We start from the raw sequence: 60719 nt of genomic DNA, 5'->3' as shown, positions 1-60719 counted from the left end.
GCTGTGGGGAGCAAGAGGACTTCCCAGGAGGGTGAATAACCAGGCAGGGTGCTCTGGGCAGAGGATGACATAAGGGCCAGACAGCTTGATGGGAGAGCAAGGTGCTGGGAAGAGCACAGTCTGCAATGGCAGCCCTGCCACTTAGCTGGCTGTGTGACTCTATGCCAGTTACCTAAACTCTCTGAGCCTCTGTTCGGAAGAGGTAAAATGCAGGAGAGGAAACATAGTTCCTTGGGTTGTGAACTCAGTGCATTAATGCACCCAGTGTGTACCTGTTTGGCCCCTCATAGACACTCAAGAAATAGTACGTTTCTTCCAGTCCAGGATTGTTATGTCAACTGTTTGATTTTCATATTTGCTGGGGGGGAGGGGGGCTTGGGAGGTGAGGAATGGCTGTAACTTGCTGCCTTCTTGTTTTAACCAGTCTACACATCCTTGTGTCAGCCTCAAATTATCTCAACTAAACAAATACACACATAACAAAATGTCACCCTTTTAAAAAATGATACTAAAATAAAATAAAACATACCTCAGAACATTGAAATAGCCTGAAACAAAATGCTGTACGAGTGGAATTCCTCCTGGAACCCTCACCAGTCAACTGTTACATCTCTTACAGTTTAATGTACTCAAAAGTGTTAGAATTTTTACTTGGAACTGAATAATTTGTGCTGCCTTTCTATCTGCCCCTCCCCACCACCAACTTTCCTTATTTACATACTTATTTTCAGAGAATTGTGGAGATTCTATGTATGGAAAAATGCATATTTGACTATTTGTGTTTTGGTTTTTAATCCCCCAAGTTAAATCTATAAATCTGATACAATTCCAAGCAGATGTCTGTTCAAGACTGATTGTAACAATAAAGTTTTGGAAATTACTTCAATACTGAAATAAATCAATAAAATATTGTGCAGTAGTTAAAATAAAAATTTAGACCTCTATATCAACACGAGTAGATCTCACAATATAATGAAAGCAAGTTTCAGTTCTAGTTCTGTCACTTACTGAAGTGGGTGACCTTAGGCTTTCCAGTGTTTCGATTTCAATTTTCCTCACTTAGTTGTGAGGAACTACAAATAACTTACACACTACACACTACAAATAACTTATATGACCCTACCTACTGCACCACACCTCACACTGAATGCGTCTCCCATACGCCTCCAGCTCAGAGGCCCAGAGTCTCCAGATGGAGGGGATCCTAAGTCTGGAGGCACTTGGGCTCTGGGGGGATTGAGGTGAGTTAAAAGGATGAAGGGTTGGGCAGAGTGGCTCATTATCACCTTACCTCCCCTTTCACATTTCTCCCCCCTCCCCAATCCCTGCCCTTTCCCCCTGTCCTGGCTCTTTCTCTGCCTGGCTTTCAAGTCTGTGGAGAGTGGAGGGAGTCCCAGTGGAGGGAGTGGGAAATGGACTGAGATTCCACTGGGAGGGTTATCGTTTGGATTCTAAGAAGAATTTTCTGACCTCCCAAGGCAGGCGACCCAATATCTTTCCCCAAAGAAGAGTTCCTGGGAATGGAAAGTGTTGGAGGCAGAGGACGTTAGTGAAGATACCCCAGCACACCCAGGAGAGGGAGGAGGGAAAGGAAGAAAAAGGAGGCTCTGAGAGGGCACTGGGAGAATTCTTATTTCTGTGCTCTCTCAAGTGGAGAGGGGCTTCCATCGCCCAGCTAACGAACTTCTTCCCAAATTCTCTGTGCAAGATTCGGCTGCTCCCGGAGGGGGGTCCTTTCTAACAAGGTGCCCCCGGGCTCTGCCCCTCCCTCCCCAGGAGCTGAAGCCGCCAAAGGTTCCTGGAATATAATGGATCATTTTCCAATTTACCAGGGTCTTAGAGATTACGCCGCTAATCCCATCAAAGACCATCTGCTTACATTGTCCCTCCTGAGCCAAAATAAATAGATCCTTTACTCTCTCCACTTCAGCTCCTCTGGGGTATTGTAGCGGGAGAAAGTTCGACAAGGCCCATCCCATTTCCCCCTCCCTCCTGCTGCGGGCTGGACAGAAAAGGAGAAAACAAACTTAGCTTGTCTGAGGTGTGAAAGGTCACTTATGCTCCTGACCTGCATTCTTCTCGGGAGCCTGCGACGATGGGAATCGGGGAGAGGGGCGGGCCCGGGGCTCTGGGGGTCTCTGAGGATCAGCCCCCTGTGGAGGTGTGGGACAGCCTGTTCTGTGCCCCACTGGCCTGCTGTCTCAGCTCTGAGGCCACCTTGCCCCAGCCCACTTTTGGTCTCTCTTTCTCTCTAGTCTCTTCAAGTTTCTCCCACCTGTGACTGTTGGGAAATAATTATTGAAATCTAACTTTCATCCCTCCCTTGGCAGAACTGTGGGGAAGAGGACACGGAAATCCGCAGAAGCACTAATTTAATTCCATCTGAAAGTCATTTCTTCTATAGGCTTTTCACATTTATTCTCTTCTTTGTTATTACTCTGTTGTCAAAAGGGGCTTCATAAATGGTGGAGGGAGAGGCTTAGAGGAGCCTCACGGGAAGTTTATTTATGGCTGAACCAGGAGGACTATGTATGTGCAAATCGGTTCCAGGATTTAGATCATGCAAGTTATTTATTAAAAGGTGATAAGTGCCATAGAAAATAAATGAAATATAAAACAGGGTAAGGGAGTGAGGGATGGGGCCTCACTGAGAAGGTGGCATTTGAACAAAGACTTGCAGAAGATGAGAGAATTATTCAAGAGGAAATCAGGAGAGAGTTCCACACACAAAGAATAGCCGGTCTCTTCCCATCGTTTCCTGTGTCTTGGCCACATCTAACCCATTCTGTCTCTCAACTATTATTTTTAGCTGTTTTCTGACCTGCTCAAGAACCTAAAGGGGCTCCCAGCAGCCTGCTTTATCATCTCCAGGACAATCTGCAGAGGCAGGTCTCCCCAGCTCGGCCAACAACCAACTGCCTGTTTGGAGCGACTGCCCCAAACACACTTGGTCTCCAGAAGGGGCACATGTTTTATTTTAGAAAAGCAGCATAGTGACAGAAATAACACAGACATTGGAGTCAGGACGATCTCAGCTTGAATCATTCCAGCTCTGCTGCTTACTAGCTAGGTGATCTTGGGTCTGGATCCTCAACTCTCTGACTCTCCATTTTCCTCATTTGTAAAACAGAGATAATGCCAACCTCACAGGACTGCTGTGAAAAATCAATGAGGTAATACACAGTTCCTGGCGGGTGTTCTATACAAAACACTGTGCAAGACAGAGCAGGGACTGTGCCCCAACACCACAGAGAAGTTTGAAAGCCTTTGCTCAAGAAATTTAACAGCAGTGTGTAAAGCATTTGCACATTTAGGGACACAATGCTAATTTCCCAGTTATAAGATTTGTTCATTTGGCAAACGTGGCTGGATACTCCTATCTAAGAGACACAAAAGGGAATGAGGCGTATGCCCTGGTTAAAGAGTGAAGACAAGGACACAGACTACTGATGTACATAGCAGGACATGATATGTGCTCAGAAAAGGAGATAGAAATTCTAAGGGGAGAGCAAGAGGTCCTTTTTAAAAATTTATTTTATTTATTTATTTTTGGCTGTGTTGGGTCTACGTTGTTGCATGCGGGCTTTCTCTAGTTGCAGCGAGCGGGGGCTACTCTTCCTTGCAGTGCGTGCGCGGGGTTCCCATTGCAGTGGCTTCTCTTGTTGCGGAGCACGGGCTTTAGGCATGCGGGCTTCAGTAGTTGTGGCGCATGGGCTCAGTAGTTGTGCTCGTGGGCTCTAGAGTGCAGGCTCAGTAGCTGTGGTGCATGGGCTTAGTTGCTCCGTGGCATGTGGGATCTTCCCAGACCAGGGCTCAAACCCGTGGCCCCTGCACTGGCAGGCGGATTCTTAACCACTGTGCCACAAGTGAAGCCCAAGAGATAATATTCAGTTGGCATAATGTGGAATCAGGAAGATTTCGTTAAGGGGGTGGCATGAGCTGGGTGGGCCTTGAAGGATGAATAGGACCTGAACATGCAGAATGTAGGGAAAGGAGAGAATGGGAGAGACCATGCTTCACGATGATGCCTATCAATAAGACTTGAACATTTAGGTAATCGTAAGCTCATTATGAACCGATACCATCATGTAACTGGTAAAGGCTAACGTGGTCTTTGGCTTTATGAGGGGAAGAATCACATCCAGATCAAGAAAGATGAAGAATGTTACTGCTCTTTGAACTGGCTTCATCTGAAGTGAGATACTAACATACAAGATAGCACTGAGAAGAGGATTAGCTAAAAACAGGGGGCTCTGTGATATATAAGAGGTATGACCGTGGGCGGGTTACTTCACCTGTCTTGTCTTCAGTTTCCTTATTAGTAAGTAAGGTGAGAATGACATTGGCTGCACAGTAAGTGAGGATTAAATGAGATCATATGAAAACACCCACTAAAGTGACTGGCACATGGAAAACACAAGACATGATATCTGTTTTTAACTTTTAACTTTCAATGGGCCATCATGTAGAAGAGGGGCAGACTAGGGATTGACATATATACACTAATATGTATAACTAATAAGAACCCGCTGTATAGCACAGGGAACTCCACTTCGCTATACAGTAGAAACTAACAAAACATTGTAAAACAACTGTACCCCAATAAAAAAAAAAAGAAAAGAAAGAAAAGGGACAGACTAATAGTGCAGGAGAAAAACAAATACCACATGCTAACGCACATATATGGAATCTAAAAAAATGGTACTGATGAACCTAGTGGCAGGGCAGGAATAAAGACGCAGACGTGTGCAATGTACTTGAGGACACGATGTGTGTGGGGGGAGAAGGGGAAGCTGGGGCGAAGTGAGAGAGTAGCGCTGACATATATACACTACCAAATGTAAAATGGATGGCTAATGGGAAGCTGCTGCATAGCACAGGGAGCAGCTGGGTGCTTTGTGATGAGCTAGAGGGTGGGATAGGGAGGGTGGGAGGGAGGCTCAAGAGGGAGGGGATATGGGGATATATGTATACGTATAGCTGATTCACTTTGTTGTACAGCAGAAACTAAACAACATTGTAAAGCAATTATACTCCAATAAAGATATTTAAAAAAATAGTGTAGGAGAAGAATCGGTGAATGGGAATAAGGAAGCAGATTAGGGTTGGCATGAAGAAGGATGTATAAATGGCCAGAAAAGACCAAATATAGAGAATGTTTTGTTAATAATGGCCACCCTTCAAAGACATAGAGGAAGGAATTTCTGATTTGGGTAAGGGATAGAACTAGTTGTTTCAAACATTCCTTCCAATGCCAAGATTCTGACACAAAGCAGTGGATGTGTCAGCTTAAATTGAAAACTATAAGCTTCCTTGAAAGTTCCATGAAGGCAGGAATCATGCCCGTTTGGTTCATTTCTCTATCAAGTGCCCAGAAGAGTATAACAGGCATTTGATAAATAATTTGTTGAATGAATGAATAACTGAGTGTTCTGTTTCAAGTGCTTTATATGCATTATTACAAAGACAGTAAATGTTACAGTTCAAAGGAAAAGCATGGGAAGAAGTGAGGTCTGGAAGAAACAGGGAGAATCAAGGAGTCATAGCCCAGAGACAGAGAAAACAGGATAAGATGGTGGTATTTGTTGTACTGTGCTAAAGGAAATTTGGTGCGTCACCGGGCTGCACATCCACAGATGGCTGCTAAGATAGGATGTTGGACAGAGCAACAGGAGAAATGGAAATAATATAGAAAGTGGAATTTTGTCTTAGAGTTACAAAACCAAGCAGAGTGAAACTAAGGAGAAGGCAACGTATTTCCACTGGGGTGATGTTCACGACACAGAAGACTTGCGTTATGGTGGCAAAGATGGCATGATCAACTCCCTGCTTTGTACCACAGTAGCTTTTCAGGATTTCATGGCTGAGATGGGGGTTTACTCGATGGCCCCTGGCTTTGGGCAGAGCCTTCTTTCCTGTAGCAAAGAACCAATACTTGATGGGAGGATAAAATGAAGAGTCTCCGTTAACTACACTCCTGATCTCTGCTTTGCTTTTGCTTTGCTGAGAAATGCTATGGGCTTTCTATCTATGGAGAAATTGGAGGAGACATGTCCTTGGTGTCCTGAGGCAGGAATGGGTGAGGCACTCACTTCCTCAGAGTACCATTATTTGATTTTAAAAAAAGAAAAAAAAAGATTCCTGCCACAGTTCTTTTCCCAATCAGTCTAGATTGGGAGTCCTATCTGAATGCCTCCTTACCCTGATCCAGATTTCTCATGCAGTGTTCTGAATTTTCCTTTTTCTTTTTATGCCCTTTTGAAAGCTGGAACACTCTAACCCCAGGGGCTATTTGAAAACGACCCTAGGAAACATGCATTTGGTTCCCCTCAAATTTTCTCTTCCCTGTCTGCATCTTTACCATTAGAGAGTGTCATCCTTTGAAAGAATGTAGGTAGAGAAAGGGAAAAGGTGCTTAAAGTCAGAGGAATACAGATGAGGTGCTCCGTCTCATCTCTTGGTTTCTTGCCTTGTGCTGCCACCTAGTGTCCCAAAACCTTAAATACCTTACCGTAGGGAGGGACCACAGTTCATTCATTCGTGCAGATTCATTTATACATTCATTCTCTCTTTGTTTGTTTTCGGGTTTTTGTTGTTGTTGTTTGTTTTTGTTTTTGGCTGCACCGCGCGTCTTGCGGGATCCTAATTCCCCAACCAGGGATAGAACCTGGGACCCCAGCAGCTGGAAGCACAGAGTCCTAACCTCTGGACCGCCAGGGAAGTCCCAATACATTCATTCTTTTTTTTTTTTTTAACTTTAAAATTTTATTTATTTATGTTTGGCTGCATTGGGTCTTCGTTGCTGCGTGCGGGCTTTCTCTAGTTGCGGAGATCTGGGGCTACTCTTTGTTGCGGTGCGCGGGCTTCTCATTGTGGTGGCTTCTCTTGTTGCGGAGCACGGGCTCTAGGCACGCGGGCTTCAGTAGTTGTGGCACGTGGGCTCAGTAGCTGTGGCTCACGGGCTCTAGATCACAGGCTCAGTAGTTGTGCACGGGCTTAGTTGCTCCGCAGCACGTGGGATCTTCCCGGACCAGGGCTTGAACCCGTGTCCCCTGCATTGGCAGATGGATTCTTAACCACTGCGCCACCAGGGAAGTCCTACATTCATTCTTTTATTCACTGATGCCCTTAACCTTTTAGCAAAAATACGCTAAGCCTTCCCTCTGGCCAATTATGGAGCAAGTCACCCCATCCCTCTGTTTGTTTCTAGGTATCCCTGCTTTCATGCTGCTCTAGACAGTTCCCTCTCTGCCCTTTTCTCCCTGTTAAAAAAAGAGGCTCCAGCCTTTCAACCTCTTGCTATGGTTGAAACTCATTCCTTTTTGTTAGCAGAGGTAGAGAAGCTGTGCTCTGTATTCCCTTCCTGACCATGAGTTTCCAACTTGAGGCACAGGGTTGATGGGAATGAAGAGCATAGACTGCAAAGACAGTGGAAGGGAGCAATGACACTGTATGAGATTAGACAAAGGTATAACCTTTGTGGCATGTTATAGTTAATAAATAGTGTCAACATATGTCAGGATATTTAAGATTTATAGCAACCTAGTGAGGCTCACAGGGCAGGTATTAGTATCATTAGTTCACAGGTGAGGAAACGGATGCTAAAGAAAGTCAAGCAGTTAGCTAATCAGTGGCAAAGCTGGGTAAGTCACAGGTCTCCTGGCTCTCATCCAGGGTTCATTCCTTTAGAACAGGCTGTCTGAAAGAAGAGAATGGAAATGTAGAACTAGAGAGCCCCATGTATGCCTGGAGGAGGAGGGGACAGGGAGATGGAAGTGGTGGCATCGCAAAATAGCACACTACCGAGCAACATGCCCTAGAGGGGAGCGTGTGAGGCCAGGAGACTCAAGCTGACTTTTTCCTACGGGAGAGTTGGAACTCCTCCTTTGGCACAAATGCTCCTCCTGGTGGCCATGCAAGGCTATGGCAATATCCTCCTCCACACAGGAGGAGAGTGAGGAGAGAGGAAGGAGAGGGGCTGGAAGGGCTGACCTGGGAAGAGAAGCTGGGAAGTAGAGTCATTTAATCTACACTGATGTGGATTTCCAGAAAGGCAGGCACATTCATACTAAAGTATAAATAGATAAAACCCATTTTGGGGCTTCCCTGGTGGCGCAGTGGCTGAGAGTCTGCCTGCCGATGCAGGGGACACGGGTTCGTGCCCCGGTCCAGGAGGATCCCGCGTGCCGCCGAGCGGCTGGGCCCGTCAGCCATGGCCGCGGAGCCTGCGCGCCCGGAGCCTGTGCTCCGCAACGGGAGAGGCCACAACAGTGAGAGGCCCGCATACCAAAAAAAAAAAAAACAACAAAAAACCCCCAACCCATTTTGAATGTATTTTATAATTTCTACTGTTACTATAACATCTAAAATTTATTAAACACTTAATCTTTGCTAGGCACTATTCTAAGTGCTTTACTTGCATTATATTGACTCCTCACAACTCTACGAGGTAAGTACTCACAGAGAGTCCAAGAGGTTAAGCAATATGTTCTGAGTCATACTAGTAAGTGGTGGGACCTGGGCTGACTCCAAAGCCTGGAACACTGCTTCCCTCTACCTAACACTTGGAATAGAACTGACTGTGTAAAAGTAGGTAAAATTTATTTATGTAGGAATCCAATGGGAGAAAATAATCTCTCTTCCTAGGGGTATCTCTGATCTATTCCAGTTTCCAGGAATGACTCCCTCCTACAAGGCCACTCAGTCTAGAAACACAGCACAACAGCTCACCTGACAGAGCCTGAAATGTGGAAGTTGAAGGATTAACAAGAATGGACCAAATGTTTATTTGATTGGTTCAAATCAGCCAAACTAAGATTTAACACACAGCACATGACTGCTTTGAACACTGCCTAGTGGGGGGCGGGGGGAGGGATGCGCGGGGGCGGGGTTAAGGTGAGAGGAGCAAAGATAGCTAAGAAACAGTCCATATCCTTTGAGAATATAAGAGACTAGTTGGGAAGACATACATTTACAAAAATCTGAGACAAGGAAAAATATGACAAAGAAAAGCAAAAAATACTAAGAGTGGGGGTTGGAAGAGGTAGAACTGAAATGTCCCTTAGAGGATTTGAAGGGGTTTTAGGTAGGAGGTGGCATCTGAATTGGGCTTTAAGTGTGGGTAGGATTTCAACAGACACATATTGGTGGGGGGGAGGGTTAGATAAGGAAGAAAAGGAATTAAAGAGGGAAGCAATAGCAAGAACAAACACTGGGTTAGGAGTGCGGGGCATGTTGAAGGCTCATGTTTTGGCTAGGTGGAATATAAGTCCACAAAGGGCACTTGCAGGATGAAGGGCTGGCATTAGAGGGTGGAGAGCCTTGGAGGCCAAGCTAAAGGGTTAGAACTTCATTCAGCACCAAGAGCAATTTCGGATTTTTAACCTACAAGGAGTGATATGTTTAAAACTATGCTTTAGAATGAAATCTGTCAGTGATCGTTGAAGAGGGTTTGCTAATTTCTAGGCAAAAAGAACAAAGGCTGACTGAAGGAGGTGGTGGGCAGATAAAGAAGGGGCAGATGTACAGTGAACATGCAGAGATTCAGGGGACCTGGAAACTGGCTGGATATGGTAGAGGAGCAGGAAGAAATTATGTGGTGAAATACCACACAGAGGCTTTACCACTAACTAGACTTGTCAATACCACCGCTTTCTAGTAGTTTCCTCATCTATAACAATGGGAATAGTAAATCAACTTTACACAATTATTGTAAGAGGATTGGATTTGACAGTGTATGGAAAGAACCTGGCATATAGCAGGTACTCAATACCTGGTAACTATTAGATTATGGTTGTTTTTTTTTTTTTTTTTTTTTTTTGCAGTAAGCGGGCCTCTCACTGTTGTGGCCTCTCCCATTGCGGAGCACAGGCTCCGAACGCGCAGGCTCAGCGGCCATGGCTCACGGGCCCAGCCGCTCCGCGGCATGTGGGATCTTCCCGGACCGGGGCACGAACCCGTGTCCCCTGCATCAGCAGGCGGACTCTCAACCACTGCACCACCAGGGAAGCCCTAGATTATGATTTTGAACGTGACCATTAAAAGTATGGTGACAGCATTAACTGAAATGGGAAACATGGTGGGAGAGCAGATTTTTCTGTGTGGGGAGGGGAAGGGGTTGTTGGCTCAGGAATTCAATACGGGACTTGTGGAATCTGAGGAGTTACATCCAGGTAGAGCTGTCTAACAGGTAACTATCTCATTTGGGTCTGGAATTCAAGAGAGAGGCTGTGAGTCATCAACGTAAAGAAGATCACTGAAGCCACGGAAGTAGGTGAGAAAACCCAAAGAGAGAGGGGAGAGAGAGAAGAGATGAGGGTGGAGGCACACAAACACTTAGAGGGCATGAAGAATTACAGACGTTCTCTTGAGAGGAGAACCGGGAGAAGGCAGAGCCACACAGCCAGAAGAAGATGGCCTCAGGATGGAGGTCATGGTTCTGCGTCACAAGCTACTAAGACGTGAAGGAGGACAACAGAGACCAAGATTTTCAGTATGGCTTTGAGACTGTTTGGGACCTTGAAGACTACAATTTCAGGAGAGAAAAGGGGCTGGAACACATAATTCAAGGGGTGAGAGGTAAATGAGAGTCAATAGACACTTCTTGATCACTGTTTAGAAAAGTTTGATGATGAAAAATAGGAGAGTTTGAGAAGGTACAAGTTTGAGAAGGTAAAAAAGGTGATGGAACTCTTTTCTTGTATAGGAGAGATTTAACTATATTTGCTGCAAGAGGAAGGACATTAATACTCTATTAATGGAAGATACTGCTCAAATAAGGCAAAGGTTCTAGGGGAGGAGGGAAGGGCAGGAGTGCTTCGGAAGGGTCAACCTTCAAGGAGGGAGAAGAAACGACTTTTCAGAGACAGGAATTTAGGAAAAGAGGGAGATAAGAGAAAATACTAAAGAGTCACCAAAAACATATTTTGGAAGCTCATATAGAATAGTCTAGAAACCACTGCGCAGGAAAGCAGCAAAAATCGGGCCAGAGGCTTAAAGAAAGGGCAGAAGATTGAGAATTATCTCTATGGGAAATTTGGTGTAACTTTCCCCTCGGCCTTTCAAGTGAGTTGTGTATCCCGGGGGAGTTGTGAGAAACAAAGGATAAAGGATTTTGGGGAAAGGCAGGGGCTGAGAGTTGGAGGGCCAAATATAATCTATCATATCAGCAAAAATTAAAGGTGTTAACATCCAATGTTGGCAGAAGTACAGGCAAATGAATGCTACCCATATACTTCTAGTACAATTTTTCTGGAAGGCCAACTTGGCAATATGTGTTAAAAGCTTTTCAAATGTGCATACCCTTTGGCCTTCCACTTTCAGTTCTAAGTATTCAGTCTAAGGAAATAAAATACGTACATGCATGTTCAGTGCTATTTATAATAGAAAAAAAGGAAACAAACAGAATTTTCATCGGGGCAGTAGAATATAGTACATGTGTAGGAGATAATACTATGCAGACACTAAAAATATAGAAAATCATTTACTGACATGATAAAATGATTATGACATTAGTAAGTGAAAAAGAAAACATAATACACAAAATATAAGTGTGTTCCCAGTCTTTTAAATGCCTATCTACCTACGCACACATTTGGAGAAAGAGAGAGGAGAAGGAGAGAGAAAAAGAGAGAGAGAGATGAAGACATGTATCTGGCTTGGGCAACAGAGAAAGTATTGTGACCATTAGCTGTGATAAACAATTTAGGAGAAATTAACAGTTTCAGTCCTGGAGATACTGAGTTTTTGTTCAGTTTAATCCGTAAAATACCCTGGGGATATGTTATATAGGTAGCTGGATACATAGATCTGAAGCTCAAGAGAGAGATTTAAGCTACTGACATAGATTGGGAGTCATCAGCATTTACGTGCTTGCTTAAACCTCAGGACTAGATGACACTTCCCTGAAAAGGAGTAAAGAAGAAAAGGCAGCAAATACAGAACCCCCGGGAAACAATACACAGTAAGCAAAAGGAGTATAGCCAGTAAAGAATAATGTCTCTTAGATCACCAGCAATCTGTAGTTCTTGTACACCACCCCATTACTGGAGACATGTAACCTTGCTTCCATCTGACTGAAAAAATCCACAGGAGCTCTCCTACACCACCTTTCCTACCTCAAGGGTCTGTATATAATTATGACTTGTGCCTTTAACCCTGCTGCCTACTTCAGAGGAGGAGACTTCTCACTTCCTTGCAAAAGCCAACCAGTCTCTTCAACTGGCTGATTTCTCAACTCCCTCCCATCCCCTCTGATGATGCATGTTCCCTTTCTCGAGCATCTTCAGTATCTCCTATGCTGCTGGTTTTGTCCCCTTTACCTACAAACATGCCATGATTTTCTCAATCTTAGGAACTCCAACTGGCATTATTTCTCCAGTATTTCCTGCTTGATTTTTCTTCCCTGTAGTGCCAAACTTCTCTGCATGATTTATATCCTCTGTCATGACTTCACAACTGCTTTCTTTATAAACCACAGCAATATGTTTACCAACTCCCTCTGTTGAAACTACCCTCTCAAAAGTTACCAACAATCTCCTTATCTTAAAATCTAATGGGTTTTATTTGGCCAACACAGTCTTTGATCTTTTCGGAAGTTTGATGATGCTGACCATCCTTCTTTCTTGAAAACATTTTCCAGTTTGGTTTAATAAACTTTGATGGAACACCTCTTACTTAGGTGCAAAGGATAATACTTGATCTCTGAGGAGTTTAGCCCAGTTGGAGCAGTTCAGTGAATTTAGCAACAGAGACCTTTGCCCCGGTCAGAAAGGCTTCAGTGGAATGGTGAAGGCTGACCTTAGACTACAGTGAGTTGAAGAGTAAAGCCAACTTATAATGGGAAAAGATAGAGTAGAAATAGCAAATGCAATTTATTCTGTTATGAAATTTGTTGGAGAAGGGAAAAAGAGATAAAACTTTCTAGAAAGTACCTAGAAGGGATTATAGGACAGTGGAGCAGTGGAGAGACTTAAACATGTTCTTACACTGAAGGAAAGATGCAAGTAGAAAGGGAAAAGTTGAAAACAGAGGAGGGGGACTTCCCCGGTGGCACAGTGGTTAAGAATCTGCCTGCCAATGCAGTGGATACAGGTTCGATCCCTGGTCCGGGAAGATCCCACATGCTGCGGAGCAACTAAGCTTGTGCGCCACAACTACTGAGCCTGCGCTCTAGAGCCCGCGAGCCACAACTACTGAAGCCCGTGTGACTAGAGCGCATGCTCTGTAACAAGAGAAGCCACCGCAATGAGAAGCCCACACACCGCAAGGAAGAGTAGCCCCTGCTCACCACAACTAGAAAAAGCCCGTGCGCAGCATAAATAAATAAGAAAAGAAAAAGAGGAAGAGAAGGGTATAACTGATGGGGCAAAGCCCTGGAAGTACCAAGAGGGTTGCGATTGATATTATAGAACTGCTATGAACAGAAACAGGAACCTCTTCCACTAAAATTATACTTAAGCATGTATGATTTGAGGGTGGGAAAAGAGTTCCTCTTTGCTACTGTACTAGAGAGGCTAAAGACTGTGGCCCAACAAATCTGGCCTATAGATTGTGTGTGTGTGTGTGTGTGTGTGTGTGTGTGTGTGTGTGTTTACCTGCATAGAGCATCAAAAGAATCTTAATTGGTTGCCCACATTTAAAAATCATGAGATTTCAAACAAAAATCTGGATTTCCATCTTCATCTTAAAAACTAGAAGATGTGGCAACACAAGCTTTGGTAATCAGAGACTGCTGACTTCTTCGGATGGGCTGTGGCCTCTCCAGTCTCCACTGCTCCCTCATACTTACCACATGACCACTTCATTTATTTATGTTATCTGCCTGGCTCCTCTAGGCATCTGAATTTGTCACCCCTCCTATTATTATCTTTCCTACTTTTTTTTTTTTTTTGGCCGTGCTGTGCAGCATGCTGGGATCTTAGTTCCCCAACCAGGGATTGAACCCATGCCCCCTGCATTGGGAATGCAGAGTCTTAACCACTGGACCGACAGGGAAGTCTCTCTTACTTCTGAGACTGATTTTTATGTCACTTTCAATGGCTTCTCTTTCTTGTATCGGATAACTGGATGTTGCTTCTGTTCTCAATCTTCTTCTTCTACACGTTTTCCCTTCAAGAACTTGTTCAAGTTCAATCTATCACTTCTGTGCAGATTACTTGTAACTCAATATTATAAAATCTTTGAATATTGGAGTTGGAAAAGGAATTTAGAGATGGGATAGTTCAATCTTCCCAATCCATAGAACATAGTTGGATAAAAGACTTCTATAACTCAAAAGAACTTTAAAGATGAACTAGCTTAATCTACAAATAAGGACATTTAGGTCTCACAGAGATTAAACATTGCTCTCTACTTAACCACACAATTCTGTGCAATTCAAGACACATCTACTACTTTGTGCAAGACACCTTGGGGGAATATAAACTTGAATTAGATAGGGTTCCTTCTCTCAAGGAACTCACTTCTAGCACAAGCACACGAAATAAAATGTGGTTAAGTCCTATAATGGAGAAAGAACATGACATTAATGGACAACCAAGGACAGCAAAGTTCCAATGATGGATATCTGCATATGTAACTATATGAGTAGATTTAACTAGATCTTGAGAAGGGGGTAGGGCACATTCTTCTTTTCATAGTTCTTGCTGTGTGTGTATGTTCCTTAATATCTGAGAATATAAACTCAGATGGATTAAGTAATTTCTCCAAGGCGACTCTGTCAATTACAGGCAAGGCCAGGTCTAGAAATCAGGTCTCCTAACTCAAACTCCAGTGTTCTTTCTCTTATATCTCAGTGTGTCTTCAGCCCTTATTTCTCCTGAGCACTATCCTGTATTATCAACTGTCTGCTAGGCATTTCTAAAAGAAGGCCTACTTCCTTGTTTTACTTGGTAGCACAACCATTCATCCAGTTGGGATGTGTCAACATCCTGTAGCTACCTACAACAATACACATAACAACAACTACAACACACCTCACACTTGTTCTGGCAAAAGGTCCTATTAATTTGTCCTTCAAAATGTCTCCTTTGTCCAGGCATTTCTTTGGTGACCACTTCCACTTCCCCAGTGGAAAGCCTTATTATCTTCATATGGTTTTGCCTTCAGCCCCTGATAAACTCATAGAGCCTTAGAGTTGAGAAGAATCTTAGAGGTTATCTACATCCAACCTTCACCCAGAGAGAGAATCACTTCTGTAGTACTCCTGATCCTGACAATGGTCAGCCAGCTGTTGTGCAGGGTATTCAACTGCTTCTAGGGCAGCTCATTTCACCACTAGACACCCAAGTAATTAGAAAATTCAGCCACTCGCTCACTCAACAGATGTTTACTGATCACGTTCTCTGTTCAGGCATCGTGCTTGGCTTGGCGCACTGGAGGTTTAGCTGTACGGGGCTCCCCACAGGCCTTCTGCATTTCCGCCTTTCCTGTCTTTGTTCACTGGCCTCAAGTAACTTTCAGTTGAGTTTCTTCTTCTCTAACATGGAGATAATAAAACCTACCTCGAAGGGTTTTTGTGAGGATCAACTGATATAACGTGTGTAGAAATGCTCTGGAAACCAAGTGTAATATAGCTAAGGCTTTCCCCTCATCTCTCCAACTGTGTATTATATTTGGGGGTGGTGGTGGTGGAGATGATTCCACTATCATCTTTTAGATATTTTATACATACAAAAGAATAGTTGTTATATGTGTGTTATAAGATATAATGGATACCCACAAATCTACCGTTTAACCCAATAACTAGAACATTACCAAGAGCATCCACTTTTCTTCCCCATCCCATCCCCAAACTCTCTCCAAAGTAACTACTAATAAATTTTGTGTTTATCATTCCTCTGCTTTTCAAAACATTTTATCATATATACCCAAACAATATATTGTTTAATTTTGCTTGTTTCTGAGATTTATGAAAATGGTCTCAAATACCTGCAGTGTTCTGGGATTTCTTTTATCATTCAATAGTATGTTCCTAAGACTTAGTCAATCCAATTATACATACTTTGAAGCTTCATCTCCTTGACGTAGCCTCTTCAGATCACAAGAGCACAAAGCGATCCTTCCCACTATGAACGCCTCTAGCAGTCACTGTCTATTTTTAAAATGAGCTGAAATTGTAGCTTCACTTTTCCTATATCTTAAGTGACATCACCCTAACTAGACGTAAACTCCTTGGAAGGCAGGGAGGTGGCTTATCGTGGTAGGAGAGCACTGAATGGGTGGCCTGGGTTCCAATTCCGGTGTCACCCTCACAGGCAGTGTGTCCTCGGCCTGGCTCCTTCCCCTTTCTGAGCCTCCCACTTCTTTCTTTACTTTAACAGGAGGGTTTTTGCGAGGAACTCCTGAAACAGCGGATACAACGCGCTTCGTAAACTGCGAATTAATATTCACGTCACCGTTGGGCCCCCAGTTTCCAGAGGGGCCTCTGCAAACAGGGCCAGGCCAGTGGCGCTCTGGCTGTGTTTGGGGACGGCCGTGTCACCCGCGAGGGCAGGGACCTGGATTCTTCCTTTCTTCGGGATACTCCAGGCAGCTCCACGGCGGGCCATACTCTTAACGGAGGATAAACTTCTGTGAAAACGCCAGCAGGCGGGAGGGCGTTCCCTCCCCCTCGAATTGGGCAGGGCGCGAGGCAGTTGTATTCACGCATGCGCATCTCCTCCTCGAGGCCCTGGTGAGACCCAGCCAAAATTGGTTCGCTCCGCTCGTGTTTTTTCCATACAGGGGCTAAAATCTTTTCTGTACGCACGCGTCTTGTGTAGGCTGCGGTTGGCTGATGGTCCCATCCGTCATCAGATGAGCCAATGAAATGAGCCTCAAGATCCACTTCCCGCCCTTCGGTGGGGAGCCCTAGGAGTGGATTTGGGTCTTTGTCCGCACTCATGCCCGTGCGGACCAAGCGGTTGGGAAGTTAGCCTGGGAGCGTGCAGGAGGCTTGGCTCACCCGCTGGCGACCGACTGCCTTATTTGCTGTCATAGCGGGGAGGGTGAATGAGAGAGTGAAGGGGTCGGTGTAAAGGGTGACGGGGTCCCCAGGGGTCGTTGCTAGTCAATCATTTGTTGAGCACCCACTGTATGCCAGACGCTGCCCTAGGCAGGCGCTTTGGAACGGTGATGTCTGCTTCCATGGGGGCTTACAGCCTAGTGGGACAGGTTAAACAAGTGCTTTTATTGCCTTACACCTCCCTTCTTCCCCTTCGCTTTAGATGGAGATTCTCCTCTTCGCGAATACTAAACCAAGGTCCCCACCCGGCACTGGGTGGCAGCGCTGGGATTGGACACCAAGGCGCCGAGGCCAGCCTCCGCTCCCAGCCGAGGGCGGTGTCTGGGGGTGAGGACTGGCGCTGCGGTCACGTAAGGGCGGGGTTTGGCGGGCGCGTGACCTCCGTGTAGGCGGGGCCCTTCCCCTTCCTCTTCCCTTTCCCCTTCGCTCTTGGGCCCTCGGCGTCGTCGCCAGCTTTTATTGGACATATGGCGGCTGATGCGCAGTAAATGGGAGTGACTCTGGGCGGCCACACTGCGAAGGCGGGGATCTCAAGCCAAACGAAGTGCCCAAATGAGGCCTAAGAGCTGTAAACAGGTGGAAACGGGGGCAAAGCAAAGGGGGGTGGGGTGGGTAAATGCAAGTCAATCCAACTGGAAGCAATAAAGCCTAGGCTCAAATGAACTATACCTATTTGGGAACTGCGCTGTGGAAAGAACCTGAGAGCCACCTTTTCTTTTTGGGCCTAGCGTTTACCAACTGAAATAGAGCAGGGCACTGGACGTGCCCCTTAGCCGGGCAATGACACTGAATGATTTAAGTTTGCAATCAGAAACAAGCAGTCTGTACTGGCTCAGTAGGAGCCACTTTGGAGCCTGGGGTGGGGTCGCCTTATGTCCCTTTCACATCCGCTTGCTGTTCCTGAAACAAGTTTCCACAATCACAAGGCTGGAAAAGTTAGCCCATGGGACTGAGGGGTGAGTCACAAGAACATGAGCTACAGGGAACTGCTTGGCCTCCTTGGCTGGAACAATCAGATACCACCCTTTGTTTCCCACCTCCCAAGAGTCACCTCTTTGGGGATAGGCGCCCACTGGGTGCTAATTCTTCAGTGGAGGGATAACTAGAAGAAACTGGAATCCACGCTTCTCAGCCCCATTGGATCTGGTGCTGGAAAGTAGAGAAGCTGCAGAACGTTACCACGCCCATGAGGGGAAAAAAAACCCTTTGTAGATTGTAGCGCTCAGTTTATGAACTGCACTTTGACATGCATTATCTCATTTTAGTCTGACTGAACACGTACTGTGTGCCAGGCACTGAGCCAGACACAAAAATGGGTGAGGCAGTGAATTTTTAAGAAGAGCTTTCAGTCCAGTTGTACAGAATAAATAGAAACTAGTACCTACAGTTTCAGGTAGAATGAGGTAGGAGCTATAAAAAGGGCAGATTCCTAAGACACTTCATAAGAGAAGAATATCATATCCAGCTGGGTAGGATGGGGGAAATCAGGAAAAGTTTAATGGAGGTAAAGTTGTAGGAGTAAAAGCTTGAATGATAGGAAAGTTTTCAAAGAAACAGGCATGTAGAGCCCTATTTTTTGCCCATAGAACCTCTTCTTACCCACGTAAGTTAATCTATTTTCATGTCTTTGACAAGTAGCAGTAATAAAAATAATAACACTGATTGAGCACTTATGGATCAGGAATGGTTTCAAGTGATTAATATGTAACGTTTATTTAAATCTCACAGCAACCCATTTTACACATGAAGTGACTGAGTCATGAAGAAGTTAAGGTTCTCTCTAGGCTGATGTCTCACAAGCCTTCTCTTGCCTCTGGCCAACGCATTGTCCTGAGCCCCAGCTTCATTCATCCAGCTGCCTACCAGGTAGCTCCTCCGGAATATCCTCCAGGTATCTAGTAAAGAAGTGTTCTCTCTCCTTATCGAAAGAAAACCAGTGACCTCTAGGGTTGCACCAGGTCCACCACACCTGACCCTGCAGTTACCCCTGGGGAGCAAAACACTCCTCCCTACCTTCGATGCCCCAAAGAATGCATCAGTGAATTTTCCCTTTTTCAAGGTTAGCACAAGCGTAATGAGTCAAGGGACTTCCCTGGTGGTCCAGTGATTAAGACTCCGCACTTGCACTGTAGGGGGCATGAGTTCGATCCCTAGTCGTGGAACTAAGATCCCGGATGCGGTGCGGCCAAAAAAAAGACTAATGAGTCAAGCAGGCCTTTAGTGAAGTTAGGAGATCACAGATAAGAAATACACTTCTGGTTCTTCTGATCTCTACAACTCAAACTCTTATGCAGCTTGGGGCCCTCCATGAGTCTCTCCTTGCCCCGCCCTCCAGCCTTTTTCCTTGGTCCTTGGAGTTCCCATGTCCCAAGGACAACGACTTCACAGGTGACCAACACTATGAATGGCTTCCCTCTTCATAAAAACCTCTCTACCCATGGGGTGACCTCACCCTGCCGGCCTTCCACGTACACCTCCAACTCAGTTCATCTGAAACGAAACTCATCTCCTTCGGACGTACCTGGTGGCCTTGTCTGGCGCCACAGCACCACCATCCAGTGAGTCCAAGCACGAGTTTGAGAGTCGTTGACTCGCCTCCCTTTCCTTCGTCCTCTACCCTCACCAGGCAGTTTCTGAGTCCTGTTAATTCTACCTCTTAAGTATTTACTAAATTCATCCTCTCAGTTGCAAAGGACCCTGACTGGACCTCAATTCTGCCTGCCTTCCAACTGGTTCTCAGCATTACTGTCTGAGGGAGCTTATACTGGCAGGAAGCTTTCTGAAGTGCAAATCTGATCAAGTCCCTCCTCTATTTAAAATCCTTTGATGACCAAATATCTCCTGCAGAATAAAATCCAAATTACGGCAATCAAGGCCCTTCACAGTGAGGTTTCCGCCTGCCTCTTCAGCTTTCTCTGCTATACCTTTGACCCATGCCACAGTATTAGATTTCCTGAATGCACCATTTTCTCTCCATACTTTACACGCTATTCCGGCTACCAGGAATGACTTCCCTGCCCTCATTTGTACATGTCTTCCAAATCCAGCTCAAATACCTCCCCTAAGTAGCCTCCCGTGATCTGTACTGGCTCGGATTTCGGTGTGCCTCCTCCTCTGATCCCACAGCCCACTTACAGCCTTCCTACCTGGCATTTAATGCAGCCTGCTGACTCAAGTGTTAACTGTTGGTTCACCTGTCTTTTGTCCCCGCTTAACTGTGAGTTGAGAGGCAGGAGCTGTCTTGTTCCTCTCTGTATCTCCAATGCCTAACAAAGAGTTTCACACACAGCAGGTGCTTAATAAATGTTTGTTGCATTTAAGACAGGAGGATGGCATGACTGAAGACTCCAAGGGTCTGTCAAGGAATGGACTGTACTGCCTGGTTGCCCTAGTGGCCAAGGGATGTGCAGTGGAGTTGCATGGACTACGCCTGGAAAAGAGGTTGTGTCCGTTCTTTGAAGGCCCTGGGAACCCTGCCCAGGAGTTTGGGCTTATGTGGTGGGCAGTAGAGAACGATGAGGTGCTGGATGATCAGTGCTGTGCCAAAGATGGGAGGATGGATTAGAGAAGGCGAAGGCTTGGGTTAGAGAAAACGGGTAGCTATTAGTTCTGTCTTCCAGTTGATGAAACAGTGGCTTGGGCAAATGGTGACTACCCGAGGCCACACAGCTGGTAAGCAACAGAACTAGGAGTTGAACAAGTTCTGGACTATGCCAAGTCCAGAGATCTTTGTACCACACCACAGCGGGTATGCAGTAGAGGGGGCTTCAAGGTTGTCCCAGTGTGAATGGATACTCCATTAATCAGGATAGGGTAGGTTATGTTGCAGACACAATTCTGAAATCTCCGTGGCCTAACATAACACACTTATTTTCCATTCACACAAAGTCCACTGTGGTGCTGGACATCACCTTAAGGCAGCTTAGCCATCCAGGCTGCTTTGACATGCTTCCACAGTTGCCACGATAGGGAAAGAGCACTTGGAGAATCACATACCAGCTTGATTTTGGAAGTGACACACATTACTTCCAGTACGGTCCACTGGCCAGAACTAGTCTGATGACCTCACTTGACTACACAGGGACTGGGAAATACAGTCTTCTATGTGTCCAGGAAGCAGAAGAGGGCAGGAAATATTTGTGGGCAATAGTAATGCCTACCCAGGACATCAGGGGCTGATGTCTATAGAGAAGGAGGGGTGAGGCCAAACAGTCTGAGTGTATGAGATGTGCAAAGGAGAGAGGTTTTGCTCGGGATTTGTGTTAGGTCAAGGCTGTTCTAGTCACAGGCAGCCAGCAGGGGAACCTCATCCGGTCGAGAGTACCTTCTTAACCCTTTCCTGCTCAGCATCTTTCACCTCTGCTCCAGCTAAGGGAGAAGTGAAGCAAAATCTGTAATGACCCTGAGAGGGAGGCAGGACTGGTACAGACGACCGCAGTTTTCAGATGAGGAATCCAAGGAATGAAGACATTCTGTGATGTGCCTGCATATGCAGCAACCAAAGCATTAAAACCACGGTTTGTAGATTTTAGGCATTTGCAGGCCTGTCGCCACCATCGTATGTGGGCCCTTCATACTCCATCTTTGCCTCTGCAGCACCTAGCATGGGCCTAGTACAGAAGAGTGGCCAAACCCTGTTAGTAGTGAGCCAGGCCCTCCCTGTGCACTTCCCTCCAGAGCCCCTGCATCTGCCCTACAGCACAGCTGTGCAGGGCACACGGCTTCGGGCGCAAGAGCCACCAGCCCCTGCCAGCCTCTGCAGAAAGGCACCAGGTGGGGAAGCCCTTTGGGGTATGTGAGGAGGGCAGGGAGAGGCTCCTGGCACTGTTAAAGGGCGCTTCAAAAGGGAGGGGTAGGGCAGCTGCCCCTTCGGGAGGGAACTCTGGGGGGGCCGTGAAGGTGGAATCCATCTGTGCCTAACAGAGTGCCTGGGCAACTTTCTGCCGTGGAAGAGTTTTCCGTAGCTGAAGGTCCTCTATCACACTCCTCCTCCACGCACATTCCATCTGTTCCTGACCTGGCCTTGAGTGTCTTGTGTCCCAGGATCCCTCCTCTGGCTTCTAACCAGACAACCCTCCTGAGTCCTGGGGCTGCTTCTGCTTCTGACCAGAGCACCTGGAAGAAATTCTCACCTGAAAACCCCACCTCAGACGTCGTGAGTGTCCGCCCGGCAGGCTAACCGCCCTTCTTTCCTGCTGAGGTGGAGCTCTGGACTCCCACCCTGGCAGGGCCACACGATCCTTCCTTCCCCTACTCAGCCGACCGCACCAAAGAAATCAGAACCCAGGCCGAAGTATCAGAAACGTGTATTCTTTTTCTTTTAATAGTAAACCTCTTTACAACAAATATAGTGAAAGAGTTTTCAAACAAAACTCATAAGAATCTCGAGGACTTTGTCTTTTCTTATTGTGTAGAATACTAAGAAAGCATCACCATACAGCACAAAAAGAAATATTGAAAACAAATCAACAGTCACACACTTGGACTCGCCCTCCCCAGGACCCGGGATGAGCCCTAGGAGTGTGGGTGATTGTCGGGTTTGAGGGTGGGGCACCTCGGGGCCTGTCTCCCCTCCCTCTCCCTCCCCCCTTCCCTCTGGGACTTGAATGGGGAAGACAGAGAATCCAGATTCTCCGTATGACACTCCAGCCCCCCTCCCCCGCTACAAATCCCATTCCTTCTACCAACTGCTTAGGGGATGGAGAGGTGGCAAGAGGGGAGATGAAGCGTTCCCAGGCTCCATGTCTCCTCCCCTCCGTGAAAGCCTAATTTCATCCCCCCATCCCACCCCAGGGGATTCCAAAGAGTCAGTTAAAAATATATAGATATAGATATTTCTAGATACACTTTTACATCATTTGTCTCTCCAAACAAATAAATAATCAGCAAGAGAAGGTGCATTACTTCCTTCCTGTCCAAGGTGGGAAGGGCTGGATAAGGGTCAGGGGTCAGTCTCGCTGCATTGAGTGCACTGCTGGGGGGAGGGGAAATGGTGTGTTCCACTGGGGGAGGGGTGTATGTGTGGGAGGTCCTCTTGCCCACTATCCCTGAAAGCTGTGGGAAACCTGGGGAGGGGAGGGGCATTGGATGACTCCAGTGATTACTTTGGCAAATGCCCAGTTCTTCGGAGGAAGGAGTGGGTGGAGGCAAATTTGGCTTGTGAGAGGAAGAAGAAATGAAGTCCCCACTTGAGGTCTGGGTTCCCAGAGACCCATTCATCAGGCCGGCCAGGGGCCCCTAACCCCAAGAGAAACCTTGGGATACTGAATTGCAGAAATGTCACATATTCATTCACAGATCACCCCCTGCCCCCAGGGATAGAGAGAAAAGGACACGCACACATCCACACATGGTAATCAAAAGCCAGGTTTGCCATTACAAGGCAGAGGGCAAAACTGGTGAATATTGCACCGTGAACTGCAGGGGCCCTCACCCCGACCCCATGTTTAATGGTGGCCAAGCCCAGCCTAGAAAGGTGGGCAGACTGATGGCGGGAATAGCCTGAGAAGGGAAGGCCAGTCATTCAACGTTTATTGAGCACCTATCATTCACCTTTCACCCAATCAGCATTTGTTGAGCGCTGGCTATGTGCCAGGCACTGGGCAAGGCTCTGGGAATGCATGCACGCATGCACAAGACTACACCCTGGCTTCTTTCAAGGTCCTGATCAAGTCTCATCTGACACTCCCTCTAGGAACATGCAGGAAGACTGGGCATGCTGTGTGCCCAATCAGCAGTTGGGGGGGTAAGCTGTAAGGAAGGACCACAGCACAGGTGAGCAAAAAGCTGCAGAGAGGAAGAGGAACTTGAGTATCATCCTGAAAGCAGGAGGGGGTGTGGGGGGAAGAGGGTACTCCAAGAAAGGGAGCTGGGTATAAAGGCCTGGGGACTGGGTGAACAATTGTGCGTGGAGCTGCAGGAGAGGTAGGGCTACAGGGAGAAGCAAAGAGGGCCAAGTGCCAGATCCCCAAGTGAAGTATAAACATATCAGAGCTGAGGGTGAGAACAGGGGCTGCAGCAGGGAAGAGAGTGGGGCTCAGGAAGGAGGGTCACAGAGCTGGAAGCCAGGGCTGTGTGGCTGCAAGAAGAGCCATCTGTCCCTCTGTAAACACACACTCAGGCACGCACGCACACACACACACACCCTCAGAGCTCAGTTCACACAGATTCACACACACATGCCCAGACGGGCTCAGAGCCACATAAAGGTACACCATGCAGCCACACACACACACACACACACACACACACACATAAATACAAAGGTACACTCAGACACATAAATACCAGATGCCCTCATCAACACACTCGGGTACCTGTGTGGTCACACGCACCCCTCTGCTCTGGGTTCCTTCCCTGCATCAAGTATCGGAATACTGCAAGCGGCTGGATCGTAGAGGCAGGCAGTGTCGCCTACCACAAAACCGGGCCTTGTCTAACTCTACTTTCCCACCAGGATGAAACCCCAAGGGAGCACTGCACCCCTTGGGCAGAGGGGCTGGGCTTCTTATGTGAAGGAGTGGGGCAGGCCCCAGTCTGCCTGCCCACGTCACCCCAGGACAGGCCCCTTAGGGCAGGGAGTAGTGGTGGACTGCGGGCCGGGGGCCTGCCCCCTCCAGTTTGATCTGTGATCCAGCCTGGGGTCTCAGGACCCCACGCTTTGGCTGCCCCCACTGGGGAGGCAGTAGAGAGGGCGGACTTGGGGGGGGAGGGGAGGGGAGCAAGAACAACAGCAGAAGAATCTCGTCTGTACAGTACAGGCCGTTTGAGTCATTATTATTACAATATACTTTGACAAAAATAGAATCTCATTTCATATCAATACAACAACAACAAAAAAAAACAGTTTCCTGGACTGTTACACTGCTAACGTTTTCCAAAGGTTGCTATTTACAATTACAGTAGCCAAGACAGAAGGTGGGATGCGGCCTGGGGGTGGTGGGACAGGAGGTAGCGAGACAATGAGGGCGCCAAGAGCAGGGAGGTGGGGTCAGGAGCGGAAGGAGCTGGGAGGAGGGCTGGGGAGAGGGGCCGAGGAGGAAAGAAGGGAGGCAGGCCTTTTGCGGACCTCCTCCATCCCCTCTCCCACCCTCACACACCACCCCAATGTCCACTCCTCTGGGGATGTGTACGTGCAAGGAAGAGCAAGTCCCCTCACTCACGCTAGTCCCTGGATGCAAGGGTTTCCAGTCCTCAGGCACCCCGGGGTGCCTGAGGCCACCTCCTGCTGAGCCACTTCACTCTCCCCAGTTCTCCCTGCGCTTCGTGGCCGGCTTTACAGGGCTGGTGTCAACTGAGGGACGGGGAGCTATTGCACTGTGTATCTTAGAGAAAGTGCTGGGGAAGGGAGGGGGCCCCCAATTCACCCCCTGCCCCAGCCCTTCTGCCCCTCCTCAGCCCTCTCCTCATGGCTCTTTCTCTCCAACTGTGCTTCATAGGGGCCCCACCTCAAGCCCCTTCCCTCCAGCCTCGATTCCCAGGCAGCCTTCCCAGCCCCAAACCTCGGCCAGCACCCGCACACCTTGGAGGTGCAGATCACATGAGAATCAGTTGAGAGTGTGTGGTGTGTGTGCAGGGGCCTCTGGGGCCCAGGCTTGGGTATTCTGCCCCATGTGCCTGTGGCCATAGGAACAGCCGAGAAGCAGAGACCTTCTTCAGAACCTCTGCCTCACTTTCCCCCTGAAACACAAAACCACCCATGAGGCCGACTTTGGGGTTTCAGTCTATTGTAAGGGGTTTTTGTTGTTTGGTAGTTTTTGGTTATTTCCCTCTGTCTGGGGGATGGGGTGGGAGGGCCCCGCATGCAGGGCTCGGCACCTGTCCTTCCCCAAGGCCTATCGGGCCCCCCACCCCCTCCTGCAGCATATGTGTACAACGTGCAAAGTGTCCCCCCCTTCCCACAAAAAAGAGCCCCCCAGCCAGTGAAACTGGTGGGGGGTGCAGAAAGAGGGGATGGGAGCATCCCCCTCTCCAAAGCGAGAATCCAAATTAAAAAAAATATAATAATAATAATAATAATATAATAATTATACACAAATGTAACCGTCAACAGGACACGGAGCACAAGAAAGGAAGTGGGGGTCGAGCGGGAGGAGCCCAGGACAGGGAGGGGTGGGCGGTGAGATTGTCAACTCTTCATCAGGGAGGCTGAGAGGAGGGGAGTGGGAACCGTCACTTTAATGTCTGTGAAAAGAGGAGATGGAGAAGGGGGTGTGAGGGCGTGGCCCAGGCTACGGGGTATGTGCCCCCCACGTCCCTCTCCCAGTAGGGCCAGGATTCTAGTGGCAGGGCCAGCTCTGAGGGGAGGAAGTCATCGAGCAGAAGGACTGATACTGGAGGGAGGGGAGATGGGCCTTTGGCGGGGGTGAAAGGGTGTCCGTGCTGCCCCATAAGGGCTGATGGAAGGGCTAGCTGGCCACCTCTTAGGTGGGAGATGAGACAGGCTGGGGGCATATGGGCCAGTCCCTGGGTGCAGCAGACAATGGCAGACCGGAGGGGCGATGCTACAGTACCCAAGTATCGAGCCGCATCCTCTTCACAGCTGAGCCCTCAGCCTCAGGCTCTGGGGCTGGGCGCAGCAGGCCCAGTGTGGGCCCGAAGTCTCCCCGTCCATCATCCCGGTCCCCCGTCTCATAGGAGGCCCCAGCCGGGCTGCTGAGACTGTCGCCAGGCTCAGGGCGGGTAGCCGGAAACACAGCTGGAGGGGGAGGCGCAGGGCTGCGCTCACGGCTTGGGGACACTGGTTCCGACTTGATGCTGATGTGGGGGTGGGTGGTGACCGTGAGGGCAGCACCCACGTGGGGCAAGGGGCTGCCGGGGCTGGAGACAGGCAGTGGGCATGGAGTACAGTGGACAGAAATAGAGGAGGTGAGGGACAGAAAAAGTGATGGGAGGTCACACGACGGAGTGAGAGAGGACAGAAAGTGAGAGGATGGGGGTTGGGGGTGGGGTGAGGCAAGTGGATGGAGACAGAGGCAGCAGGAGAGAGAGGGCCAAGTGAAGGGAAAAGAAGGAAAAGAAGTCACGTGAGTTGTCTTTCCATCCCATGTCATCTTCTGCAGAGCCAGGAGGGCCCCGCACCCCACCCCAAGCCCGGGCTGGCTGGGGGAAAGGCTCAGGATGGCTCTCCCAGGCCTTGGCAGGGGACTCCAGGGCTGCCACTTAGTGGCTTACGTGCTGTCCACTGATGACAGACAACCTCAAAGGGATCTCAGCTCTCATGAGGCCCCTCCTCTTCCCACCCCTCAGCTCCCCCTTCCCCAACACTGGTGGGCATCCCCTGGGACTCACATTAGGTTGCTGAGGGACACGGGGACCAGGTGGGGCTGCTGCTGAGGTGGCGGCTGGGGCTGCTGGGGAGGCTGGGGCTGCGGCTGCGGCTGGGGCTGCGGCGGCTGCTGCGGCTGCGGCGGCTGCTGCCAGGCGGTGACACTGCCTAGCGACAGCCCCCCAGGCGAACTGAAGGCCGGTAAGGAGGAGAGCTCTGCACTGGTCAACTGGTAATCTGCATGGGGTGGGGAAGAAAGTGCGGGTGAGCTTCTTGCAGTGGGAGAGAGGACCGAGGCTCCCGTGGGGGAGCCGCCTCCAGGACTATCAGGGTGGGGGGAGTTGTTAAGGACAGATGTGAATAATCAACTAAGCCCGTACAAATTCAGTGAAGATGGTACTCAAAGAAACGCAAATCTTGATAACCACGAGGTGCTGTTTTTTAACAGGATGCAAAGAGAGGTGGTTTTTTAAAATAGTGTTTAACTTTTTTTTTTTTTTTAACCGTGTGTAGGTATCACTTTTAGAATGTCAATTTTAAAAAAGAAGGCGAGGGACTTCCCTGGTGGCGCAATGGTTAAGAATCCGCCTGCCAAGGCAGGGGACACAGGTTCCAGCCCTAGTCCGGGAAGATCCCACATGCCGCGGAGCAGCTAAGCCCGTGCGCCACAACTACTGAGCCCACGCGCCACAACTACTGAAGCCCGCGCGCCTAGAGCCCGTGCTCCACAACAAGAGAAGCCACCGCAATGAGAAGCCCGTGCACCGCAACGAAGAGTAGCCCCTGTTCACCACAACTAGAGAAAGCCCGCTCGCGGCAGCGAAGACCCAAAGCAGGCAAAATTAAAAATATAAATAAATAAATTTTAAAAAAATAAAAAAGAAGGGGAAAAAAGGTAGGTAAGAAAGGTCTAATATATGTCTAATTGTCATCTCTTCAAATGCCAAGTCTTCAAGAGCCTTTCTGAGATTAGAGGGGAATGGTGGGAAATGCTAGGTGAATGGCGCATCTGAAGCAAATGACTGTAACTACCATTCCACCTTCCTCAAAGTCCCTTAGTCTCCTGAAGACTGTCAACACATAAAACAGGTAGGAATAGGTGGCAGCAAGCGTTCGGGCTGCTGTGCCCACAAACACAGAGGACGCACATCTGCCGCCCAGAAGGGCCTACAAGAGCAGAGGGGCTGTGAGCGAAACTGGCCTGCGGTGCAACTGGCCAAGGTTCTGGCGGATTTCCCCATGAGGTGGCACTCGTTGTTTTCAAAATTTCTGTCTTAATGAAGAAACTGTGATGTTTGCACTGAACAAACAGAACCATGAAATGTTTCACAATTTACACAGCTCTGTTATGTTTCATGCCGCAGCCTGTTTGGGACACTTTAGAAAATGCCTTCCCTGAGGAACACAGGCTGACTGCACCATAGCGTGATGAGGAGGGCACACCCGCCAGTCCTCCCAATGCTACACCACGTGCTCCTACTTGAGGGGCCATCTGCTCCAGCCCTCTGTCTTTACGCAGGGAAGACAGGATTATCTGTGCAGCAGAACGGTAAGGTGAAGGGCATGAGCGATGGGGTCAAACTTCCTAGCCACCTCCACTTACAGTCCATGCGACCTTCGGCGAGTTACTTAGTCTGCCCATAAACTGGAGGCAATAATCCTGCCTGCATCACTCAGCTGCTATGAGGACTGAGCGCATTAATACACACGAAGTATGTAGAACAGTGTCTGGCACATGATAAATAATCAAAAGATTTACCTGCTGTTATTATTAATTTACAAAGGAGGTGACTGCAGCCTCAAGTTTGAGGAACTCTCCCCAGGTCACAGAGAAAGCCAATGGCAGAGCTAAGACACGACCCCAGGCTTCTTTTATTACCTTTAAATCTCACTCTACAGATGGTCCACGCTTGCCTCTGGTCTCATAACAATGTTAATTAGCCAGGAGTTTTGAGATGCTTACATTTAAAAAGCAGACCAAGGGCAGACAGGGGCCCCTAGGACCAACTATTTACAACATTCATTTTACAAACAAGGAAACCAACCCTGAACAGTGCAGTGTTGCCCAATGTCCCCCAGCCAGTGAATGGTAGGGACTCAAACCCCAGTCTTGCACTTTCCCACCACACTCCAGCCCTGTCTACCTGGAGATCTGGCTCCCCAGCAGGCCTCTTGGTCTCTTCCTAGAGCGACCAAGCCAGACCTCTGCAGCCAGTGTCAACAAGGGGCCAGGTGCGTCCCTTATCCATGATATTACCACAGGCAGATCACCCCCAGCCGGAACTTGGACTGGGGCCAGGCACTGTAAATAGTGAACAACTAAACAGCAATGTGTTCATTGGGGATTTGTTTATATACGTAGGGTCACCTGAAAACACCTGCTGTTTAAACCGAGGTCTGCTTAACTACTCCTGCAGCAAGAGGAACTGGAGCCCTTGGTTTCTGAGAGGATGTGAGAAAGCCCAAACACTTCCCAGCAGGGCTCCAACGGCAGGCCCAGGGTCAGAATCTGCTTTCACACCAGACTGACAAATAGAGTCTAAAGTCTGGCCTTGCTGAGCGCCTGTCGCAGGTTCACTGACACCCACTAACCTGCCTCCTGCTTCACAGAGACTGGTGGAGGACCTGAGAAGATGGCAGGAAACCACCACCATGGGATGCCCAAATAAACAGCAGCTCCTGAAAAGTGGCCTGTACTGCCCTCTACCAACCGCCCCCGCTGGTAGGGCTAGAAGGGCCTCAGAGACCTCCTGTACACCCACAACTCACAGATGAGAACTCCTACTGGCCCCCGAAGGTGCGGCCATCTGAAGCAGTCCTCTCTGAAGCTGCCCAAGGACATGATAACTTGGGAGTGAGTACACACATGGGAGCACACACAAGGGACGAGGGACTTCACAAGACACCCAGGTGATAAAATCTGGACACAGACCCACATGCCAGGGTCTGGCCTCTCAACACGAGGCAGTCCCTCCAGCTCTCTTACCTGCCCCGAAGGGCTTTCCCACACACAGGGTTGGGTTCTGGATTTTTACACACAGGGAAGAGGTGGGATTTTGTGGGTATTTGTACTGGTGTCTGGGACCCTACCTAGCATGGTTCAACTCTGGAATGTAGGCTTGGGGAGTGGCTAGAAGTTTAGGGGTCTTTTGGTCTAGTCTGATCTCACCACAGAACAGCCCTGATGCAAGCCATTCACAGGTGAGAAAAGCTGGGGAACATCAGAAGCCTCTTCAGTGGGAGAAACAGACCAGGTTCCCAGCCACACTGATACTTTGAAACAAGGTGACAAGGCATTTGCGCACTGGGAAGTCCTTCCTGACACAGCAGCTTGGAATGCAGGCAAGGATGGCTGAAAATGTCACAGACTGTTCCTGGGAGGGTGTGAGTGGGTGACAGAGGCCAGGACAGCCCTGGGGACCCAGGACGGCCCAAGCACTGGGTGTCCTTTCTGAATTTTTCTACGCAGAGGTCTCTCCCATGTCTCCAAGTGACTCTTCAACCTTCAGATCCCCTCCCCCACTTTCATCAGACCTCCTCCTCCCTTTCCCCCTCATCATTCCACCAAGCCGACATCAGGGTGAGAGACCCCCTTCTTCCTCCTCCGCCCTGCCCTGGAGTCCCTACTTGGCTTTCCCAGGAAGCTGGATAAATCTTCCTGACCATGCTTCCTCTCGGGTCTCCTCAGCCTCCCTGTCTCTCTCATTCCTTCATTCTTCTCCTCCAGGAAGCCTTGCTGAACTCGGCATGCTCCCCTCCCCACTCCCCGACCCTGGTCAGCCCGAGTCACCCAGCTGCTCAACCCACCTCAGATGAGAGCTCCCCAAGGACAGGGCTTTCCCTCTCCATTAGGTCCTATTTAAAAATAAGGGATACTCATACCCACTTAAATTTGATTTGCAGACAAAACAATGAATAATTTTTGCACAAGTATGTCTTTGAGACAGTTCCAATAACACCATCACCATGTGAATGGCATCCGATGTTACTATTTGCTAAATCTGGCAACCTTAATTAGGTAGGGGCTACCCCAAATCAATGGCCCTCCTCAGATGGGGGCATCCCCCAGAGAATACCTCGTGTTCCTTCTCTGGTCCCTCCTGTGCCCCAAGGCCAAGTGCACACAGCTACATGTCACATGAACACTCACCTGTGTTGTAGGCGGTGGGCATGGAAGAGAAGGGGAGGCCCTGGCTGAGTAAACTCGGTGTTGCCACGGAAACCACTGGGGTGGTGAGCGAGTGGGTAGACTGGGAGACCCCAAGGCGCTGGGCATTGTTCTGCAGGAGAAAAGAGTCTGTCAAGAGGTGGCAAATGGGAGGGCTGCTTTATCCAGGCCCCCCATTCCAAGGACAAGCTGGGGTCCCTGAATCTCAAGGCCCAGGAGGAATGCCTCAGCATGAAGACACCGCAGACACACAAACACTAGTGCATTCACAGAGACACTGAGATCCATGGAGAGAGACATGCACACACAGATTCACTGACGCCTACACACATGTGAAAAGGAAAGTACATATGCTGGCCCTGGGGCCCCAACACCAGCCATGGGCCCTGTCTCCATTCTTCTCCTGGTTAGTCCCCCTAGAGTCTACCCTCCATCTGTCACACTGCAGCACACGCCCTGCTAGAAGTGTGCTGGCATCTGTGAGAGGAATGCAGGGCCTGGCGTGGCGTGTGCCTGCGTGTACGCACACACGTGTGTGGGGCTGTCAGCTCCATCTGCCGCTGAGTCACTTGTTTATTCCAACTCCACGCTGGGGCCGTAACTGCCGCCGTGTTGGCCGCCAAAGCCTGCCTGCCTTTTCCAGCCTCTCTGGCCTCCCGTCAGGGAGTTCGGGAGGGAGGAGCCCCCGCCCCACTCCTGGCTGAGGGTGAGGATGTAAGCGTGTATATGTGTGACAGAGGAAGAGTGCTGCGTATGCCTCTGAGTGTCTGTAAGACAGGCTGCGTGCAGGAGGGAGCACCAGGAGAGAGGGAAGCAGGGAAGCCCCTGACCAAGGACAACTCTGGCCTTGCCTTGGGCCTCAGCTTTCCCTAGAAAACCGATTTTCCTGTCCAGCTGGCATCTCTCCTAAGGAGGTCCCTGTCCTGGGTGGGCATGAATAGAGTCAGAGGGCAAGCGCAAGGGCCTAATCCAGGCACCCAGGGATACACTGAGATGGGACCTCTGAGGTCTGAGGCAGGCCCACTCCACTGGTGCACGTGCATGCGTGCACACACACACACACACACACACACACACACACAGGTGTGTCTGCATGAATGCAACATCCCATGAAAACATCCACGGACACTCAGGTACACACACATGCATTGAACTCCTCGCCCCCACCCCGTTCATCTCTGCATCCCACTTGGCACTAAGCATAGCTCTTGGCAAATAACCAGATAAACAAACACCACACACTACACACACAGGCGAAAGGACAAAGGCACACACATACTCCATGCTGGGGGACCGCAGAGCAATGGGCTAACCCAGAATTTAAAGCCACAGCAAACATCTCATAGCCTCACTTACCAGATCTAAATGGTCCTCAGTCTGGGAGCAGAAATAAAACCAAGGGGATGGTTCAGTCTCTGACCCCTGCCCCCCCCCTCACGCCCCTGCCCCCACAGCCATGCCGTCTACCTCTTTGCATCGGAGCAGGATGGCTCTCCAGCCTAGGAGGGCAGAGCTCGTCACTGTCCTGATTTCCAGAAGATGCTATATCCCAATGCCCACCAGTTAGGAACCCCTCACAGCCTAATCCTCATCCCTCTGAGCACCCTCCTATTATCATCAGGGAACCTTCTCTCCCACCTCCTGTCCCTTTTTACTGCCCTTGAGACTGGTACTTCTGTGCTCCAACCTCTTGGAAGGCCCTTCGGGAAGGAAGAGCTCATAAAAAGCCACGATTCCACGATCTCTCTAGGGAAGTCCTAACTGCTGGTTCTCTCTCCTGCTAGAGGTCGGCTCTGTCCTCCCACCCTACTGCTCCCCACTCTCCCATTCCCCAGCCCCTGGCCCTCGGTCCAGACACCCCACTCACCAAATGATGCATTAACCCCTTTCCTCCCTGGGAAGTGATGACCCTCAGGTCAGGCTTGCGGCTGGGGGCTCCAAGCTGGGCGCTGTGGGTGGGTGGGGGCGGAGACTTGGCAGGGATGACCTTGTTTAGGCTGTTGCCGTTGGCCATGGGGAGGAGGCCAGGGGAAGCCCGGGCACTGACGTAGCCATTCCCTGGAAAGGTGAAGAGATGAGGGTAAAAGGAAAAATGTGGACCCACCACTTAGCCCTGTTAACTGCTCCCAAACCAATACTCCTGTCACCCAGAACTTCTCAAAGCCATGTTCAAACTTTGAGTGGCTACTAAGTTCTCTTATTTTCCCCTAAAACCACCCTGGTCTTGGGAGTAAGGGGAGAACACTCCTTACTCCTCAATCGTCGGGTTCATCCCCCTGCCTCTAAGCTACATGTGATGGGACTGGGTAGTAGGAGCTGGTCTTCAACGACAGGACGTCCAGTACCTGCCCCCAACTGGGCCCATAATGACGCAGGTTGGAGAAGGGGGGCAGCCTGGAAGTTGAGACTCAGTGTGGATCCCGGTCACAAGGGCAAGTCAACCACTCAGACTGCTCCCCTTGCCTTGAGCTCGGGATGCTGTGATGTGGATAAGCACGTGACAAAATGCCTGTAGCTCTGGGAAGAAGACGAGCCATTCACTTGCAGTGCTGGTGTTACTGGAACTGGGGGACTGATGACATAGCTGCCACCAAAATTAGACTGGTAACAACAAGCAGAATAACCATCTTTTACATTTGTTCCACACTCCATAACCAACACAGGGCCTTCACACACGTATCAGCGTATTTAATCCTCACACTAACCCTGCAAGATGGACAGGACATGTATCGTTAGCCCTATTTACAGACGAGGAAACACCTGCCAACCGCTGGTTGGGAGAGGTGCGATGACTTCTCCAGGGCCACACAACCACTTTGTACGTGTTGCGCTCGAGGGCCTAGAAGTATCACCGTTCCCTTAAGGTCTGCAGGCACCTCACGGGACATTTCCTTGGAGAGGGAGGGGTATTCAGCCATTCCCCCCATTTCCTGCCCCCGTACACAACTGCTGCTAAGGAGGTAGTACGTGGTTCCTGGGGCCAAGCTGGGGAACTCTAAAACCCAGAGATGTGGGGGTGACCAACGCCAGAAGTATCACCTTGCCCTCTGCTCTGAGAGCACACTGCTTCCCTGGAAGTGTGTGGCTGCCTCCATCCCAATTCCCGGATCACTCCGGGAATGGCAGGAATGTTGGGGTGACGTCAATGGTGACATTCGAAGTCACAGTCACCAGCCGGACAACGGCACAGGGCAGGAGGGGCTGTCAGCTGCCGGGGGGGCGGGGTGGCATGGGGCGAGCAGCCTTTCTTCTGTGGTTCATAGACGTGTGCTTACAAGTGCACATCTAATGTCTGGATATTTCCATAAGGGTGAGAAAGTGTCCGTACGTGTGTAAGTGCGTGTGAGTCTGTGCCTCTTTATCTGTTGCCAATGTCAGATATTCGTATCTTCCAGATCCCAACCAGACGCACCCCCCTACTGAACTGGAAAAATCTGGAATCTCTCTTCCAACTAGAAATGTTGGTCAGTTCTCAGAGTTTTCCCAGAATTCCGAGCCTACATCTCTGCCAATCATCCACACCAATCACTGCTACAGACAAAAAAATCCAGGGGCTTAGAAATCCTCAGATACTACAACCAGCTCAGGCCCTGGGATCTTCCTCTCCCCTAATCTAGGCCACTCTCGGTCCCTGGAACACCTGAGGCCACCGAGCAGGCAGACCCTGGCCCTCCCCCAGGCAGAAGGGCAGCGTTACTCACCGACAGGGCTGGGGCAGGCTCCGTTAGCACTGTTGAGGTCTCCCCCCAGCATGGCCCCTGGAGGAAAAAGAGAACCATAAGCCGACAGGACAGCCTCTTCCAGAGTGAGTCCTGGGAGAGTGCTGTGGTGGGTGAAGGGAAATAGTCACCGTGGAAAATGGAATCCCGAAGTCTCACCACACCTCACTGCCACGTCACCTACCCACCTGTCAGATCACTTACCTGCGCTGGCTGGCCGCTGGGGCAGGCCGGGAGACACACTGTTCCTCTGTAGTGCTGGCTGCTGGGGGGACAGGAGCCGTGGGTCCGTGAGGGATGACGTCACCAGGGAAGGGGTGACCAGGGAGCCGCTGGGATTGCTGAACTGCAGTGAGCTCTGATTGGACACGGGCACCGTGACGGGCATGGCAAAGTTGGGGGCCGGGACAGCTGACTAGACAGAAGATGGAGAGGCAGGGTCAGGCCGGGGTGATCCCTTACCCTGGACTCACTTTGCCTGGGAGGGCAGGCCAGGGTTCCTCTAGCCTCTGGGCTGTGGGTCCTTGGGCCAGTAGCTCCAGCTCTCTGCTCTGGAACCCCCTGGAGTCATGCCTGCCACTCCCACCAAGGAAGTATGCTGGTTGGAGTGCTTTGGGATCCAGCTCTGGCCCAGAGAATGAGAAGAAGGCTCTGCGCACTGCAGAGAGACCCGGGGACACCTGGAACCCCCCTAGCGGAGGTGGGTTAGTCCTCAGCCAGGCAGGACACACAGAGAGCAGGTTAGAGGCCCTGAGTACAGACCCAAACTCACACACACAGCTGTTAAGGATGAGCGCGTGGGTCGGGGCGTCACCTCACTTTGTCGCCTCTCATCCGTCTGCCTGCTGCAGAGGGCGTTCACCCACCTCACTGCCTTCCCCTTCAGCAGGAGTCTCTGCCTCCCCTTGACGTTGCTATTGAGTATCTTGGGCTGGGGGTGTCAGAGCAGGCCCAAAGGGGCCTCTCCCCAGAACAAATCTGGGCAAAGAGCACATTCTCTACTTTCCTGTCATCTAAGGATCTCAGGTCATCTACACACTTCTTGCTGGTGAGGGGGACACTCCAGGCCTCTCCCGGCTTATGCTCCAAGATGAGTCTCAGCAAGGGTCACGGGTTTATCACGACCAACGTCAGAGGTTCCTCAGTGGTCACCAATAGCCCCAGCATGGCTCAGAGCAGAACATCCATCAGAGGCAGCCGAGGGCCGGGGCGGGGCGCGAAGCCACACCATGCACCACAGGGAGGCTCTCCTCCATGCGACTACTCACGGCCAGTCTATAACTCTGCATCATTTTATCAAACTCCTCGTCTATCTTTTTATATTTCTCCTCCGTCTGGGGGGTCAGGGCAAACACCTCGTCCACCTCAGGGCTCTCACATTCCCTGTGCTTCTTGTGCAGCGCCTGGGGGGGAAGGGGCCGGAAGGGGGGCCAACAGAGAGAGAGTGAGTGGGGCTCACCCCATAGCGCCGGAAGAGCCCGTCGAGCTCCTCGCTGGCGCGCCGGTACTTGTCCTCCAGCAGGGGGCTCTGTTCCAGCGAGTCCTCCCCGTCGGGCTCTGGGCTGTCGCAGCCGTTGAAGCCCTTCTTCCTCAGGGTCTGTAACCGCACCACTACCGTCAGCAGGGGTGAGGGTCCTCCCAGCTCCGACCACCCCCCGCCTCCCTGGCGTTCCTTCCAGCCCTTCCCTAAGACTCTCCTACTAGGGCACTGTGTGACTGTGTGGTTGGTGGGGGAGGCGTCAGAATACAGGGTCACGTGGAAGGTGGGCCTAACCCAGGGACTGCAGCCGGCACAGGGACATGTGCTTCCAAGGTGACAGGTCGGGTGGGGGGTTTCTGGGGGATGAGCTGAGGGGCTGGTACCCTGTCTACCCTTAGGTGAGCCCCAGCCAGAAGGCACAGAGCGCTCTCCAGAGCAAGGCAGTCGGGGCTGTCTTTGCCCGGCTCAATTCCTGGGCTCTGCTTAAAAGAAGAAGGGGAAAGAGAAATCGAAATGGAGACAGAGAGGTAGAAGAATAAGAGAGAGAAAGACAAAACATTTCTTTGCATTTACTGAGTTCCTACCATGTACCACCTTGTACGCTGTCCTCGAGCAAAGGCCACAGCTTCTCCCATGCACCCACACAAAGTAGGGGATGCACACCTGGTGGTGTGGAGGAGACCCCAAAGCTGACCTCTCCATGCTCAAAACATCTTCACAGATGCTTGTTTTGTCTTGAAAATGAATGTGAATTTCACATTCTAGTCTAGAGTAAATCTGTTTTCTCTAATATAAAAATAAAAGAATTTCTTCCACATCTGTGGAGTGGAAGTCTCGCTCCAGGAAGGCAGGCCTGTGGCTTCCCAGGCACCCTTCTTCATCGGCACAGGTCCCGTACCCCCAGTGTGAGAAGCAGGAACTGGGCTGTCTCATTCAATTCACACAACACCCTTCAAAGCAGGCACTGGCCCCATTTCGTGGAGGTGGGCACCAAGGCTCTGGGAAGCGAAACCACCTGCCCAAGGCCACACAGCCAGTAAAGGCCAGAGCTGGATTCCAAAGCCCACGTCCTTTAATGGTTTACAATGTCAGCTCTCTTTGAAACAGAAAATAGAGCCACAGGGACCCACAAAGGGACAGAGACAGAGTATCAGAGATGGAAACAAAGAGGGAGACAGAGAAAGGAAGAGTCAGATGCAGGAGCATATCAAAAGATGGAGAAGGAAGGAGAGAGAGAGAGAGAGAGAGAGAATTTGAGAGCAGACAGAGCAGAGATGTCATGTTGTGCCTGACAGACATGAAGAAAGCGGCTCAGAGAGGGCTGGGGTGGGACTGGGCTGGGTGGGCAGCCCCATCTGACATCTACCTCACTGCCCTCCCTCCTTCTCGGGCCCGGGGTTTGTAGAAGAGGATGTGGGTTTGTATGTGTGTGCGCACAGGTGAGGGGGCTTCAAGGGGCAGGTGTGCATGTGTGCGTGCATGGGGAGGTCCAAGTGTGCATGCTGCATGGGCACGTGGTGTGCAGTTGCAGGGGGGGGTGGGGTCCGCGTGCGTGGGCCCACCTCGATGATGTCGGCGTTGGTGCGGCTCTCGTGCGGCTCGTTGTACTCCGTGTACTTGAGCAGCACCTTGTCCATGTCCGTGCTGGCGTACTGGAACAGCTTGTTGGAGTGGTTGAAGATGATGAGAGCGATCTCGCAGTCACAGAGCACGCTCAGCTCGTACGCCTTCTTCATCAGCCCGAACTTCCTCTTGGTGAATGTCACCTGTAGGTGGGCGTGTGGGCGGCCAGGCCTGGCTCAGTCAAGGTCTGCCCAGGAGTCCCACCTACAGGAAGCTGGACATAGCCAGCCCCTGCCTCAGGGTAACCCTGTTCTCAGGAGCCCCTGGTCTGGGCAAGGAACAGGCCAGCACCCCTCTGCCAACACATGGCCAAGGCACAGCCCAAGGCCAATTCACTGAAGGCAGACATTCAGATGGACAGAAATACACACCTCTGTGCTGGGGGCTATAAAGAGGTTAGGGAGGGAGAACAGAAGAGCTTCCAGGCTCTTCCCTTGGGGTAGGAGGAGGGGAAGGATTCATCTCGGGAAAGGGGAAGTGCCTGGGTGCGGCCTGAGGTTTGCATATTGCATATTGTAGGGGCTCAGGTCTGCCTGGTTGCAGCAGCAGATAAGTCTTGGGGTTCTAGGACACAGGGTCCTAAGAGCTTCAGGGAGGTGGGGATTCCTCTTCTCCCAACTCAGCCCTTGCCCTTCCACAACAGACTCCAGAGCCCCCTTCTTCCAGGAAGCCTTCTTGGAGTGGCTGGAAGTGGAGTGGAGGCAGAGGCCAGCTCCCTGCCCTCATCCACTCCGTGAAGCTCCCGGATCCCCTCACCTGTCGGTTCCGCTCATCGGTGATTCGCTGGATCTGAATCTTTTTCCTCCCCATCTTTTCCGGGGATCTTCACTGCCGGGGAGGGGAGGGGATAGCTGGGTGGCGGGTCTCGGCACACCTTACACTGTGCTCATGAACAGTCTCGGACCAGCACTCAGTTCATGGTCTGCGGGACACCTTCTGCACAGCCTCCTGGGTGGGGAGGGTCACAAGAGGACTGTCAGCCCTGGCAACCCTCAGGCCTGCTCCTTTGGCACACGGGCCAGCCTCACAGCACCCCTGTGAGAGGCTGGCAGCATCTGAGCCCCATCCACAAACTAAGGAAATGTTGGTGACCTGAGGTGATGGCATGCCACAGCCAGGCACAAGCCGGTTCACTCAGGGCCCAGGACTCTGCTCCAGGCTCCTTCCACACCATCACTGCTGCCCTCAGGTTCTAGGTCAGACAGCACACAATCAGGGAGCTCCCTGGCTCCTAAGGGTCTGAGTCTTAGAGAATGTCCGACCCCCTCACTTCTCCCCAGAGCCCACCAGGAGCAGAGACACCTGGGCTTGCCAGCTGCCCCACTGGCCTAGGATGGTGGTTCCCATACGGAGCCCGGTGCAGAGAACATGCCGAGTGAACACCCGCCGAGGCTGTGAACAGCTAGCCCGGTGTACCTGCTGCCAGAATGGGAGTGTGTCTGCACCCCTGGCTCAAGAATATACCAGAGCAGGTCTAGAGCAGTGGTCCTCATACCAGACTCATGGAACCCTGGAGCCTGGAGTCCCAAAGTAGGGCTTGGGCTGCAGAACCCCTATCTCCCTTTAACCAGGGCTCCTCTACACCAATCTGTTTTACTCAGTGGGCCTTGGCCTAAATTTCTGCTTTGAAGAATGGATTCTGCTGCTTTAAATAAACAAACAAACAAACCAACCACCCCTCTACACCAGAGGTCAGTAAATTTTTTCTTTAAAAAGCCAAATAGGGGGCTTCCCTGGTGGCGCAGTGGTTGGGAGTCCGCCTGCCGATGCAGGGGACACGGGTTTGTGCCCCGGTCCGGGAAGATCCCACATGCCGCGGAGCGGCTGGGCCCCATGAGCCATGGCCGCTGAGCCTGCACGTCCGGAGCCTGTGCTCCGCAACGGGAGAGGCCACAACAGTGAGAGAACCGTGTACCACAAAAAAAAAAAAGAAAAAGAAAAGCCAAATAGGGACCTCCCTGGCGGTCCAGTGGTAAAGAATCTGCCTTCCAATTCAGGGGACGTGGGTTTGATCCCTGGTTGGGGAACTAAGATCCCACATGCCGCAGGGCAACTAAGCCCTCGCGCCACAACTACTGAGCTCGCGCACCTCAACTAGAGAGCCCGTGTGCCGCAACGAAGAGCCCACGTGCTCTGGAGCCCACGCGCCACAACGAAAGATCCCATGTGCCGCAACTAAGACCCACTGCAGCAAAAAAAAAAAAAAAATAGGTAAATAAATATTTTTAAAAAAAGAAGCCAAATAGTAAGTAGTTGAGGTTTTGCAGGCCATACCGTCTCTGTTGTAACTACTCAACTCTGCCATTGCAGCATGAAAGCAGCTGTAGACAACACATTTAAAAGAACGAGTGTGGCTGTGCTCCCAATAACACTAGATTTATAAGGACAGGCATGGCCAGATTTGGCCCATGGGTCACAGTTTGCCAACTCCTGCTCTAGAGGAGTGGGGCATGCCTAGAACCCAAGCTCAGTCTAAGAGCACTGCCTCCCAACCTTGCTCAACTCAAAGCATGTAGAGAAAATATAGAACCAGTGCCAGACAGGAAAGAGGCTGCTGGCAGCCAGGGGGACACAGGCACCAGGTGGAAGGATCCTTGTTTCAGTACACCTATAAACCCATCATGACCCACTGGTCGAAGAGCTCCAATTAAAGGGCCAGGAGGGAAAACGGAGGCCCTGCACTGTACAGCGTGAGGTACCACAGGATGGAAGGAGGCACAGGGATGGCAGCCCAGCCTGAGCCAGACAAGGTGCATGCTCTCAGGTGTGGGTAGCACCTAAACAGGCTGGGTGAGCCCCCGGGGACTGGAAGGGCCCAGGATGGAGGCACAAGATGACCCCAGGGCCCTTCTGGCTCTGTGATTCCAGAGATGGAATAGTGGGAGATGGTGGAAAGGGGCAGTAGGCATGGGACCCATGCTTTCTAAAGCCACTCTGATAGGGTCCTGGAAGGAGCCCAGACCACAGAAGCCCAGTCCTCCTTTCCAGAGTTCCCCTTCCACAGAGTCCCTGCCAGAGGGCCCACTACAGAGTCCAGGAAGGTGGGCTCTCACCTCCCCACAACCAACCTGGGCAGAGGGTGGGTGTTTGACGACAGAGACACCTGTAATTAGGAACCCTCTCCCCAGCCCCCATTTCCAGTGGCTGCTGAGGTCCTCTAGCCTTTACGTATCCACTCAACCGTGGGTCCCAAGGTTCCACAGTAGATGCCAAAGTTCAGCCTTGGCATCTTGGCCACAGAGGGAAGGAGAGAGGGAAGGCAGGGAATCTATGGCCTTGGGAGGAGCCAGGAATATCCCTCCCCACCCTTTCCCGTGACCAGGACTTTCCCTCAGGCGTTCCCTAGCCCAGCTGGAAAGAGAGCTTCTGCTCTGTCCAGGTAGCTTCAGAAAACAATGCAGTCCCCTCCCCACTCCTAGAAGGCCCCTCCACACCTCCCTCTCTCTCCCCAGGGAGAAATCTTCAAACCCTCTTCCCTTTTTCCTTATCCTCAAGGTGCTCCATGGGCCTTGGGCCTCCTACTGTCCACCCTCACACATGCCCTAGGACATCACCATCACCAGCCCAGCCAACCCTGAGTCGGCTGAACAGATATCTGGACCCAGAACTAGCTCCAGCCACCCCATCCCTCGCCTGTGACCCCGATCTCTGCCAAACACGCCACTGCAAAGGCTCCAGCCCGAGGAGTTCGGCTGCCCCGCCTCCCAGTGCAATCCAAAGGCTGTATTTTCCAGAGTTGCAGTGGTACGGGTTTGGCAGAGAACGGGGCAGGGAGGGCACACTGAGGGCAAGGGAGGGCTAAGAAGAGGGCTTTTTAAAATTTTTCAAGAAGGCGGCTTTTTAAAGGGGATTCTCTGGCCTGGCCTTGAAAACCCCAATCTAGACTGGTAAATGCAGTCACCATCACCCTCCTCTGGCTCACAGTATCCACCTTTCATCCCTCTCCCATTTTACTATCTCCTTCTCGCCACCTTTTGCTCATCAGCAAATTTTTGCTGAGAGGTAACCTCTACCAGTTTCTGGCCAATGCTGTCTCTTCCCTGAAGTTGGGAGAGATCCCTCTCTTTGCTCTCACGATCCTCAGAAAAGTCATTTCTACAATCTAACTTCATTCCTTTGGTTCTCCCCAAGATTATTGACTCTCAGGGTATTTTGTTCTTTTCTTTCTAGAACTTATCATGATTGTAAATAATTACAATTCTGTGCTTCTATTTAATGCCTGGCTCCCCTATGAGACTGAAGCTTCATGAGGGCAGGAACCACATCTGTATCCTTCACACTCTATCCCGTGTGAGGAGGAGTTTGGGAAATGTCTGTTGAAAGGAAGAAAGGATTGTTTCATCGCTGTGACCCTGTGAGAAGTCCTTCTTCTGGTCTAACTTCTGTTGCAGGACCAGCTCCTCCCACTCTATCCTCTGAGGAGACAGAACTCTTCCTCTCCCAGCTGCGCCGGCAGCTTGTCTGTTTGGACGCCCCCTACCCTCCAACTACCCCTGCTACTCCAGTCCTCAACCCTCCCTACCCTCAGGTTGGTTGGTACAGAGGGTGAGACTCTAGTCTTCTAAGGAGCAGCCCTGAGTACATGGAGATGGAGAGGACTGGGTTGCTTAGGCAACTGTCACCTGGCAACCAGCTCCCTGGCTGATCTCCTACACCACCACCCCCACCCCCGCCTCATGCTGGGGGAGCTGGGATGCTAGAGGGATCAGGGCTGAGAAGACAGGGAAGCCACAGAGACCCACTGAGCATCCTCTGATAGAGCAAAGTCAGGGTTAAAAAGACCAGGCCTCATCTATACCCAGTAGCCCAAAGCACTTTTTATGATTCCATGTTCCCATGGCGCCCTCCCCATTGCCACTCCTACCTCTGTGCCAACACTGCCAGAGGAGGAGATGCCCCTACCTTGGGCAGTCCTTCCTCCTATCTAACCAGGAACCTTCCTACAAAGCAGGGTCAGTCTGTACTCATCTCTTTCCCCTTCTGCTATCCATTCTACACTGTTGCAGTCTTGGAAAGCTTGGGGGCAAGAACAGTAAGGGCAAGAACTCAGCCCTTACTTTGGAAAAAGGGGTGGCTGGGGCCTGGGTGGGCACAATGAACCCTAAACTGACCCTATCCAAGGTATGGAGGCCTATCTTGACCAAGCTTCCCTCCTATCCAATTAGGGAGATTTTAATGAACACCTGGACCTCCTTAATTAGCTCTCTTCCTAATTACCTAACCAACTGCCAGGGCCTGGGCATGTTATCCAGATGTGAGCCTTTTCTTCTTCGCCTGGGCCGGCCCCATTCCTCTTCCCCTTTCCAGCCCGCTCCTCCTCTAGGAGGCCCTCCCAGATGACCTGGCTTTTGGCTGCTTCTCCTGGAGGCCAAAGGCTTGGGAGGGCTTAGGGCTGCCACAGAGACGGGGTTATCCAGGATGGCCTTCCCGCTCTGATGGCCCCAGGGCCCACCCAATCCTGACCTCAGGCCACAGCTGTGACTCCTTGGGCTGGCAGCATCTCTGTCACCAAAGTACCCCCTCGAAGACTCCAGCTGCTTCTGATTCTGATTCACCTACTCGGAGTAGTGCTGGCAGGACAGGATTGGGCAGGGTGGACCTCCTGGGGAGTAAGTGGGAGCAGACAGAGATAGGGCCTCCCCCAACAGAGACAGAAGGAGCAAAGAGGGAGGAGGATGGCAGCTGGGCTGAGTCCCAGGGAGGCAGGCGCAGACCCACCGTCTGTGGAGAAGGGTGGCTGCAGAGAAGCCTTTTGCAAATGAGACAGGACACAGGGCAGGCAGGCTCATCTGACAACACGCTTGACAAGGAGTAGAGGCTGAGCGAGGGGACCAGAAACGGTGGGGGTCCCAGAAGGACCCCATGGACAAACGGTTTCCTCAGCTGGGCTACAGACCCAATAGGAACATGTGGGTTGTACTGACATGCAAATAAGATGCAAATAACATATAAAATGTACCCTAAAGGGGATCTTGGTTTGGAGGGGGCATGGGAGAAGTAACAGGCTCCTGCCTCCCCCAATGTAACACCACTTGGTACCTGAGCAATATTCAAACCATTCTCGGGTTTCAGAATGATGCTATCTCAGTTCCTGTGTGAGGGTGGCCTGGGGCCAGCAGGAGGAGTTGGGGCAAGCGGTCAGGGCAGCCTCCTGAAGCTGCAGTTGCAGCAGGGCTGCCCTTCCTGGGGGAGCTGCAGAAGTGCCTTCCAGGGGCTAGCCTCCACCTCCCCTCTCCTGCTGTCGTCAGGGGACTACCTAGCTCCCCTTCTCCCCTGCACCCTTCCACCCATATCCACCCTCTGTCCCAGCGGCCCAGAGGTTCAGAGGAACTGCAGAGCATCTGCTTTCAGCGCTGCCATACCAGCGCAAGTCAAAATGGAGCAGCTGCCCAGAGAGGCTGAGTGAGCAGCCCCCGTCACAGAGCATCGGGCTTCAAACCCTGCTCTTCCACATAGTGAGAAACTCTCATTAAGCAGGCCCTTCATCCCTTCCTCCCAGGCTGCTCAGGGCTGTGGACTGGAGGGGAAGGCAGGAGGTGCTGGAGACAGCTGTCATCCCTCCTCCCGCCCCTTCCCTGTAGCTGGGCTGCAGGGCATGAAATAAGCAGCAGGCGCTGGGGGAGGGGGTGACAATCCAATCCACCTGTCACCCCCACAGTCAGGCGGCCTCAAACAGCCTGCTCACTAACGAGGGAGGAGACGTGGGTGAGGCAGACACAGAGGGGGGTGGCAGAGGGGGACAGACACACAGACAGGAAAAGAGACAGAGAAAAAGTGGCAGAGAGTCCAAGAGGAAGGCAGAGTGAGGGGCAGAGGCAGACAAGGAGAGGGCCAGAGGACAGAGGGAGAGGCAGTAGACTAGACAGAGACAGAGGTTGAGAGAGAAGCAGGTAGAGAACAAGAAACTGCTTGCACGACGCTGATGCTAGGCCGAGCACGTGGGCGAAACTCGACAGGACTCCAACCCTGTCCTCTGAAATCCTGCAGTCCTGCCAAGAGACAGACAAGGGAAGGGCAGGGCCCACCTAGGGCAGGGCAGGGAGAGGCAAGGAGGCCCTCAGGGGCCAGGACTGAGCCCAGACCTGGCCGGGGATGGAGCATCTTGGCTCTTGAGGCTCTGGCTAGGTCCAGGCTCCAGGGCAAGCAGGCCCTGAGAGTGGGCAGAGGTGGGCACAAGGCCCAGCGGCCCTCTAAACGCCCGGGGTACTGCCTCCATTCCTGCCTCACCCCAGGGCTCACAAACCTTCCAAGCCACTCTCTCTGAACCGCAGCCCTCTACGCAGAGACACATGCTGAGGAGCTCTGGAAGATGGGTGGGAAGGTAAACTCAGTGACCACCAAGAGATGGGGCCCAGGCAAGAGAGCCCTGGGGTTCGCAGCCTCTGGAATCTACACAGACAGCCCTTCCTCCACAAACACTGTACTAGCCCCGAAGTGGGGGGCATCACCCTCCCCTCGAAGTCTGGGCAAAGGCAGTGCTGGGGTCTCACGCTGCCCCTCTCCCCCACCGCGCACAGTCCGATTCTCGCACCCCCGCCTGCTCCCCACCCACTGCTCCCTGGCTCCTCCCTGTTCTCCAATCTCTCTGCCCCCTCTCTGCTCCCTCTCCCACAAGGCAGCCTCCTTTCATTCGCCCCGAAGTTCTTCTAGGGTCTGCTCTCAAAGGCACAGGCAGGTACCCATCCCCATCCTCCTCCTCCCTTCAAAGTTCTGTTTGGCAGGCTCACTCCCCAAACCCCTGGTTCCCACCATCCTCCCCTCCCTCGGGGACTCCCCTCCCCCAGCCCAACAGCCTCAGGGTTGGGCAGGGGCTATTTTTAGTCTGGGCACCGAGCTAATTTTAACTCACCGACAAGGGACCTGGGGGCGGACTGTTGGGCTGTGGGGAGGGAGAGAGGGCCAGTCCAGGAAAGCTGGACCTGGGGCGGGGGTGGTCTCAGGTCCCAGGCACCCTAAGAACACAAGCGGAGGTCGGCACTGAAGCCTTCGCTTAAGGGGCTTAAGGGACAGGAATCGACTTGCCAAGAGGAGCACCCAGTGTGGGCAGCAGGGCTAGGAGCCCTCCCTCCAGTTTCCGCTGGACAACTCTCCCGCGCCCCACCCTAGGCTTTCCGCCCTCTTCTCCTTGGCAAATCTCCTGGGATGGGGCCAGCCTGTTCTCTGCCCAGGAGATGGCTCTCCAGTGAGGGGCTGTCTCCCGAGCCGCCTCCACTGCTTCCCCACCCCAGCTTGTCCTTCCTGTAGTCTAGCTCTCATCCTTCCTGTAGCATCACTGAGGCTGTATGGCCCCCTACAGAGGCAGCAGCCACCGCCCCCCACCCCGACCTCCAGCACTTCCCACCCCAGCTCTGGCCTTGCCCTGGTGGCCTCTAGGCTGGCTGCTAGGAACCACCCTGCGCCCACAAGTTCCCAGAGCCACCCCGCTGACCTCAGGAAGAATCTGGGGGCAACAGGAGACTGAGTCCTAGTAGAAAAGGGGTAGGTGAGGTAGGGTAATGAACAGCCCAGGGAAATACGGGGACTATGGGTAGGGATTCTGGATGCCTGGGTTCTAGTCCCTGCCCTGGCCCTAACTCACTGTGTGAACTTGAATATGGCACTGCCCCCGCCAGAGTTCACCCCACTGGCCAGTATAATGGGTAGGTGGAGTGGACTAGGTACCCAAGTGCCCTTCCAGCCTAGACATTCTGTTCCTATGCTCTTTATAGCGGCTCAAAAGGAAGGGAGGTCAGGACTGTGTGATTCCATGGAGAGATAACAGAAGAGTTGGTCCAGTTAGGTCCCCTGTCCTCCAGCTTAGGAGGGGAGGACAATGTGGAGGCCAGAAGAGTGGAGGAACAGGCCTGATGAAGACGGAGGTGCTTTCGGAACGATAACCTCCACAACAGATGGCCAAGGGTTGGCAGAGGCTCATGGTCAGCCAGGGCAGGTGCCAGGCAGGGCGCACAGGCCCTGGCAGCAGAGGTTCTGCCAAGCCAATCCCCTCACACACCTGGAGTGCCTATCAGACCCAGGGCTTGGGATCCTGCTTCTGGTTAGAGTAGTGACTGGCCCAAGGTCACTGTCATGGTCATTAGTGGGGCCAGCTCTGGAACCTGAGCCTGAGCCTTGCCTCATGCTCCACCCAGCAGGCCAATCAGTAATGACTCACTACTGCTCATTTGCATGGGGATTTGCATAGTGTCTCTGACCTTATTCCATCAAGTTCTACTTCCCATTCTAGGACCTGGGACACCCCCACTCAGCATCCCTAGGCCGTTAGGGACCCCACATGGAGTTCTTGGCACCTCAGGTCTCCAGTCTCATCCTTCTTCTGCAGAAAACATTTCTGAATTGATCTAGTGGTACTGTCTAGAGCTCTCAATCCAACTGGGTCCTCCACTCTTGTCCAGGTCCCCTGTCCAGGAAGGGATCTGAGGGGAGGAGGTGTAATTATGAGGAACAAGTAAGCACTGCAGCTAGAGGAATTGGATAAGGTTCATGGGGTAAAGTGTGATGGCTCCAAAACTGCCTGGGGGTTCCTCAGGAGAAAAACCCTATTCCCCTCTTTAGTGCCAAGGCTGGGGCAGCAGTAGGACATGAGCGGACTGTCCTTACTTCCACCTCTATCCCCACTTCTAAATTCCATTCCCCAAAGTGCAAAACGAGAGGAAATAGCCTAGTACAGCAGGCGACATAGATGTAAGACTACAGAGAGGACTTCCCAGGCTGAGTCTTTGAACTCAAAGTAGTCTCTGGGGCTAAAATTTGCTTTGTTATTAGTTACCTGACTAAGCATGGGCAGCTGGTAACACTTGGGAGGGCACTGCAGCCCCAGCATTGTAGTCCAACTAATGGGAGCTAGAAGACAGCCAATCCCCTGCCTACCTTGAAGAGGTCAAATGACCTGTTTGTCCAGTTATAATACCTATGCTTCTAGCTGTACCCTCTGAAACAATGAAGCCAAGCAGGCAGTGGTCTCCTATCCCAGGAAGTCCTTCCTGCTATCTAACCACCATTCCTCCCACTGCAGCCAACCCTTCCCCTGCAACCTAAGCCCATTCCACTCATCTAGCTGAGAGTGGCGGACAGGGGCCCCTGGCCATGTGAAGCCTCAGCTGAGGAGAGGTGGGGCGGTTGGGACGGTTAGTGGGTCACCTTCCACCTCCCCACCCAACTTCCCTCTGGGGTCTCAGGAGACAGAAGTGAAAGTGGCAGCTGGGGCCTTGGGGGCGGGTCAGCTTGAGAGCCGTTGGGGTGAGCATAATGCCACCAGTGCTGGGTCTGGGCTGCCTGCCACTGCAGCAGGAGGGCTGATGGTTAGATCAGGAGAGGGACTGCCCATGGAAATGAGGGCTTGGGAAAACTATGGAGCATGGGCCCCTGGCCTAAGGAAGAACAAGCTGAAGAGGAAAAAGTGGAGAAAAACAGGCAGTAGACAGTCTCAGAAGGGCACTGTATTCCAGGGCAGTGGTCTGTCCCCTTGTTTAAAGCAGCAAGATCCTTCTTTCCCATCCAGAGAACAGGGGCAAGGCTGCTTTAGCTGAAGTAGATGAAGGGGGTCCAGGTCCTGATTGCTGGAACGTGAGAGCAAGGAGAGAAGGGAGGAGGCCTGAGGCCTGGGCCCTCAGACTGGACAGCACCAATTCCGATGGAAGGGAAGGTGGAGGATGAGAATGTGAAGTGTTCACCTACAATTGCAGACAGCACTGCCCCCCACAAAGAGGCCAATCCAATCACGGAAAGCAAATCCTCCTAGAGACATCGTGACCTCGGGAAGCCACCGGGGATTTAAAGGGGCCGCTCAGGGTGGCAGCTGGATCTCCTTCTGACTGGAAGGACAGTCCTCTAAGCCCCTGGCAAGGGAGGGCCGGCAGTGCGGCTCCGTGGGCCTGCTGAGGCGGCCAGCCAGGCAGCTCTTATAGGATTAGCTTGCTGCTTTCAGGAAAGGTGCCAGGTGAGGCTAAGATGCCCAGCCAGATGGAGCTGCCCCGACCCCGCCACACTAGCAGGCAGCACGGGGGGGGGGGGGTACCTACATACACCTAGTCAAATACTTGCCCCCAGACTTGATCCATGCCCCTCACCAATATCCAGTCTCTCACCCTTTCAAGAAGATATTATGCAAAGACCCCTCTGATTTCTGACAGCTAGGATCCCTATGTACTCAGCATTCTCTGCCATTCCTATGGTCAGGATTTATCCTTCCTCTGAGTGGGAAGTCCTGCCTATTGTCTACTCTCAATCCCTCTGCTACATTTTATAACCAGGGCCCCACCCCAGGGAGCAGGTGAGGAGGCCAAGGGGTTCCTCATCTCTGCTCCCTGTCAGCTCTCCACCCTCTGGGCTGACAGGTGGGGGAGACAAGAGGGAACAGCTGGGCCAGGACACCTGTCCCCACCCAGTCAGCCTGGGCCCCACAGGCCTGCCATGGGGTATGCATAGGGGAGTCAGCAGAGAGGCAGGCAGCTGTGGGGGATGGAGAAAAGGGGCTCAGAGGTCAAAGAGAGATGTGCCTGGGGAGGCCTGAGGCAACCCTTTCAAGATCACCCTTCCTCCTGGTCTACCCCCAACCATTAACACACGCATGCTTTAAAGGTTTGAGGTCACCTGCTCCATCCCCTTGCCTCCGTGTTACTCGATCCAACTGGAGTGGGAAGACTCCACAAAGAGACCAACCCTCCTCTCCCCATCCACACCCACTCCCGCCCGTATGTCTTCCCTTGAGATTTGAGGATGAGCTCTCTCTTATTCCTTATTCTCCCAACCCTCAATCCCAAGTATTTGCTGGCAGGGGTGGGGGCAGGGAGATCATGAGAGATAAGTAAGCACTCAGCCAGAGGGATCTGGTAAGACTCTGGGGTGAAATGTGGAGTGGGCAGGTTCTGAGACAAGGAGGCAGCTGGTTGGGGAGGGCAGAGCTGGGCTCAGCTTCCCAAGCCCGTCCCAGGGTCCCCTCAGGGCCTCCTAAGTCCCCCTCACATCCAGTCCCTACCCAGGACACTGCGTGCCTCCACCCCACCTTCTGGACCGCTGCCTTAGCAGGCAAGTCCAGGGCCAGGTTGGAGCTGATGTCTGGAAGAAAGGATGCAGCCACTTTCCAAGCACCCACTCTGCTGAGTACCACACGTTTTCCCATGGAACCTCCTTCCTCTTCCAGGGGAGGCATCTCTGTTTCACAGAAATGGAAACCAACTCAGAATGTGCAGGGACATGCCCAAGGTCACCAGGAATTAGTGGCAGAGGAGGGCTGACTGCTGAGCACAGCGCTTCCCCGCACAACTTGGACAGAGAGCAGGCAGGTTCTCCCTCCCAGGAGTAACAGCACATTCCTTCCAGGGCAGATTCCCTAATATCTGGGCCTGGGAGGCTCAAGTCAGCCATGCCTCTTGCCTTTGCACAAGCCCAGGACTCTTGTGGCTCAAGTCTTTCCTGATCTAGTCTCTCTCCTCATCCATCTCATATGGCAGCTTTAGGGGGTACTCACTGGTACCCAGGAAGGGTCTCTGAGTGTCACTTGTTCCTGCCTACATACCCCTGCTTTGGCTTCCTCCCATGGCACTCAATCAGAAGACAATACCTTCTCAGGGAACCAAAGCATGTCCCCCTGCCCCCCCATCTTGCCACCAGACCCTAATCCTCTGCACTCCTGCCAGGGAATCCTACTGGGTTCGTTCTTCCCTTCAATGTATCCTCCTCCTCTTCCCAGGTCTCCCTGGGCCTCCTTTTCCACTGCCCCTCCTGCAGGGCAGGATCCTTCCCTTAACCTTAGACACAAGCCCTGAACACCTCCTACCTGGGAAAGCTTGAGCAAGTCACTTAAATCTCTGACTCAGTCTCCTCAATTACAAAAAACAATGTGGAGAAAAATAAATGAGTCTTCCTATGTTTCCAGCACAGAGCTTGGCACACAGGGACACAACAAATGGAAGTTTCCTTTCTCCAATCCCCAGGGATCTCAAAAGTTTTAGTTTTTGGTCTCCAAAGTATATTGGAAAATAGGGTGAGTGGGGTACTGCCCTTGGGTAAAAGTGCTCATGACCAGGGGGCAAAAAATGTTCCTTCTCTATATGCTTCCCTGGTCTCTCCAACTCCTAGGGGAGTAGCCAGAGCACCCAGCCAGAGGCACCAAGCCAAGGTCAGTGAGCAGGCCTAGAGCCTGAAGCCTCCTGGGAGGGTGAGTTTAAATGAGTAAATATGGTCCCACCTGGCTGAGGCCAGCAACAGGCCAGAGCTCCATACAAGTCCTTCCCTTCCCAGCCTACAACAGAGGGGAGAGAGATCAGACAATAGGCACAGCTGCCACCCCTCAACCCCAGGCTATCAGGGTCCTGTGCAGAGTCAGTGAATGCATCTCCCTGTCTCCACACCAGGCAGGACCAGCCAGAGAAGCATGGCTAGCTCCCAGGAAGGAGAGGTTGCGGCTACAGCCTCAAGAAAAGGAAAAATCAGATGCAAAGCGTCTTGGGGGTCACCCAGGCCAGGAGTTGGCCCCCAAATGCTTGAGGGCTCAGATGTAACCTTGATACCTCAGAATGGCCTTGCTTATCTGGATGAGTCGGGAGGGCAAAAGAGACCAGTGACAAACCACCAAAACACCCAGGTGCTCTGCTCACCACAAGGCTAAGTGAAACTCCTGTACATCTGGAAAGCAGACTTACCCAAGGACATACGGTTCGAGTGAGGGGCTGAGGCAGGCTGAGCCAGGGGCACAGAGAGGGAAAAATGGTGGCGGGGGTGGAGTGCTGCAAGGGGCAGTGAGGGAAGTCAGCCAGGGCTTCCCAACTCACGCTATGCTCTAGGTCTAAACTCAATCCCTCTTGCTCGAGTCAACACTCCTCTCTTCAGAGTTGTGCATGCCTCTGCCTTCTTGCCTCCAGTCCCCTCACCCTGTCCCCAGTCTCCAATCTTTCAATTATCTTTGCCTTTCGCTACCCCCACCCGCTACAGGGAGCAGCTGCTTCATGGGTGTCTACACGCTCGTGTGTGTGTGCTGCACACCTCCATGCATGTGTGCCACTAAACGCTGTGGACCTGCCAGGTGCATCTGGGCATGCCAGTCTGCACAAGACCCCCACCCCGCCCCCTTCAGGGGAAAGGAGCCCAAAGGCCAGCCATCCCACAGCTCTCAGGACAAACTCTCCTCAGGATACTTTCAGTCCCAGGCATGGGGGAAGAAGAGAAAATAAATATTACAGGAGCCAAACAGCACCATCCCCACTAGGCCAAAGTTCAAGGCCTTTCAGCAGAGCCACCAAGAGCCACTGGCGAAGAAAGTATTTTGAGATCCCATCCTTCCCAAGCCAAGTTAGAGCTCTCTCTCTCTCTCCCATCTATCTCCACTGATAAGTTCTTCCTGAAGTCTAAGCTCCATTCTGCCTGCTGCAGTTGTGGACAGACAGGGGAACATCAACCACAGAAAGGTTTTCAGCTCCCAGAACAGAACTACTAGCACCTAACACCTCCCCCTCACCCCATGAGTAAGTCACCAAACTGGGACAGAAGGACAGACGGTTGGCCGGACTCCGGCCCCATGACTGGCTCATAAAAGTCACCAGAGATTACAGTGATGCTGAGGCTATGCTGGCCCTGCCACCATCTCCTCCTTCCCTCTAAAAGGGAGATAATTGCCTCAAACCAGTTGGCCTCAGAGAGCCTGGAGAGTCCCAGCTATGATCGCAAGGGGTGGGGAGAACCCACCACCACAGTGCCACAAGACCCATAGGCTGACCCTTGAGGATGGATTCTAGGCCCATGTCTGATCCTCTTACCCACTTCCAGGACCCAGCCGAACACCAACTATGACTTGTTCCCAAGAGGTCGAGGCCTCTATTACACATCCCCCACTGACTCCCCTTCTCCAGTAAGGCCACCACCCTCTGGACTAGAGGGGCAGAGAAGCAGGGATCCTGGCTTTAAATACAACTAGGGAAATGCTGGACCCACCCATTTGTTCCATTTGACTCCTCTTGCCCCCACAGAGGTACAGAAGTGGGTGGCAAAGTGTCCAACACAGGGCCCTCCCATAGCAGGCCAGGGTAAGCATTGAGATTCTGGACCAAAGCCAACTGGGGAGGGCAAGGGGCCCAGCTGGCCAGAAGAAGAAGGTTGACAGGATGAGCAGAGGGGCAGGCTTCTCTGGGGGCACAAGGCCCAGGGATACCCACAGCAGGGAGACCTTCCCAGGGCAGGGTCGGGGAGGAGGGTGGGAGAGGCTAGGTCACAATCAATGAGGGCCTAAACCCAAGGTGTCCTCTTTCCTGTCCCCCTCAGAGGCCAGGAGGCCTCTCCCAGCTTCCTTGCTACTGGTCCTCCAGCCCCAACCTGGGGAGTCTACCCTCTGCCTTCTCCCCTCATCACACCTCCAAGGAAAGACCCAGGAAAGATTAAAAAAAAAAAAAAAAAATCTTCTGGCGAGATTATGTAACAGCAGCCAGAAAGACTATCATATCTCCGAGCCTATGAGAAGAACCAGGAGCCAAGAGGGGCAGAGCTGGGAAGCCCAGGCTCCTCCAGTCCAGGGACAGCAGGTACAGAGTGGTGTAGACAACGGGCAGTCCCCGCCACCCTCTCATGTCCTCCACTACTCTATTCCAGGCACTGGGCACAGCAGACAGAATCCAGCCCAACCTCTCATGCCCATCCCCCAACACAAGGGTCCTGCTTCTCCACTTGGACCAGGGCCTCCAAGGGGAAGGACTGTGTCTTCTTTCCTATGGTCTCTCCCTGCTATGAAGCCATGCCTGAAAGAGTGGTGGTTGGACTAAAGCTCTGACACAGATTTGCTGTGTGACCTCAGATTAAAAAAAACCACCTCTCTGGCCTCTAAAGGTATGTAAGTGAAAGCTCCCCCTTCTCCCAGAGAAACCAGAGACCCTGCCCTTTACAAATGCACACGCATATACATACATATACACACAAATACACTAACACACACAGGCTGTGTTGGGGGAGGGGTGGCAGGGAAGTTACAACAAAGAGAATATGACCACTGAGACCCAAGGGTCCAAATGTCTGCTGGGGAAAGTGGAGAAAGAGCTACACATAAGCTCTTGTGAACCCCCAATCACTCCATATAAACGGGTCTTCAGCCACCCTCACACTGATCCCACCCCACCCCCATCTCCTGCCCAACACACTGGGAAACCACAGGAAGGAAATTCATTCCCAGGCAGGCCGTGGGAGCTGGGACAGCCAGGCTAAGTCCTGGGGCGGGTGTGACCCGGCGACCACAGGCGGGTAGACATCTGTGAACACTGACATGTGCCTTTTTCAATGCTCTCCTTGACTACTAAGACTTCTCTGTTGGGGGTTTGGAGGGGAGCGGGAGGTGGACAGCTCCCTAACTTCAAAATACCCAATGTTCTGCTGGCCAGGGCTCCCCTGCTATCTCGAGGCCAGAGCAGCCCAAGGTCACCGCCCCAGACGGTAAACTTCCCATAGTCCAGGCTGGCCCCTGAATTGCCTAGGACACCCACTGAGGGGATGGGGGAAGGGGCAGCAGAGGGCCACTCCCCCAAACCAAAGAAACCAGGCCTACAAGGAAATCTCAAAAGGGGGCTGAGCACTGAGAAGGGGGACACAGGATCCACCCACTGTACCCTCCCCCAACCCATCAACAATGGGCTGCTTAAGCGAAGGCAGAGAGAGTCCCCCCACTCAAAGGACAAACCTGGGATAACCGAGTCAGTGGTTCCAAAGGTGCCCACACTCAGGAGCCCTCCTTTCATTGGGGAGAGACCTCAGGAGGCCACTGAGAGATGAGCTTCAATCACTAGGGGAAGGGAGGCCCTGTAAGACCAAAACTGATAGGAAAGGGGCTAGCACTGGGGTGAGAGACTAGATGCATCTTAGCCTCTTTGGCCCTCCCTCCCCAAAAGCCCCCCAACACTCACTAGACCCCCACTCCCAGCCCAGTTCAGCCAGCCATAGGTGGAGAGAGGGACTGGAGAACTCTTGCCCAGATGCTGAACAGCTGCAAACTTCTGGCCGGGGGTTCTCCGGCTGGGGCTGCTGACAAACCAGATCAGGGGTCTCGGGAGCGGGCTAGGAGGTCCCAAGGAAGGGTCCTGCGTGCCCACCTCCGTGGTGACTCCGCGTCCCAGCTCCACAGGCGCCGGGCAAACCCGGGCCCCGGACACACACACACTCACACACCTCAACCCACCACCCTGGTGTCATCTGAACAACATCCCCCCTCCCTCCCCCGCTTCCCAAACAGCTGCGGCTCCCCCCGCCCCCACCCTCCCGCCGCCCTCCCAGGCCCCCTTCTGCACCATTTCGGGCCAAGGAGGAGGGAACAGGCGGCGCGAGGAGGGAGAGGGAGGGAGGGCCGGCTGTTAAAATGTCAGTCGCTCCCGGCTGTCACCAGAGGCCCCCTCTGAGGATGGCGCCCCTTCCCAGACCACTCGGGGATCGCCCTAAACCCCCGGACACCAACAGACCGGCGCGCCCCCAAGCCCCCGGTCCCCACCCCGACCCCAACACCCAAGGGAATTACAGCCCACTCCACTTGTCCCCACAGCCGACTCCCTCACCCAAACAGTCCCCCATATAATCTCCCACCAACGCCACACGAAAACAGCCCGCTCCGCGAGTTCCTCCCAGTCCAGAAGGCCACCCCATTCCACCCCTCAGGGGGACGGTCTAGACCACCCTCCACCCCAACCCCAGGACGGGGTGGGGGAGGGGGCCTCTTAAAGCGGCAGGCTCATTATTTTTCTATACTCACCGGCCCCACTGGGGGAAGGGGGGTGTCACGGCTGGGAGGGGGTAGCCCTCGCCCCTAGTCCGGGGGATCTTCAGCACCTGGAAGCCGCAGCTCCGGGCGGGGGGAATAATAAATGAGGCCGGCGTCCGCGCGGGCCCTGGGCGGCGCCGGGGGGCCTAGGCCCCCGTCCTGGGCGCGGGGGCGGGCAGGCAGGCGGGGGACCCGGGCCGAGCGTCCGAGTCGCCTCGGCTGTTGTTGATATTTTCCTTCCTTCCTCCTTTCGGGCTCCAAAGGTAACTCCTCCAGCCCCCAAGAGTCAAGGCCGACGTAGGCACAGCTCAGCCTAGCTTGAGGGGTGGGGGGAACAGGGGTGATGGACAGGCGGGGAGCCAATGGGAGGAACCCGTGGGGGCGTGGGGGCGGGGCCGGAGTAAAGGCGGTCCCAGGGACGCGGCCCCGCCCCTCGCTTTTCTCGGGCCGGCCGAGCCGGGCCGGGTCGGCCCCCACCCCACCGCCCTTCCAAGCTAGGCTGCGGCGCCGGGAGCGGCAGATCCCTCCGCCAGCCGGGAGGGAGGGAGACAGCGACGGACCGAGGCAAAGTAGGCACGCGAGACCCAGAGGCCCCTAAAGGGATCGGCCCGCGCCCGTGGTGCCCCCGCTTCGAGCTGGCCAGACGGCCGCCTAGCACTGCTGCCACCGTGCGCTCGAGGAGGTCCTTTCCCGGGAGCTTCCTCGGACTGCGTGCACACTCTCTCATACACACACACACACTCTACCTCGACAGCTCCCCCCATCCCCCAAGCCCCAGGAGATTTGGGAGGTGGGAGTCTAAGTAGATAAATTAAGGGTAGACGCTAAGTGTTGAAAAGATTCCATCTTCCTCACTTAGGGTGTGCCGAAGCTCCACTTAAAGGGACACGTTCATTTCTGGGGGGTTACCTGGAGAGCTCGCTTGCTCCCTCTACCTGAGACAGGCCCCCTCCCCTCCCGGAGCCCGGCTCGGCAGACGCCCATCAATTTAAAGCGACAGCTCATAGTTCGTGGGTGACCTAATCCCCAGTGCCTGCGGCCCCAGAACACTTACAGCCGAGGGGGGCAATTTAAAGGGGTGTGACCCTAATTTCCCCCAGCACAGGAAACGCCCCAAAGCATCTTATTAAAGAAGCAGTAGTAGCTGTTTTAAAAAGTTTTTAATTCCTGTTTGCTCCAGGGTGTGGTGAATCTTCTCGTGCCCTGCAACAGGAGTGTGGGTGCCATGCCTACTGGACAACTGACCCATCAGACTTCCTCTCCCAGCATCCCTGTTACTCCAACGTCTGCTTCCTACCTTGAGCTTGAGGAAATGATGGAATCTGGCTTAGATCTCAAAGAACCTTGGAGAACAGAAGGGCACTCAGTTCTTCACACACCCTGATTTCTATCTGGCTGGGTCTGATTTACTGGACAAAGACTCAATTCTAGGTTAAGGGCTGAAGAGACGAATATATCCCGAAAGAGGCAGCATGTTATGGTGATAAGAGGCATCAACTTTGGAGTAGTCAAGCTACCTTGGTTCAAATCCTTATTCCACCATTTATTAACTGGGAACAGAGGCACGTTACTTAACTTCCCTGTACCTCATGATCCTCATGGGTAAAATAAGAGATTTTGATAATAGTACCTAACTCATAAATTGGTGTGAAGATTAAATTAGTTCATACAAGTAGATTGCTTTGAACAGTACCTCATGCTGCATTATAATAATTCAAGGGTTGGACTGTCAAGACCCCCTTTAGGCCCATTATCTCATACAAGCATTAGTGGAGGCAAGTTCAGTGGAATTGCTTTGCAAATAGGTTGGAGGCTTATCTTGTATGCTTTAAGACAGGAAGCCAGCAAGCTCCTATTTCCTTGGCCTCAGTTTCCAACTCTTCCACTTGGCCCCTCCTTCAGGAAACCTGATTTAGAGTGTTCCACTTTGTCCCCAAACATAGCTTCTTAGTTCCCCATTAGATTTGAGAGATGGGGCCCCAGCACCAGAAGATGTCAGTCTTCCCTACCAGGCAGGGCTAGCTTGCCTGAAGGACCTCAGTGTAGGCAGGGGGAGCCCATCTGCCCTGTCCCCAAGGACTCTAGAAGAACAGAGTCTTGTGCCAGGCCTGGGGCTGTGGCAATAGCAGGATGGGAAAGTGCCCCCCCCTCCCTCAAGTGGGGAACCTCCCCTCACTTGTGGCCTCTATTTTTAGTGCTTCCCCAGGCTCTAGCTGGAGAAACCGTTTAGTCATCAGGGTGTTTATTTTCCGGCTGTTTCCGACGTCGGGAAAGCAGAATGTTGAGACTGGAGAGATCCAGGGCTGCTGGAAAAGACTTCTTAGGAACAGGCCTGGGAACTCAGCCTTCAGACCACTGGGTCCCAGATCACAGGAAAAAAAAGTGGGCAGGGGGGCAGCCAAGCCCCCAGGACACTGAGAAAGCTGGGTTCTCAGCCTGCCTCCAGTTTTGAGGCTCTCAAGCTAGAGACCCTCTGGCCCCAGCTCTATTGGAAAGATTCTCTTCAAAACCATTAGCAGCCCCAGAACAAATTATTTCCCAGGGCTGTTTCCCAGAAACCCCCTCCCCAACATCCTACAGATCTGAGTGGTGAGCCTCCCGCCAACCACAGCTCCAGCCAATCTCAAGCCCGAGGTAGGTTTGCCAGGGCTGTGATTGGCCACCTGGTCCTCCCTGCCTTGGAATGTTGGGTCCTAAATAAAGGAATGAGGAAGGAAGGTAGGTGAGTCACCTAGGAGGGTGTTAAAGGGCCATGAAGAGCAGGGGGGAGAAAGGAGGGCAGGGAAAAGCTCAGTGGGGGAGACGGAGTGTCCTGGACCCTGAGATGCTGAAATGATAATCCACTAGAAAACAGAGTAGGAAAGAGCAGGAGAGGCTGACATTACAAGTAGAATAGAATTTACATATACATGTATTTATAGAGAGAACTTCATAGGAAAGGAAAAGTAATAAACATGAGGTCTTGATTTCCATGGAGAACTAAGAAAGGATCTAGGGAGTGTTGCTGGAAGTTAGATTATAATAAAGACTTCCTGAAAATGACTCACTACATCTTTTTCTTCTAGCCCCTGGACTACCCATCCCAGGATGTGCTAGGTGGAAAATGCCTAGGCAGGCTCAGATGGCTGGGTCTCATTTTTCCTTCTCTCCCTCTGACTACCAACTCAATCTTTCTTAGAGAAAAGTCAACTAACGTTGCTATAAAATCCCCTGTGAGTCGGACAGATGCCCACCAAAGTCCTAAAAAGTGTGTGTAAACTCCTCAGTACTGTATCATCTTCATCAATTTATATGGCAAAGGGACATCAATAGCTCCCTTTAGTCACACCTCCCCAAGCATCCCTATCCAACTTAATTTGGAAAGGTCTTCCTCATCCACAAGGGCTGCTTCTCTCCTGACTGTTGTTTCATAACTATGGGAAGCCATTACTGCTGTTTCAGCCTCTAACTGGCTGCTTGGTTAACCCTCTTGCCTTCTCCACAGTCATTTGGACAATCTCCATCCTCACCTCCATCCGTGTCATACTTTCCATTGGGCTGATCATTCTTCCTCCCAGTCTTCCAGTAATCCCAGCAAAGGCTCCCAATCTTTCCCATCTTCCACCTCACTTGTGAGGGGAAGGGCCATCAGCATGGGTAATATACTGGTGATCCTTCGACTTGTGTGTCTTCCTGTACCTCTGATTCTGTATAGTGTTCTCCACTCTGTGTATCTACCTCATCAGTACACACTGCATTGTAGTGACATTTTTGGTTTCTAATTTACTCTCCTTCACTAGATTTTGAACTCCTTGAGGGCAGCAGTTTAACTCAACTTTGAGTCTTCAGGGCTTTTCAGGGCCTGGCATGGAATGTGCTCAGCAAAAGTCTGTTTCATGAATCTGTATATGTGTTTGTAGCTGTGTATCTGAGTTAAGACTATAAAAACGTTATTGAACACTTCTAATTGTCTATTGATAACTGTGCTAGTCCAGGGATGGGGCTCTGATCTGGGACCGAACAAGTCCCGCTTTGGGCGGGGGCAGGGTGCGGGGCGGAGTTGGGCAGAGAGGTGTCCAAGACTGTGTTGGCAGAACTGTGCCCCAAGCTCAGTGCCAGGGTGCCTGGGGCCAGGCCCAGGGCAAAGGGCAGACGCCCCACCCTGGAACTGAAGGAGGTAGGGAAGGGGTGCCTAACCTGGGTCCTGGGTGAGTGCCCCCCCCCCACGAGTTCCCTGCCCCCGGCTGGGCAGGATGTGGTGGCAGCTGCAGGAGGGTGGGCAGGATGTGGGGGTGGGGGCAGCTGAAACGAAGCCTGACAGTCGTCTCCCCAGCTCCTCCCTTCTTCCCTCTCCCCACCCCCCACCGCCCCCTCCATGTCACGTGGTTCCAGCCCGGGCACCGACGGACTATTTCCCCCTTCCCGCGGAAGGACATAATTGACATTGCAAACTTGAGTCACCACCGACTTTAGCTATACCACGCCTTTTTCTTGCCCCGTAGTGCAAGACGGAAAGTTTTCCAAATACACATTTCTTTAAAGCCTTGATCGCTAACCCTGGAGTGGACCCTTTAAATGCAAATGAACCGCCCTCTCGCTTTTGCCCCCCCCACCCCCACCCCATCTTCGCTCCTCGTGCCCAGACTCCGCCAGCTGCCATTGACGTCACACGTGCGTCAGCGTCGCCAGCCCAACCAGACGGCACGTGGGGGGAAGAAGGTGGCCTTAAAGGGCCAGACGCTCTCGGACTGCCGGGTTA

General features: G+C 51.9%; 1 protein-coding gene across 6 annotated transcripts; it reads right to left on the bottom strand.

The window, feature by feature from the left end:
• Positions 1 to 21734: 21734 nt before the first annotated feature.
• MEF2D (myocyte enhancer factor 2D) lies at positions 21735 to 56295 on the bottom strand (the record flags this gene model as incomplete). 6 transcript variants are annotated; one of them, XM_082653634.1, is made up of 12 exons in its annotated part: positions 55973 to 56294; positions 39019 to 39210; positions 38202 to 38405; positions 36619 to 36756; positions 35364 to 35574; positions 35142 to 35198; positions 33308 to 33498; positions 32797 to 32817; positions 31423 to 31552; positions 27296 to 27509; positions 26518 to 26824; positions 21735 to 26188 (listed from the first exon to the last, which is right to left on the bottom strand). In XM_082653634.1, the coding sequence occupies exons 2-12, from the start codon at positions 39070 to 39072 to the stop codon at positions 26177 to 26179; spliced, it is 1539 nt and encodes a 512-aa protein (XP_082509760.1). In that variant the 5' UTR covers positions 39073 to 39210; positions 55973 to 56294. The 6 variants fall into 6 exon arrangements, with proteins under 6 accessions (XP_082509760.1, XP_082509761.1, XP_082509764.1 ...); XM_082653635.1 differs by lacking the exon at positions 55973 to 56294 and adding an exon at positions 55323 to 55379; XM_082653636.1 differs by lacking the exon at positions 36619 to 36756 and adding an exon at positions 36428 to 36562 and having other exon boundaries at positions 21737 to 26188; positions 55973 to 56292.
• Positions 56296 to 60719: the final 4424 nt, after the last annotated feature.

This window comes from Grampus griseus (assembly GCF_964374135.1).
Source record: "Grampus griseus genome assembly, chromosome: 1".
Taxonomy (NCBI): Eukaryota; Metazoa; Chordata; class Mammalia; order Artiodactyla; family Delphinidae; genus Grampus; species Grampus griseus.
This window is presented reverse-complemented; position numbering and strand designations above follow the sequence as displayed.